Source organism: Elephantulus edwardii, unplaced genomic scaffold, assembly GCF_000299155.1.
Source record: "Elephantulus edwardii isolate Elephantulus edwardi_28Jun2011 unplaced genomic scaffold, EleEdw1.0 scaffold00044, whole genome shotgun sequence".
Taxonomy (NCBI): Eukaryota; Metazoa; Chordata; class Mammalia; order Macroscelidea; family Macroscelididae; genus Elephantulus; species Elephantulus edwardii.
In genome coordinates this window covers 7,589,757-7,661,845 of record NW_006399794.1, presented here as the reverse complement: position 1 = coordinate 7,661,845, position 72,089 = coordinate 7,589,757, and the positions used below count along the sequence as shown (strand labels likewise).

Genomic DNA, 72,089 nt, shown 5'->3' with positions numbered 1-72,089 from the left:
CTCCCACTCAAAAGGTTCACTTGTTACTGGCTATTGGGGTTGTAAAACTAATACACTATAAAAACCCAGAAAACAACAAATGTTGACGAGGTAGTGGAGAAACTGGAACCCTTATTCACTGTTGGTGGGAATGTAAAATGGTGCCACTATGGAAGGCGGTATGGTGCTTTCTCAAAAAAATTGGAAAGAGAAATACCATATGGCCCAGCAGTTCCACCACTGGGAATATACCCTAAAGAAACCAGAACTGCCACCCAAGCAGACACATGCACACCCATGTTTATTGCTGCTTTGTTCACAATAGCAAGGAGTTGGAAACAACCCAACTGTCCATCAGCAAACAAATGGATAGTGAAGCTGTGTAATATTCACACAATGGGATATTAGATGGGTAACCATTATGCTGAGTAAAATATCTCAGTAACAAAAACACAAATACTGCATAATGCCACTGTTATAAATTATAAAACAGGACTGACAAGGGGGTTGGGGAGAAACTAAGAAAAGAAGGGATAAATAATGTACACAGCATTGAAAGAAATGAGAGAACTGTATTAAAGGAATATATGGTTAGGTATTACATGACAAGAGTCCAGAATAAGAGTTGCATAGTAAAGTAGTCCAGGGAAAGGGGGACTGTCTAACAATGAAAAAACCTTTTTTCCAAAGAAAAAGGTGAATGGGGGAGGGGGAAGGGGCAGGGAGGAAAATGTGCAATAATGAATGAATGGAAATTTTTTAAAAATCACACATGAGTGATAAATTCTAAATAAGGTCATAGGTGATTGGATAACATGTAATATTATACATGACAATATAACTTAGGTTGTGTAACTATAAAAAACCCTCAGCAGTAGAATTGCCTCTGTGCCCTCATTAATTCTGCTTTCCTTCTTATATACATGAACTATAATAGGCATAGGAAAAATTAAGAATCAAGATTGAAATAGTCCGCAGAGCCTGAAAGGATTAGGAGCCATGCCTGTAATTCACCTGAAGTCGCCTTAACCAACCCTCAGCAGCCCTCTAGCTAACTCCAGGATAATGTCAAGCTTTCCAACAGATACCTTCCCTTGCAGGAAAGGGAAAGATAAGCCAAATGGATGTGAGTTGTCTTTTAAGTCCTTGCTACCATCTTCCTAAACTCCATCCAATGATAGATTTTTTTTTCTTCTGTGAAGGCTAGAGAGTGTTACCAGAGAATTGAAATGAGTATGTTTATCATAATGAAGTCTATTAATGACAAAAAGCATTGCAAGTTATAATTTTCAATACATAGTGTAGATTTTATCCATTTTATATACTTTTTAAAAACTCAGTTTTCTAAATTCCAAGTCATAATGCATATTTTAAAAAGTTAATTTCTTCATGACTTAGTACTAAATTTATCAGTGTTATTGTTAACAGTAGTTATCCATTGTTTTCAAGATATTTCCAAATTGGCATTTGAAACATGAATATTGACAATTTCTCCTATCAAGTGAATGCCATGTCTGAAATGACTTCTTCATAAAGAAAATTTAGATACAGATTGGAGTAGAGGGTATGAAGACAGCATCTATATTTTAACTCAGTCAAACACAATTTCTCTTTCCCAAATTAAAAATTTGTAAAGAGTAATGACAATTTCTCTAAGAATCTAAGGTCTTTTATATTCAGGTCTTTAGAGATGAGTTTATACACTATATAAACCTTTCCAAAGCAAATTTTACTTTCATTCCAAAAAGGGGGACATTTATATTTTAAAAAATGTATCTTTTGCCCTTTGATGAATTTAAGAAACAAATGTTTTTAAAACATTAAAGCCAAAGTAAAGCTGTAAAGTCATGGTTATTTTAAAAGAGTGCCAAGAATTGGGAGCAAGATAAGAACTTAGGCATTGCCACAAATTTTACATTTATTTAAAGGTAAACAAATGTATCCTTGCCACATTTGTGTAGTGTGTCCACAAATTCCGCTGACAACTCATTGGTCAGCTGGCTCCAGCAAAACTCACAATCTTTCCTATACAAACACTCACATCTGTATTATAGCCCAATATTGCGGCTCAAAAGAAGAACAGCCCACTGCTGCCTAGTCAGTTCCATTTCAGAGGCCGTAACTCTTAACAGGAGGAGACTGCCCTTCTTCCTCCCGTGGAGCAGCTGCTGGATTTGAACTGCTGGGGATGAGGGGCCTTTGGGTTAACAGTGCAATCTGAATTATGACTAGTATTTTCTAATTTTATTTTCTGGATGGAAAGTGTTAATAGAAAAATGACTCAAGCAACCCTGGATCAAACCCACTCAAGGGAAGAGCGTGGCTTAGCCATCACATAAAAAAGGAAAAGGAACAGCAATATGCTATTTTCTTAATTAGATCTCCTGGGGTTGACAATATTTCAAACACAGTAAATATTTTTCCTAAAATATGTGTTTGTTTTACCTTGTTCTTTGCAAAGTTAAGCCTTACACTCTCTTGAATGGCACTAATAGGTTTTAAAATAATCGTATTTGTTCACTTAAAAGTAACAAGAGGACAGCTAAGTAGTCCCTTCCAATGCTTTCTACATTGAAAATAAACATGTGGGAACCACTGGCATTTATGCATGGTGTGCAGCTGGCCCAGGCTGCAGGACCACGCTGCCCATCTGTCTGACTTGATTGGTGGATCCCCTGGCCATTCCTAATACTGTTATGATCCACCTGTTCTTTTCACGGTGACTCCGGGTCTAAGGAGGTTTTGTCCTGGCTGTTGCTGTCCACTTAGCAGCCAAGACAAATCCTCTGGAGCTTCTGGTCAAGTAATATTATTTGAGCAGCAATTGCCACTTGGTTTTGATGCCTCGTCACATTGAAATATGTATATAATTTTTTTTCTTATTAAAAAGAAAAAGCATAGGAGATTGTCTTCATGTTATCAGAAAGAATAAGGACAAAGACTGGAGGGTAAGGAAGGGGCATCACCCAGAACCAGTTAAAATGCAGCATCCTTTTTCCCCCTATATATTAAACTATATTTTCTTAAATTTTTAGATGAAATAATGATGGAAATTGAAAACATTTTACTGCTAGACTCAAAGGAAATCAGAGGATGACTCTCAAGAAAATCATAAAACCTGAAAAGTTGCCTGTATTATTCAAATGCTTGCTATTTCTAGTAGACAAAATATTGCTATTAGGCTGAACTGGTCTGTTACATAAATCTCCCTAATCCAAATAAAAGTAGCTGTCATGGGCCCCTTCCTAAGGAACTGTTCACTACCGTTAAGCCTCAAGGGGACCCGTGCCCCATACAGTTCTCTCTAGGCTGAAGGAGGCCAGACTCAGGAAACCTCAACAGAGAGCATCACCATCTTCTCATATTCCATGGGGAGGAATGCTATGCTTTTCTGGAGGAAGGAACTGAGAAAGATAAGGAAAGATTCCCTGCCTACCTACAACTCATGACCTTTGTTGACTCCTGAGGGACAAGGTGAACAGACCAATTTGAGACTTAAAGTTATAAAAGGGTTCAAGCCTGGGAAGGAAGATGAAGTTAAGTTCTACCCACCACTTAAAACTGTTCTAGTGCATGACCTCACTGCGTTGGATGCTAATCATAACACATTTGCCCCACTCTGATAGTGGAAGTAGTGCTGGAGACCGACAGGTCCCTTGAAGATGCAAAAGAAACTCAAGACTAGTTGCCCGTGGACAGTGTAGTGGTTAGAGCAGGCCTGGCCTGTGGTGAGACTATGGACCTGTCCTACTGCTTACCACACCTCTAACCTTCCTACTACTTTCTTGGCACTCAGGGCTTTCTGATCTATCTACAATGGATTTATGTTTTCGGCAAGGGATTTTAAATGAATTTTATTTTTAAGATTTTGTGAAAATCCTTTTAATGACCAACCGTGTCTATTATGGATCATAAAACCAGAATTGGCACTGAAAGAAACTTCATTTATATACAGCTTCTCTCAGTCCACCTGCAAAGAATTCATCAGCGTCTTAAAACTGAGTTGGAGGAGAGAAGAGAGCAAAGGCGAAGAAGTCTTCCAGGAAGGAGGCTTTTTAAACAAGAGGGAGGTGGGATAGAAAGGGAAGGAAATTCTGTACATTTGGTTCACAGTCCAGGATGAAGAGGAGAGAAATTAAATTCTCTCCTTTCCTGGCCTATTACTTTAATCCATTGCCATCAAGTCGATTCTGGCTCACAGTAACCATGAAGGACAGGGTAGAATTGGTCCTGTTTTGAAAGTGTTTTACTGTTGACCATAAGTTCAGCAGTTCAAAGCTACCAGTGTAAAGTTTTACAGATTTGCCAAGCCATAGCGTGTAATCCCTAGCCCAAGATTATGATAGGTATTTTGTATCCCTGGAAGCTCATGGATTTGTCCACAGCCCTCAGCTCTGTGCACCTAATAACATAACAACAGAGGTCCTGGGAACATCAGGACAGGCCTCTTCTGGTGCTGCCCACCCACCAGGTCTGTGTGTGCAGTTGTCTGTGGTGAGGATTTCTTGTGTCTGGTGCTGACTCCAAGAACAGTCATTCGAGCGCCTCTACTTTTTGAAAATAAAACCATTTGTCTTATCCATTCCTTTAAGACTATTAATCAGGTTTATTGGCAGGGAGGGTGAGAATGGAAACATGTATGGGTGCTTTTTGTAGACAGAATGACTATATTCCCAAACAGATTTGAAAAGATGTTGACTATCCTGGCCAAAGTAAGAAAATTGTCTGCCCTCTGGTGGCTAACAACCTCCAACAAGTAAATTGCATGAAATTGGCCTATTGTTTGGGCATTGGAAATTGAACTGAGACCATCTAAGAAGGTACTCTCTGGGAAAAGCAGGTAATCCTTGTCTGTAAGTCCCTAGTTTTGGTCCTAGTAGGCTACACATGGATAGAACCCCAGAGATATCTTTTAGGGGTCTGCTCAGCACACCAGAGGGTAGGGCCTTTGCTAGGGGAGAAATAGAGTTGATGTAAGACCCAGCTTTGCCATGCATGACAACCAACCCTAACTCTGCAACAATTTAGGAAAGAGTGCTGTGCAGTAGACCACACAGCAACACAAGGTCATCTGGTCAGCAGGTCTTCTCCAGGTGTAATGCTTTCCACAAGTCATTACCTAAATCCCATGCACATGAATGTTGATGTTATGTGCCTTTGAGTGGGCTGCAACTCATAGCAGCCGTATGGACAATAGCTCTGAACTCTGGCCTATTCTGAGTCAATCTCACTGTCTCCAACACACCTACCCCCATTACCCTAGTCACTGTGTCAATCCATCTCACCCAGAGTCTTCCTTTCTTGTGCTGACCCTCCACCCTTCCAAACATGATGTCCTTCTCCAAGGACTGGTCCCTCATGGCCACATACCCAAAGAATGTAAGATGGAGCTTCAAAATTTTTGCCTCCAAGGAGAAACCTTACCCTCTACCAAACAAACCTGTTTGTTCTTTTGGCAGTCTATACTCTTATCCAGTACCACAACTCAAAGACATTGATTCTTCTTCCTTTATCTTAACCATTGTCCAGCTCTTTGGTGTGTAACAAGTAATTGAGAAGACCATTGGCTGGATCAGGTGCACCTTGACTCACACTGTTGCTCCTGAGCACTTTGGAAAGGTCCCTGACAGCAGACTTTCCAAACACAACTCATCTTTGTATTCTTTTGATTTCCTGACTACCAAGAATATTGACAGTGGAACCCAGCCAGGTGAAATTGTTAACAATCTCAATCTTTCTCTCCATCTACCATAGTGCTGCCAACTGGACCAGTGGTGAGAATCTGTTTTCTTGATAATGAGATGCAATTCACATTGAAGACTGTAGTCCTTGACCTTCTGCAGCTAATGTTTCAGGTTCTCAGTTTCAGCAAGCAGGATTGTGTCATCTGCATATTGTAGGTTGTTATGAGTCTTCAATAATTCATCAATAATTCTCGCTAATTAGTCCCCTCTCCCCTAGTCTACCTCTGCTCACAAGCGCTCTCTGAGCCATGCAGCCAATATTACAAAAACGTGGTAACTAGGTGCTGAATAAACAAAAACTCAGAAGGGACCACCTGAATCTAGTTAGTCTCACCTGGAGTCCCTGGGTGAATAGGTCCACTTAGGATCAGACTGACAGCCAGGAAAAATAATCATCTCATAGGAAAGCTAACTTCCCAGGTGATACTCAACAGTCAAACCATAATGATCATAAGAGACTTGGGGAGTTCTAGAAACTCTGGTTACTGATACACATAGCTTTGGGGCTTTATTTTTTTATTTTTAATCTCAAAGAGCCAAGAGAAGCTGTGGCTGTTCCACCAGGCTAATGCTGGTAAGGCAGCTATTTCCATTCTGGAGATACAGAAAGGCAAGGCCAAGTTCTTAGCCTTTAGCAGTGGACCCACCACTGCCAGTCAAGGGGCCACTAAAAAGGATTCTGCTTCTAAGGCATTTCCAGCAAAGCAGAAGGATTAAGGAAACTGCTGTGAATAGACTCAGACCAAGAGGAGGGAAAGGAGGTAAGCGAGGGTGAAGGAAATATCTTGAAACTCCTCAGTCTTGTCAAATCATGACACTTTGTTGTTGAAAATTGGAAGATTGATGAGTCAAAGCAAAGGGATTGGACGTATCACAATTATTTATAAATGAATGTCATTTCAGGTAAGTTTTTGGGACCTTTCAGGGAACTCAATCCTTACTCTCCATATTCCAATACAGATCACTAAATATTTTTAAACTATTCCCTAAATACATTTTCTCAAAAAGAAAATTATCGATCTGCCTCATAACTCTTCCCAAAAATTCTCAATCATATTAATTACTCTTAATATTTCATTTAAATCTCTCATACAACTTGTAACTTGAAATGGTATTTATTGTGTGCTGTTGCGTGAGAACTGGCCCCTAGCTGACCTTCCAGCATGTTTTCAGAGCAGTTAACCTCTCAGGTGAAGATTGCTCATCTTTTTCCAGTAGAGCAGCTGGTGGGTTTGAACCACGTGTCTTTGGGATTACAGTGCATCTCACAAATCACTTTCTGTTACCTCAGTACTCCCTTCGTCCTTTATAATCCAAAGACTATGAAATGAAAGAAGTCAAGAAATTTATATATCCAGGCGAACATTAGGGCACTCTGGTGGTCTAGTGGTTAGGAACTGAGCTGTAATCCCAGAGGGATGCGATTCCAATCCACCAGCTGCTCTGCGGGATAAAGATGGGCACTCTCCTGTGTGGATAAACTGCTGGTTAAAACTCACTGGAGGGCCAGCTTTGGGTTGGTTCCAACTCAACACCAAATAACAGGGGAGCATTACAGTACTTTTCTAAGAAGGAACCTGTAAAGTCCCCTGAGCAGCTTTCTTACAAACAATCCGAATCCTCACAACTAGTGGTAGTGGTGATGTTTGTTCAAGGAAATTATAAAGTCCTAGAGGATGGGGACAAACCCTCTTATTTTCACAGCACGTTTATTGAAGACTTTGATAAAGACCCATAGCCATAACTTGGTATCCTTGTTATAAACTTTTAGGAAACTGTAGGAAATTATTGTTTCCTGTCATAGAAACCAATCCCCTAACGAGGTTTATTCTGGCCTTTTTGTCTACTTTAAGATGCTAACCCTGAAATATTTACCAATTAATTGTGTATTTCAGTCTTCTTGTTGTTATGCCATAGAGTCGACTATGTTTCATGGTAACCTGAAGCACAATAGCTTTGAATCCTGCTCTATCTTGAGCCAATCTCACTGTCTCTCACACAACTACCCTCATTACTCCAATTACTGTGTCAATCCATCTCATCTAGGGTCTTCCTCTCCTGCTCTAACCCTCCACCCTTCCAAGCATCATATCCTTCTCTAGAGACTAGTCTCTCCTGGCTACATGCCCAAAATATGTGGGACTGAGTTTCAAAATTCTTGCCTACAAGGAGCAGCTTGGTTTCACCCTCTCAGAACAGTCTTGTTTTTTCTCTTGGCAGTGTGTGATATGTTCAACACTCTTCTCCAGCTCCACAACTCAAAGGCAACAGTTCTTTTTCTGTCCTCTTTGGTCATTGTCCAGCTCTCTGATGTATAGCAAACAATTGCAAAGACCGTGTCCTGGCCAGCCTCTCTTATCAATGCCCCTTTATCTATTCCAAGCAGTTTAAAATTGTAAGAGTTGATTGTTCTTGCAAAGGTCCCCCAGATGGTTGAGTAGTAAGAAGTTGCACTGCAATCACAAAGGTGTGTGGTTCTAATCCACCAGCTGCTTGGCAAGAGAAGGATGTGAGATCTCCTCCTGTACAAATTACTGCCTCTGAAAACCTGCACACAAAAACATCTTTTTGGAGAAAGGGAAAGATAGACTAAAAAAATGAAAGTTATACAAGTATTCAGCTCTTTCATTCACAGGCTCACTATGAGTTGTCTACAGCTCGACAACATTTAACAACAAAAAGAATAAAGGAAGTTCTCTGGGATTATTGAGTATTGAGAAAGAGCGAGAAGGCTTTTATAGCAAAGAGATAGAAGCAGCCCAAGTGTCCACAAAAAAATGAATGGATAGGAGCTCTGGTGACCTAGTGGCAAGAAGCTGCACTGCAATCCCAGAGGCAAGAGGTTCGAATCCACCAGATGCTTTGCTGGAGGAGGGGCAATCTCCTCCTGTACCAGTCAGACCTGATTTGATGGTACACACACAAAAATTTTTTAAAAAAATTTAAAAATGGATAGAGAAGCTGTGGTATATTCACATGAGAAAATACTATGCATGCACTGAAAAACAAGAAACTCCTAAAATATTACACAAAATAGGTGACCCTGGAGGACATTATGCTGAGTGAAATATCTGTCACAAGAGGACAAATACTGCATTATTTCATTCTTACAAAACAGGACTGATGTGGGGGCTGGAGGAAACTAAGAAAAGATAAATAATGAACACTGCATTGGAATAGATGAGGGAACATACTGTCTAAAAGTAATATGTGATTCGGTATTATTTGCATGACAACAGTCCAGAATAAGAGGTGCATAGCAAAATGGGCTAGGGGGCAGAGGGGACAGAGGAAATTGTGCAACAATGAAAGAACATTTTTAAAAATGGAAAGTGAAGTAGGTGGGGTAAGAAGAAAAATATGCCACAAAGAATGAATGGAAATCCATCTTTTCTGTATCCTTTCATTAAACTATTAATTAAAAATAATAATTTTTTTAAAAAAGAAGTTGGTCTACACAGAAAGATCCAGACAAGAAAGGTCCAGACAAGAGCTAGATAGCAGATATATTGCAAAGACAAACTGTGTAGCAAAGACAGGGATCAGAAGCGACACAATTCTTAGAGTAAACATTACTCACCAGAGCTACATTTAAGGAACTATCTGTGTGCCACCCACTCCACTGAGAATGGAACTTACACAAACACAACTATCCCTCTCCCTGTCTTTCACTTGTGCTTTAAATGTAATTTACTTGCAAAGTCTTTCCTGAGCCTCCGGAATTCAGACTTTATTGGAGAGGAGTTGGCAGACAAGCAAGGCTCCTAAACAGAAATGACATAACCAAATTTGCATGTTGGCTCCCTCATCCTGACTGCAATTGCATGATAGACTGGGAGTCAGGATGGGGCTGCTGTAAACAGCTTAGGGATCAGGCCTTCACCTTTAACCCTCCAACTTTATACCCCTCATTTAATCAGCAACCAAGTCCTGTCAATCTACATCTTAAATGTTTTTCAAAGACTTCTATTTAATTCCCTTTCCAGCGGTGCTAATTATGGTTCTCATTGTCTCTCCTAACATCAGTAACAGCCTCTTAATCCAAAATCTCCCTCATTGAATTCAATCTTGTCATCCTCTAATGCATCGTTCACCTGGTATCTTAAGAGTTTTCTCTAATGCAGGAGTCTATTCATGGAACTCACTCATTTGAAACCCTAATTGTTCTCTTCTTGTTCTTACTGTAACACCTAAAGTATTACAAACTTGGAAAGGTCTTGTCTCTGCTTATCCTGTTGTAGTGGACATTGTTGTATTTTAACTCTTTTCCTGTAGGACAAGCATACTCATTACCTCAGGGGTTCCACTCTGCTAACAGCTCTCAGCTGAGACTCTCTCCAGCCCCTCCTCCTCAGAAACACATCTCCTCTAATGACTGCTTGGTGCAGGAGATGCCAAGAGCTTGTCACCTCAATTGGAGATTTATCTGAAGAGTTCTTTGGAGCTGCAGAGCTCCCTGTAGGATTGGTTGAAGCTTTAGCTGCCACTGCTTTATAGTTTAACTTCTCTCTTTGCCTGATCATAATTCCATCACTCCCTTCAGGTGCAAGAAAATTGGTCTCAGTTTGTTGCCTGGGGAGTGCGACATACAGCACTCTCCCAGACCTATCACTCACTCATAGAAAATTCACAGAGAATTTCCCAAGTGCTTTCTGATCTTTGAGTCTTTGTGCATACTGTTACTTCTACTTGAAGGATTTCCTATTTTAAGAACACAAGAGAGTCAGATGTACTAATCCTTTAGAGACTGATGTAACTCCCAAGATTATGGCCCTTAGTCACCCTTAGAATCAGGAACAAATCTCACCCAATGCCTTAACTTTCAGCCAAGTAGACAGGTCTGGAAGAGACCAATAATAGCAGGGAGGTACCCTTCCTTAGAATGTTGTTGTGTTGTGTACCATAAATTCAGAACTGACTCATACCTGATCCTCCAGTGGGTTTCTAGAGGCAGTAAACAGGGCAGAAGAAGACTGTCCATCTTTCTCCTCTAGAGCAGCTGGTATATTTGAGCCATGTTCCTTTGGATTAACAGCACAACCCCTTAGCACAAACCACCAGGGCTCTCTTCTCCTTAAAATAACCAACTATATAAGGTTAAAAGAACAGCAGTTAACCAAGGAAAAAGAACAGAAGGCAGGAAGGAGTGGGATAGACAAACTAATGGAAATAAAAATTAACAGGGAGGAAGTGGAAAGTGTGCTGTTAAGTTCCAGGTATATAATTGATATTATTAAAAAATCAAGATGGCTTGCATTAGCAAAATCTGTTGTCAGGGACCTCTCCAGAGGTCCCTGATGCCAGTCTAGCGACTAATCAAAGATGTCAGTGTAGGTACTAAGGTGCACCTAATCCAGGCCATGGTCTTCACAATTACTTGCTATGCATCAGATAGCTGGACAGTGACCAAAGATGACTGGAAGAATTAATGACTTTGAATTATGGTGCTAAAAAAGAGTATTGAACATATCATGGACTGCCAAGAGAACTAATAGTTCTGTCTTGGAGAGGCTGAAATCAAGCAGCTCTTTGGAGGCAAAAATTTTGAGTCTCCATCTCACATATTTTGAGTATGTTGCCAGGAGGAACCAGTCCTTGAAGAAGGATATGATGCTTGAAAGGGTGGAGGGACAGCACAGAGGAGAGGAAGACTACAGATGAGATGGATTGAAACAATAACTAGGGTAAGGAGGTAGATATGCCAGAGACAGTGAGATTGGCTCATGATAGAGCAGGATTCAGAGCTGTTGTACATAGTATTGTCATGCATCGTAGTTGACTCAATGACATATAACAACAACAACAACAGCAATTGATATAAAACCAAATATGTATGACTGGTTGAATGGAAGACCAATTTACTTTGTAAACATCCATTAAAAATAAAATTTTATAAAACTTTCATTCAAATTTCAATTTGAAAAAAGTTGTAAATTTTCCAGTTTCTCTCTCCCATATAACTTCATAGAGCTAATTCCTATTTAAACATCAAGATTCTGTTTATACGGCATCTTCTCTGGGAAGTCTTCCGTGATTTTCCCACCTCTACTTCCTTACCTTAGCTCTGACAGCCTATTTGGTAGGGAGTTTCAATGACAAGCCAAAAGTGGATAGTTCAAATCCATCAACTGCTCTGAGGGAGAAGAATGGACTATCTCCTCTCATTTAATGTATAGTCTTTGAAAACTTGCCAGAGGAAAATTAATAATAATTCAATCACTAAATAAATAAATAGGAAAAAATCAACTTGTTAGAGGGTCAGCTATGAGTCAATTCCAACTCACCAGCAGCGAGTGAGTGATTGCCTGCCTCTGTGTGTTATGATATCCACTGCTACCTCTATGTTTTCATAATTAAAATAATGAAAATTCTTTCCAATGATATGTTCTTCTGTTTTTGCCCTCTACTAGTGATTAACATCTTTGTCTATCTTGTCTATTGTTGTGTTTTTGTGTATCCTCTTGTACCTAGAACATCAAAGGGTCAAACTCATTGCCATTAAGTACATTCCAATTCATGTCATTCCTCCATTGGGTTTCCAAGACTGAAATCTTAACAAGAGGAGACCATTAATCTTTCTCCAAAAGATATGTTGGTGGATTTGATTAGCCAGAGATGCTCAGCCTTCAGGGTAGCAAAACAACATATAACACTTTAAAAAAAAAAACCCATCTGAGCTCCTTACGTACTCCTAGAATATTTATTAAATAAATGGATAGAAAATAAGAAATTAAGAGGTCCTGCAGAAATGTGTTGTTACATGCCTTCACCTCAAATGCAATTCATAGCAACCCTATGAACAATAGCTCTGACCTGCCCTCCCTTGAGTCAATCTCACTGACCCCACTGCCACAGTCACTGTGTCAATTCATCTCATCCAGGATCTTCCTGTCCTGTCCCTCCACTCTCGCTGTCCCTCCACTCTCCAAGCATCATATCCCTCTCCAAGGACTGGTCACTCTAGGCAACATGCCCAAAGTATGTCAGAATTCTTGCCTTCAAAGTGCAACTTGGCTTCACCCTCTCTAGGACAAAACTGTTAGTTCTCTTGGTGGTCTATGGGATGCTCAATACTGTTACCCAGCACTACTACTCAAAGACATTGATTCTTCTTTGTAGCATCCTTGTCCAGCTCTCTGATGCATAGCAAGTAATTGTGAAGACCATTGCCTGGATCAGCCATAACTTAGTCTCTAGACTGACATCTTTGCTTTTCAGATCTCTGGAGTAGCAGTGTCTAAAAAAGAAAAGGATGAATATGAAGTATATTGAAGTGGTAGCATTGAAAGACCTTGATAACTGATTAGCTGACTGAATATAGGAATTAACAAAGAAATTCAATTCATTGCAATAGAGGAAGGTTTTCAGAGGCTGAAAATCACACTGGAAAATATTGTCCATCTTTCTCTAGGGAGCAGCTGGGGCCTGGACTAACTGCCTGCCTTTGAATTGGCAGCATAACTCTTTACTCACTAGACCACCAGAGCTCCCTAAATATAGAAATAAGAGTACTGTGAAACTCTAAAATTATTTTTTACACTTCTGCATTTATGAGTAAGTAGAAGGTGGTGCTATCTGACTAGACAAAGAATACAAAAGTGGCGTAAGTTTGATTAAAGGAGAAATAAAAATAGGTGAAGGCTGAGATTTCAGTTCTAAATCTAAGTGGCAATGTCCAGTGTCATTGTAGGATGCCACTGACTGTGACTCACAGTGGCCCTGTGAACAGCCAATCTAAACCTTGTTCAGTCCTGTTCCATCCTCAGGACCTCTGACACGCTAGGGCCCTTGTTACAGTAGCTGTGTCAATATATCTTGTTGAGGGTCGTCTTCTCTTTTGCTGACCTTCTGTCTTTCCCAGCATTATATCTTTTTGCAAGAAGTGGCCCCTTCTGGCAATAGGGTGAATGTACAAAGAATGTGGCATGAAGAAGGCTGAACTTGATCTCTATTAACTCTTCAAAGGAGAATTATCCACATCAAGAACATTCACAGCACAAAACCAAATCCCACAAGGTCAGACACGCCCACACTTGCTTCTACTAAATTCAGCACCAATTGCACTGCTCCACTAAAGGGTCCAAACTCTATTTCAGTACCCACACAGATGTCACAGAACTAGATCTGTGGTTATGAGAATTATTAGGAAAGTTAACAGATAACAATTCAGGTTAGCAATAATTCTCCACTCCAGACAGCTTTTCGAGTGTGCCCGCAGGCCCTATCACCTTCAGTCCCATGGCTTGGTCAATGTTATAAAGTTCCTTATTACTACCAAATTATGGAATCATCTCATAGTTCTTCAGCCAGCTCAGGCCAAGGCTCCTGGCACTTGTGCTGTGAGTCCCAAATCAATTGTGTCTCGTGTTGTGTTCTGGTCTTCCACTGAGACAGGTGTGGGGCTGGTCTGGCTGGCACAGGAATCTCTGACTCCCAGGGACTTGTGTTGCATTCTCTGCTTCTTCCTTGTGGGTAGATTCCTAACTTTGCTGCTAAACTTGTTCAGTTTAAACTGATTGAGATGGAGAAAACTGACCATTCCTTTAATGATTAGTTTGTACATACACTGCTTCAAATCTTCATACAGTCACATGTGAAAATCCAAATCAATTTAACAAAGCAAAGCCATTTAAACAATAAACTTATGACACTACAGTTTGGAGTTCCCCAAATCTTAAGCATAGACGAAATCACTGTGTCAGTAAGGAAGGAAAACCTGAATCACACTTCCATTGAGTTGATTCCTACTCATAGCAAGCCTCAATTGAGTTTCTGAGGGGCTGTAAATCTTTACTGAAAGATGGATTTGAACTGTTGACATTTCTGTTGTTGTTTTTGTTATGTGCTGTCAAGTCGCTTGCGACTCATAGTGACCCTATGTACAACAGCCCTAAACTCTGCTCTATCCTGTGCCAATCGCACTGTCTCTGACACACCCATCCCGATTAACCCAGTCAGTGAATCAATCCACCTCATAGAAGGCCTTCCCCTCCTGTGCTGTCCCTCCACCCTACGAACCATGATGTCCCTCTCCAAGGACCAGTTCCTCCTTACAACATGTTCAAAGTATATTAGACGAAGCCCCAGAATCCTTGCCTCCAGCGAGGCACCCAGTTTAATCCTTTCCAGGATGAATCTCTGTTTTCCTAGCAGTCCATGGTACCCTCAATACTCTTCTCCAGCACCACAGCTCAAAGGCATCAATTCTCCTTCTATCCTCCTTAGTCACTGTCCAACTTTCTAATACATAACAAGTGATTGCAAAGACCATGGCCTCTATCAGAGGCCTTAGTCTCCAGAGAGACACCATTGCTGTTAGCAACCCAAAATGTTATTCACTATGCCACCAAGACTCCCAAGCTGATCCATTATCAGTTTCTATCTTTCCAAGAACATCCCAGAAACATTCATTGGAAACTGCCTCTATTTTGTTCCCATGCTACCTCCTTCTACAATTTAGGTGGACTCTGCATGCTGCTTTTCCTCCTTCCACGCCGCTGACTCAGAACCATGAAAGCATCTACACACAGCTTTGCTTTCCCCTCCAATTTCCAAGATTTAGACTTTAATGTGTTTGGAAACAGAAAAAAGAGAAAGGTATTCTACCTGGGATGGGGTTAAAGAAGTGATTTGAATCTTGAAGATTAAGAATTCATCATTTAGGGAGAAAGATCCTATGCTGAAGAATCAACAGAAGCAAAGACACCAGTATGTTGAATTTCATGGAGAGTTTGAGAACAATTAAATGTAGGTCTTGGGGAAGCCGAGTGTGGGAAATGGTAAGAGCTGAAGCAAGACAGGTTAGCTGAGGTCAAATTGTAAAGAGCTTTTGTTTGGCATAAAACCAGCCAATGTTTTATCTAAAGAGACATAGATAGGGAATTAGAAGCTGCTCCAATCACTCATGCAAGAAACAATGCAATTACTTGTAAAAGGTTAGAAGACTAGAGGATGATGTTAAGCCTAATAGCTATTAGGCATGGGCAGGATGGAGAATAAGAGAAGGAAAGCTGGAGAAAAAGATGAGAAAAGAGGGAAATACTGTTCCAATCTAAGTCATGGATTCTAGTATCCTACTTCGGGGGTTGTGTGACAAGCAGGACCTACCTCCACAGAAATCATTCTCCTCCTCATCCTGGAGAGAAAATCACCCCAGGAGATCAGTTAATAGGCACAGCAGTAAGGGAAGCCATAAGTGATGGTGGCAAAGAACTTCAAGAGGAATACGGAGAATTGGATGCGATCAGCCAAAGTGGGCTAATTGGACTGAGCATTGAGATACCAGTTCCAATCAATACATGATTTAGGGAAACAGTCAATGCAAGTCGTATAGCTCAAGGACTCATGGATCCACCCATGCTGAGGAAATGGCAGTAGATATCAAAGCCTTAGGATACTTAGGTAGGAAAGCACAAGACTCAAATCTTTGCAGGGAAAAGAGGGGGTCACTCTGGCCACTGCCCTCACTTACATGTAGCAGTAGCAAATGATAAAAGTTAAATGTAAGATGCCCAAACCATCTTTCTCATTAATCAAAGATGAGAAAAACAGCCATAGCTGGCCATTGTGGGCAGTCATGACTGGCTGTCTCCAAAAAGGGCTTGATGTTTCTGTATTAAATTTATAATCATAAGAAGGTGAGGATTTCTACTCCTACTCTCCACCTGGTGCATCTCTCCTCACGAACAAGATATGTCAATTGTGAGATTGTGAACTCTACTGACTATCACAAAAAAGCAAAGAGTAAAGCAAAACTGACATTAGGTGTGGCCAGTGAGAGCTGAGAGGCCAGACTGCTGCTCTGAAGCTGGTGGGGAGCCTGAATTAAAGTAGGTGTGAGGTGGGTAGCTGGAAAGGTCAGGTTGGTTGACAGGCTCTGTAGACAAGCGTTTTAGAGCCATTCCCTACCAATAGGGCAGCAGCAGCTCTGGAAGCAGCCTAAGTAAGGACTTGTTCTGTTCATGGCTTCCCCTTACATTCATTCTTATTGACTCTCCAGTATTTCTTTAGGCTTCAGTAATCTGAGTATGAATTTTATTGTACAATTAATGCAGGCATTGTTGTTGTTTTTATTATGTGCCTTCAAATCACTTGCCACTCAGAGCGACCCTATGTACAACAGCTCTGAACCTTACTCTATCTTGAACCAACTTCATTGTCTCTGACACACCTACCCCTGTTACCCCAGTCTCATCCAGGGTCTTCCTCTCCTGTGCTATCCCTCCGCCCTTCTGAACATAATATCCCTCTCCAAAGACTGATCTCTCCTTGCAACATGCACAAAATATGTCGGATGAAGCTTCAAAATCCTTGCCACCAAAGAGTAGCTTGGTTTCACTCTCTCTAGGATGAACCTGTTTATTCTCCTAGCAGTTCCTGGTATATTCAACACCGTTCTCCAGCGCCACAACTCAAAAGGTATCAATTCTTTTTCTATACTCCTTAGTCTTGTACAGCTTTTTAATGCAAAGACCATGGCCTAGATCAGGCATACCTTAGTCTCTAGACTGACGTCATTGCTTTTCAGTACTCTGGAGAGGTCTCAAACAGATTTTCCCAGAGCAATTCATCTGTTGATGTTTTGCCTGCTGATACCAAGAGAGTTGATCGTGGAGCCAAGCAAGCTGACACTGTTAACAATCTCAAATCTCTTTACCATCTATCATGATGTTGCCAACTAGCCCAGTGGTAAGAATCTTTGTTTTCATGATGTTGAACTTCAATCCATATTGAAGGCTATAGTCCTGAACTTCTGCAGCAAATGCCTCAGGTCTTCCTTAATTTTGGCAAGCAAGGTTGTGTCATCTGCATGACATAGGCCGTTGATGAGTCTTCCTCCAATCCTGGTGCCACATTCCTCCTTATACGGCTTAGCCTCTGGGATTATCTGTTCCACATATAGATTGAAAAGGTATGAAGATAGGACATGTCCCTGGCATACAACCTTTCTGATTTTGAACTATGCCATGTTTCCTTGCTCTATTCTGATGACTGCCTCCTGGTCCAAGTATAGGTTTCGTGTAAGCACAGTCAAGTGTTCTAGGATTTCCATTCTCTTCAAAGTTAGCCACAGTTTGTTATGATCCACACAGTCAAATGTCTTTGCATAGTGAATGAAACACAGACATTCCTCTGAGACTCTCTGCTTTCAGCTAAGACCCATCTAATATTGGCTAGTTCCCTAGTTCCACAGCTTCGTCCAAACTCAGCCCGCACATCTGGCAGTTCTTTTTTTGATGGGCTGTTCCAGTGCTTTGGGATCATTTTCAGCAGAATCTTGTTTGCTATGTGATGTTAATGATATTGTTCAATAATTTCCACAGTCTGTCAGGTCACCTTTTTTTGGAATGGGAATGAATATGGAACTCTTCTAGTCAGTTGCCCAGCCAGTTGTCCTCCCAGATTTCTTGGTACAACCTGGTGAGCAGAATACTCTGTGTGTTCCAGGAAAGAGTAAACAATCTGGTGAATGTTTACTTCTAGACACGGTTTTATGACCCACCCCAGGAGATAGTTGACAGTTAAAACAAGGTGTGCTGAAAAAATGGAAAATGGCCTGAAGCCTTTGAAACTGATGCTAATTGAGCTTCAGTTCCACACACTTTAAATAAAGCATTTTTGCCATGCACTCTGGCTAGTGTTGTTTCTAGACTTCTCAGTGAGTTTGAATCTTTCAAATGCCACCACCCAAAAGTTAATGAGTTAACTGTGTCGGAGTTTTCTTTGGCTCTTATCCATCTTGGTCCAGTAATTCAGGGTTAGCACTGAAAGTATTTACAGAAAAAAATCATCCACAGTGTCTTTAGTATAAGATTTAATTTGAAAATGCCAGGCATGAAAACTCTCCAAAAGCACTAAACCCTTGGGGAAGAAACCTGAGTCAGGCAGGACTTTCTAGTAAGACTTTAGGAGGAAGAATCAACTAAAGTTCAGCTCATTTATAGAATAGCTTACAGATGATTCTCAGAAATGATAAGAATTGTATTTAAGGATGACTAGCTCTTGTTGAGATAAACTGGATGTTTACCAAGGGGATAGGGAAAAATAGTTAAGGGCTAATGGCATGTGGAAAGAGGATATAGAAAAAATAAATAATGGGAACAAAGATAATAGGGGAAAGTCCAGCCTTTAGTGTCTTTTTCAGTGGCTAAATATAAATTTAAGGAGCTCTGATGGCTTGGTGGTAAGAAGTTGTGCTGCAATCCTGAAGGGATGCAGTTCAAATCCACCAGCAACTCCTCAGGAGAAGAACGGGCAATCTCTTCTGATAAGATTAGCTGCCTTTGAAAACCCACTGGAGTGTTAGCTATGGATTGGTTCTGACTTGATGATACTCAACAAAAACAACATATACAAATTTACAATCTGTATTTGTCTCAAAAGTCCCCTACAAACTACATGGAGACATGGACACTAAGGGCTAAATTGGAAGATTTTTACCAGTTTACTCTAGGAATATTATTTACTTCTACTTGGGTTGGGAGAATAGGAAGAGGTTGGGGCCCCATTCTTTCTGATCTGCATCTAGTCAGGTCAGTTCTACCTCAAGCTGACCTCCTAGGATTTTCAGTGGCTGATATTTCAAAAGCAGTTCACCAGGCTTTTCTTTTGAAGTATCTCTGAATTGACCCAAACCGCCAACCTTTTTATTAACAGCTGAGTGCATTGACCATTTGCACTATGCAGGGACTCAAACCTGCAGCTATCATTGTAGTTAATGCCCTTGAATCAGTTCTGACTCATAGTGGCCCTTTGTACTATGCAGAAGGAAACAATAGCCTTTTTATGTCTTCATAATTGCTGCTGTTATTATGCTCATTGTTTCCAACTACTGAGTCAATCTATCTTGCTGAGAATCTTCCTCTTTTTCAATTTCTTTGCCAAGCACGATGACCTGCACCTATTACTCCTGGCAGTCCTATGAACGATAGAAACTTTGCCCTGATTTGCCTCATCCTCAAACCCCCTACCTTACTCAAGCCCATTGCTGTAGACACTGTGTCAATCCATCTCATTAAGAGTCTTCCTGTCTTTTGCTGACTCTCCACTTTTCCCAGCACAATGCCTTTTTCCAAGGATGGCTTTCTCCTGGCATCATGTTCAAAATCTGTGAGGTGAGATGTCATCATCCTTGCCTGCAAAGAACACTCGGGTTACACTTGCTCCAAGACAGAGTTGTTTGTTCTTTTGGCAGTTCATGGTACATTCAAGACTCTTCATCAGTTTTTGATCATCCATATTCATTGTCCAACTTTCAGATGCATAGGAAGCAATGAGAATATCAGGGGTTGTATTGAGTGCACTTTATCTTTAAATTGACATTCTGCTTTTTAGCACTTTAAAGAGGTCTTTAACAGCAGATTTGCCCAATGCAGCATATCTCTTGATTTCTCGACTGCTGTTCCCATGGCTGTTGATTGTGGATCTAAGTAAAATGAAATCCAGGACAGCTTCAATCTTTTCTCCATCTATCATGATGTTGCCTTTTGGTCCAGTGATGAAGATACTTGTTTTCTTGATGTTAATCCCTATTGAAAGATTTAATCCCTATTGAAAGTTATATTTGATCTTCTTCAGTTAGTACTATAAATCTTTACTGTGCTCACTATGGCAGCACATATACTAAAACTGGAACAATACAGAGAAGATTAGCATGGCCCCTATCCAAGGATAATGAAATATACACATTCATGAAGCATTCCAATTTTTTTAAAATCTTCTTTACTTTCTGCAAGCAAGCTTGTGTCATATGCACATAACACAGATTGTTGAGTCTTCCCTCCAACTTGATGCCACATTTTTCTTAATATAGCCCAGTTTCTCAGGTTATTTGCTCAGCATATAGATTGAATGGAGATGGAGAAAGGATATATAACTTTGAGACACACATTTCCTGATTTTAAACCATGCAGTGTTCTTTTCTTCTGTTCAGATAACTACTTCTTGGTCTATGTATAGTTGTTGTTAGATGCCGTCAAGTGGAGTATGACACATAACAACCCTATGTACAAATGATCTGAACCCTGCTCTATCCTGTGCCATACTCACTCTTCCTGACACATTGCAGCAGTCTCCGTGTCAATCCACCTGGTTGAGGGTCTTCTCCTTTGCTAACCCTCCCCCCCTTCCCAGCATCATATTCTTCTCCAAGGAATAGCACCTCCTAAGAACATGTCCAAAATGTACGAGGCAAAGCTTCATCATTCTTGCTGGCTGCACCTTCTCTAAGACTTATCTATTTGTTCTCTTGGTCGTGCATGAGATGTTCAGTGCTCTTTTCCAGCACCACAGCTCAAAGGTGTGTAGATTTCACATGAATAAAATTAAGTGTTCTGGAATTCCCATGCTTCTCAATGTTGTCCATAATTTATTTTTATCCACACAACCACATGCCTGCAGCCATAAGTGAAGGGAATTCTTCTACTCGTGATTGAGGATGTCCAAGAACTTCCACATGAAGTAGTTTAATTGCCTGATGTCTTGGCCTTGGAAATGTTGCTATATTAGTAATTATTGACTATCTTCCTTTTCATAAAACTCCCTAAGCTCCATGCTGGTGTTGCTTATCTGTGAGTTTGGGATCTCAAGTTATGACTCAGTCTACTTCTATCTTCAAGAAGTAGTCCAGTTCTGTGCCCAGGCCATTCAGAGACAAGAACATAGCCATTTTCCTTTTCCATGCTGCTCCTTTAAGAGCTGCAGGAATGCACAATCTGGAGAGTCTGGAGGTGGGGTGGGTTCAACTAACAGGACTTCTGGGAAAAGGATCCTGGAAATTTTTGCCAGAAACTCATTTGAGATTCCAACACTGAAAAGTTGGGGTGGTTTGTGTTGGGGCAGGCCTGTGATTGGACTGCAGAGCACTAGGGAGGAGGCAAGCGAGAGTAAAAGGAAAAGGCAAGGGGCGGGATGAACAGATGCTGGACCCAGGAAGTTCTCTGCCCCAAGTTTTCCTGCAAGGCCATAAGGGATGAACTTGCCAACAGCTGGACTTGATCACCAACTTAAAAGCTGAGCTCATGCATCTAGTGGAATAATAAACAGACTTTACTCACCGGCTGTACAAGACAGTGTTTTGAGAAGATTTGCCACAGCTGCAGAGGGAAAGGTAGAAAACGGAATTCACCACCGCCTGGGCCCTTGGCTCACTCTTGAGATTACAACAAACAGAATCTACGCCTCCCACCCTCCAGGGTGAGGTGATTCGTACCATGATGATGGCCTTAAGGGGAATCTCTGCTTTCCTGATTTTAGTCCTCACAACTTTTCTGCCTCCGCCACATTGTGCCCAAGACCCAGCCATGGTGCACTACATCTACCAGCGCTTTCAAGTCCTGGAGGTAGGTGGCATCTGTGCACCTTATGTCGGGAACATAGCTTCTGGAATCACATTACTATCTGTACTTTCCTAGGCACTGGAATGTATTTTTCTAGCTAGAAAGTGATAAATGATGAGATCCTGGGTGTCATAGATGCTTAATGCTTGACTACTAGCTGAAAGGTTGGTGGTGTTACTCTGCTCAGAGGCTCCTTGGAAAATCTGCTTTTGAAAGTTCACAGCCTTGAAAACCCCGTGGAGTAGTTTTACTCTGCACTTTTGGGGTTACTATGAGTTAAGAATTATCTCTCCATCAACTGGCAACAACAGATATTAAATACATTATGACATTTACACTTTAAAAGCATTTCATAGGCTTTTATTTTTCTTTTCCAAAGCCCTCAAGCACTGTTGGCTTATTAAGTAAGGACTTGTTCTGCCAGCCCAAAGGCAAATGGTTCCAATCCACCAGCTGCTCGACTGGAGGAAGATGAGCTTTCTCTTCCTTTGTGATTTACAACGTCTGAAAACCTGCTGGAGGGGTTAGCTTTGAGTCAGTTCTGACTCAAGGACAATGAATTGAGGCTAGAGTGGTTTAAAGCATCAATGCCAGAGTCCAGGTACCAGCACTCCCAGATCCTGAGTGGATGGCTATGTCATCATCTTAGTTTCTTTTGCTAAACTGGCCTCGGATATATGAGGGAGCAGATTTCAGGATTCAATTCTTAAAATGTTGATGTTGTTAGTTGCCATTAAGTCAGCTCTGATTCATAGCAACTGTATAAACAAACAACAGGTGGAAATCTTGCCTTTTTCTGCACCGTCCTCACAATCTCCACCATGCCCAAGCCTATTGCCGTAGTCATGGTGTCCTACTATCTTTGCTGGACCTCTACTTTTCCAAGCACAATGGCTTTTCCCAAGAACTAGGAAATTAAAATTTGGTATCTCTCTTCCTATTTCACGGAATCAAAGATATTGCTGGAGTTTCAAGTTTTTGTGCTGTTTATAATCAGCTGCTGTTATGTTGTTCTTATGAGCTATGTAGTCAGAATTAACTCATAGCTGAAGCCCCAGTGGGCTTTCAGAGGTCATAAATGACACAGGAGAAGATTGCTATTGAATTAGAACCACTTGCTTTTGGGTTAGCAGCTCAGTGCCTTACCACTAGGCTACCAGAGCTCTCAACTGCTTGTAGTTGTTGTTGTTATGTGCCATCAAGTATGACCCATACCCACCCTATCCTGTGCTACTTCACTGTCTCTCATACACTTGAGCCCGTTGCTACAGTTACTGTGTCAGTCAATCTTATTGAGGTTTTCCTCTCTTTTGCTTTCCTCTCTTTTGCATACCTTTCCAAGTATGATACCCCTTTCCAAGGAATAGCATCTCCCAGCAACATGTTCAAAGTATGAGAGACAAATCTTTGACATTCCAGCTTCCAAGGAGCATCCTGGTTGTACTTTTCCCAAGATATCTCTGTTGTTTTGGCAGTCTATGGGATATTCAGTACATTTCTCCAACACCACAACTCAAAGACATCAATGCTTCTTCTGTCATCCTTATTCATTTCCCAGCTCTCAGATGCATAGCAAGTGATTGTATAGACCATGGTAGGAATCAGGTGCACCTTAGTCTTCAACCTGACATCATTGTTCTCCAGTATTTTGGAGAGGTCCCTGATAGTGGACTTTCCCAAAGCAGTTTGTCTCGTGGCTGTTGGCACCAAAGCTGTTGATTGTGGATCCAAGTATGACTCCAATAAAACCAAACCAGCTACTATTGAGTCAACTCTGATTTATTGCAACTCTATAGGAGAGTGTAGAGGATAGAATCCCCATAGGAAACATGATACTTTCCAAGGCTGTAAATCTTTACAGAAGCAAGACATTTTCCTCTTGTGGACGGATGAGTTTTAACAGGCAACCTTCCTCTTACCAGCTGAGCAATTTAACCACTGTGCCACCAGAACTCCTTAAATGTTAGGTTAGTGTAAAAATAATGATGTCAGTGAACTAAGAAACTAAATCTTAGCTCTTTTTGCCAAACTGAACTTGGACTTAGAAGAGGTCAGATTTTAGTGACGTTAAATAGAGAGAGTGTGTTTGGGCTTTCTCACCCATGTGCTGCAGCTGCCACTTCATTAAAATCCGGCACTGCTGACAGGCAGGCTCCCAGGGACAAGATGTCCTAGCCTTTGCCACACCCCGCAACACTGACTTTAACTGTTTCATACTTTAGTACCTTGTTTCATACATTGAAAATTTGGGGCGGGGTGAGTGGAGGGAAAGAGAAAATTCTGATAAACTATTTCTTTTCTTTCTAAGGCATTCTTTTCTCCAACATTATTTTTTATGTTTTCCTGAAGAATTTCACATGCAAACTATTTGGCCATCTAGTTATAGTCACAATGAAATTATTCCACAAACTAAGACCATTTACTGGCATTGTCCCATCAAAAGATTGAGGGCTTGAGCCAGTAGATGAAACACTAGTGAGCAGGTGGCCTCTTACTGCTTTTTATTTGCCCTTTCACATGCTCCCCTCCACACCCTCACCTCCATAAAGATAACAGATTCGTGCTGAGCCCTGGTCCTTCTATGTTTAGCACCAGGTTGCTCTAGAATTCACTTACTGTTGAACAGTCAGTTCTGACTAATAACAACCCTCCATTGGGTTTCCAAGGCTAGAGAAATCATAACAGGAGATTGTCCATCTTTTTCTTTAGAAGCCGCTGGATGGATTAGAACCAACAGAGATGTGAGACGTTTGAGTTAGCAGAGCAACTGACTAGGGATTATGCCACCAGAGTTCTCTTGCCTTAAAATTATGATCAGACAGGTCCCTAGTCTTCCTCAAGGCCTTAAAACTTTATATCCTGTATATATGTCAGCAGACAATGGTATAAAGTACAAAATAGTACTTCCATAGCTTAGAATTTGTAGATCTTCCTGCCCTGGTTATGTTAAAGCTGAGGTACAAGTTGTTGGTTAATATAGATGTATAAAACCAATTCCCATTTGGTGGGGTATGTATTTTAGGAACAAGAAAGAGAAGATAACTTGAAAAGGAACAAACAGTCTTATAAACTGTTGTTTAGAATAGAAATGATTATAGTTTTTGTAGAGAACATTTGCAAACCATGTCAAATGAATTTTAAGTACAAAACTATGTCAATCCAGTTGTTCAATTAATTTATCTTTCCATTTAACAGCCATTCTTAATTTATTTATCTTTTAGCTTAACAAATATTGATAAAGTACCTACTATACGCTAGGCCTATGCCAGGTGCTGGGGATGACACTTCTAGAAACATATCCTAGGAAAAAAACCAACTGGTTATGCAAAGCTGTAAATACAAAGATCTCATAGCATTATTTGTTGGGCAAAATAATTAAAAATTACATAAATGCTCATTAAAAAACAGAATAGAATGAGGTATTACTTCCATGGAATGCTGCATGGTCATCAAAATTGCATCATATATTGGCATTGAAATATGTTCATAATCCATCAGCAGTTTTAAAACACACATATAATAAAATATTTTATAAAAAACATATTTATATTTATAATTGTGTGCCCCTTTGGGAGCTCTGGTGGTGTTCTGCTTAGCGAATTGTGCTGCTGTGGCTCTCTGGTGGCAGTGCATACCTACCAGCAGTTCCATAGGAGAAAGATGAGCAGTCTCCTTCCATGAGATCTACAAACTCTGAAAATCCATTGGAGGTTCAGCTCTGACTCGGTTTCAAAATAATAGCAATGAATTGAGTTCCGTTGAGTTGATTTGCCTAGAAATTTTTTTTAAAACTCCACAATGTACTCGGGGTGGGGGGTGGGGGGAAGGGACGTGGGAATTGTATATTAATGAAGGAATTTTTTTTCTTTTTTTTTTTTTTTCTCTCTTCGGAGGGGGAAGCGAGCTGGTGGGGAGGGGTGGGAAGGGAGAAAATTGCGGCAATGAATGAATGGAAATCCAAAACCTCTGTAAAAAAAATAAAATGAAAAATTATTAAAAAAAACAAAAACAAAACTCCATAATATCAACAGGATCTTAGGATGAAGATTTTATAGATTATTTTAATTTTCCTCTTTTTTATTATTAAAGAAATGAAATATTTTCTCTATAAATGATAGCTATTTATATTCTTTGGATAATTTAAGTAACGAGATATAATTGACTTGGGAATTTATTTTCTGACCGAAGCAAGCACTGGAAAAGTGTACCCGAGCAACAAGGGCATACATTCAAGAATTCCAAGACTTCTCAAAAAACATATCCACTATGATGGGAAGATGTTTGACCTACACAAGTGAGTATAAGAACGCAGTCGATACCCTAGCAACAAGAGTTGAACGTGCCCAGCGGGAGATTGACTACCTGGAGTACCTCCGAGAATCTGACATGTGCATAGAGTCGGAGGACATGACCCTGGCTGAAAAGCTGGTCCAAGAAGCTGAAGAAGCCAAGAAGATTCGGAGTCTGCTGAATGCAAGTAAGAGAACTGTGTTTTTTAGTATACCTTCTAGGGACTCTCATAGTCAGAGAGACATAGACTCAGCACAGGCAGTGTGAGAGTTTGAGAGGCTAAGTGCTCTCCTATACATATGCTGAGAGAGGAACCTTGTTCGGGAACAGGTGTCAAAAGGAAAATTCATTCAAAGGAAACTGCTTTTTCTTTCATATAGAGAGCTCTCAAAGACCCCCTCAGAATATCAGGGTGACTGAGTATCAGGGTTCAGTCCAGGGAGGCTACCTCCTAGTAGAACATGTTTTGGTGGAGGGATATGGTCCCATTTAAAATTATTCCAAGGAGACTGCAGATAGGTAAGTTCCACATCTAACACCCTGGGTGGAGGGAGCTGCTGCAATCATGATAAGCAACTGTATGAAACTGGAAATGGTAAGAGCCAGCTTCTGAGCTGGAGACTGCTGTGAATCATTATTGTTTGTGCTTTCTCGGACGGTGTTATCCAGGGGATTTATCTCCATCTTTGTGGTCCATTAGGATCACGTCCATGCCATTAAAAGTAATGAATGCCTCAGAGCTCAAATAATGAGTATCAAGCAACAAAAACATAAACAAGAAGGGAAATTTCCTGTGCATATGAGTTCATTTCACTAAAACAATGATGGACGCGAGCCCCGTACCTCAGAGTCCATATACATTGCAAGTAAGAAATCTTAACTTGAATGCTAGTGCAAGAAACTCCATCAGGAAAACAAACCATAAACTGATGAGTGTAACAAATGTGCTCGTGTGATCTAAGTATCCATGATAAGATCCTGGATAGTATTGAGGGAATATAGAATAAAAGTCCAAAACATACCCAAGATCAGGTCTAATAAAACTAATAGAACCCCTATGTCTAAGAGCCGTATCATCTTAGAACCTGGAACAAAACTCACTCCCATTGCTCAGCTTTCAGCCAAAAAATAGGCAGGTTGATAGGGTAGCCAGTAACTCACTCCTTAGAATAACCAACCACATAAGGTCAGAAGAGCAAAATTTGTCCAAGAATAAAGCCCAGAAGGCAGGAAGAGCTAGGGTAGAAGGATTAGTGGAAATGAGAATTATAGGGAGGAAGTGAGAAAGTGCGTTGCATCATGGGTATATTAGTGTTATAAAACAAAATATGTATCAATGATTGAATGGACAACAAATTAATGTTATGAACACTCAATTCACAAAAGTAGAAAATCCCAATATTTTAATAATAGAATTTATGCAACAAAGGAGAAAAAAAGGTTATTTCTAAAGGAAGTGACATTAGATCTAAGCTTTGAATAAAGAAGTTATAGTGGAGAAGAAGGGGCAGGAGTGTGTCAAATGAAGGTGTAACTATCAAAAGGTTGAAAAACAAGAAACTCATGAAATATGATTCAAAGTGGGTGACCTTGGAGGACATTATGCTGAGTGAAATACCTCAGTCACAAAAGGACAAATACAGCATAGTGCCACTGTTGTAAAACGGGACTAACATAGGAGTTGTGGGGGAGACTGAGAAAGATGAAATAAATTATGTATACTGCATTGAAACAGATGATAGAGAGAACTGTTTCAAAGGGATATATGATTAGGTATTATTGTCATGACAGGAGTCCAGAACAAAGGCTGCATAGAGGAGTGAACTTAGGGGAAGGGATTGTATAGCAATGAAAGAATTTTTCTTTTATTTTTCTAAGAGAAGAATGAACTGGAGGGGAGGGGTGGGCAGGGAGAAAAGTACAACAATTAATGAATGGAAATCCAAAATCCCTGTAAATTTTCATTAAAATTAATAATAATAATATTTTTTTAAAAAGCATGAGGATACGTGTAAAACACCTCAACAAGTTTGTAGACTTGAAAACCTGGCTGAGTAAAATGTTTCAGGTATGAGTCTAAAGGAGCTGAGCTCTACTAGAGACACTGGAGAGAATAACGGCGGGACAGAAGAGGGCAAGGCTAGAGGAATGTTGTGATTTGAGCAGCACAAGATGCTATCTGCTTTTAATGTCAGTGGGACTGAGAAGAACAGATGGATTTAGGACCTTTGAGAGCAGAAATCCATATGGCTTGATAACTGATAAATATGAACGATGCCTCAGAGAAATGAGTCCAGGATGCTTCTCAGATTTTTAGCTTAAATGATTGTGTGATTGGTGTATAGTTGGCACAGATAGGAAACCCAGGAGGACAGGCAATTTGTTTTGTTTTTTAAGAGTAGTTATTACTTTGAAAAGCTTTGGTGGTATAGTTTATAAGGAGAAGCACTGCTAACTCAAAGACAGTGTCTCTCTGGCAGTTTGAATCTACTAGCAACTTTGCAGGAAAAGATAGACAGTCTCCTCCTGTGTGACTTACAGCCTCCCAGTAATCCACTGGAGGGTCAGCTGTGAGTCAGTTCTGACTCGATGGTAATCAATTTTTAGTTTATTATTCTGAAATTTTATTTTTCATTTACTTGCTTACCACTAATTTTCTGCTTTCCCTTCTAGAACACTGGCTGTATAAGATCTTAATCTTGGTTTCCTTGTTCAATGCTATCTCTATAATGAGTAAAGATTTATCAGTTAATAACTAAGTGAACACATGAATGTATGTTCATGATGGCAAGATGACTTGCCATCTTAGGGAGCAGTTGGTAAAGGTAATTTGAGTGATTCCTTTTACGCTGGACAGGGTCTAAAGGTGACCCTTTCTCATGAAGGAAGGAAGGAGTCAGGTTACTCTAGTTTTTGAATGTGCTGAGGAAAAGGAAGGAACAAAAATGGGTCAGAGGAGACGGTTAAAGAAGTGAGTAATAACTTCTCTTTTAACCTTCCAGAGATGTATTTCTATGCCAGTTGCCTCTTTTCTTTTTTTTTTTATTTATTGGTTTGCTTACAAAGTTTATATACATTATGTTCCACACTATTTTTCCATTCACATTACCTTTCATACAATCATTTGCATGCATTATGTTTTATAAAATTAATCACCTTTGGGCCTTGCCCATCATTATCCTGTCTTTTCACCTTGATCCTTCCCATTTCTTTCCCCCCTCCCTCCACCCACCAAACTGTGCAAACCTGTGATTCCGCCCCTACCCATCCTCATTCCTGTTTATCAGTCTACACACACTTGTTGCTCCCTGCTATTGAATGAAACTGGTGCTTCCTAGTAAGAATAAAGTAAGATATGCCTGCCCCCGCCATAGTTTTCTTGATGATCGTTCTGCCTCTGGTCTTGCCTCTTGCAATCCATGCACTATTATGTAAACTTTCCCACAATGTAAAAATGGGCAATATTAGTCTATGTACATTTTTTGTTGTTATTTGCAACTTAAAAAAATCTATTTACATCTCTTATTGTTATGCACTGTCTGACTATAACTCATAGCAACCCTATGCCTACTAGCTCTGAAACCTGCTCTATCCTGGGCCAATCTCACTGCCTCTGATACACCTACCCTAATTACCTGAGTTACTATGTCAATCCATCTCATCTGAGGTCATCTTCTCCTGCACGGTTCCTCCATCCTTCCAAGCCTGATGTTCTTCTCTAAGAACTGGTCCCTCCTGGCAACATACCCAAAGTATGTGATCTTGCCTCCAAGGAACAGCTTGATTTCACCCTCTCTAGGTCAGACCTGTTAGTTCTCTTGGCAGTTCATGGGTTTTTCAGTACCCTTTTCCAGCACCACAATTCAAAGGCATCAATTCTTCTTCTATCCTCTTTGGTCATTGTCCAGCTCTCTGATGCATAACAGGTAATTGTAAAGATCATGGCTTGGATCAGGAACTTCTTAGTTTCTAGACTGACATTGTTGCTCTTTACTGGAGAGGTCCTTGACAGCAATTTTCCTAATGTAATTTATATTTTGATTTCCTGACATCTCATTCCAAGGGTGTTGATTGTGGAATTAAGCAAGCAAAAATTATCAATCTCAATCTCTTCTCTATCTATCATGATGCTGCATATTGGCCCGGTGGTGAGAATCTTTGTATGTTGAGCTTTGAATCTTGATGTTGAGCTTCAATCCATATTGCAGACTGTAGTCATTTACTCTCTGCAGCAAGCACTTCAGGCCCTCCTCAGTTTCAGCAAGCAAAGTTGTGTCATCTGTATAACATAGGTTATTGATGAATCTTCCTCCAACCCTGATGCCACGTTCCTCCTCATGACGTCCAGCCTCTCAAATTATCTGTTCTGCATATAGATTGAAAAGGTATGGAGACAGGACACTTCTCTTAGCCTTCTTAAATAGAGAAGACAAAAACAAATCACTTGCCGTCAAGTGAATTCTAACTCACAGTGATCTTGAGATCAAAGAGATTGCCCATTCTCCTCCAAATGAGGACTTGAACTGTGTCTTTAGTTTAGTAGCTGAACTACTTAAAACCAGGCCACCAGAACTCACTTTGATTAACAGTTGTTGTTGTTTGTGTACCGTCAAGTCGGAACCAACCCATAGCTGACCCTCCAGCCAGTTTTCAAAGGTAGTTAATTGCATGGGAGGAGATTACCATCCTTCTCCCACGAAACAGCTGATGGCCTCGAACTGAGTGCCTTCAGGATTGCAGCACAGCTTCTTGTCATTAGGCCACCAGAGCTCAGTAGAGCACATTAACTAGTCAAGCTACTCAGGAATTTTACATATGAATAAAATATTTCATGAAGTGGCCCATGATGATCTCCATCTACTTCTCCCATAAATTACCCTCAAAAAGGTCCAGTATAAAAAAATAATAATAATCATTCTAGTCCACCATTTCTAATTCAAAAATGCTTCATCTGTGAGGATCTTGATCCTTCACTGAGCCAATTAATCTTTAGTGCTTCAAGAGTGCCTCATTCAGTTCCCAGTGAAGCCTCTAACATAGTCTTCAACCAATCCAGAAATATGTTGATATCTTGATTTGTGTTTCACAGAATCTAAGCCAAGTCTGCCACGAAGGAGGCCATAGCCTTTGTTTTTAGAAGGGATACTGATGGCAGAGGCCCCTCAGACCTTGTCTAGGTAGAGACAACCATGTAAACGATCACTGCTGTGATTAATGCTTTCCTGACCTGTTATTTCCAGGGGTCTCTGCCAAAGAGTAAACTCTGGAATGCCAGTTTTCCTTCACCGTGTGCTGCTTTATGTTTACACGTTGTACCCTCCCCCACGTTTTCTTGTCATTTATGGTAGGACCTACACTTATATTAGTTTTCTACTGCTGTAAAATAGAGTACCTCAAATGTAGCAGCATAAAAAAATTGTTTAGTTTCTTAGAGTTTCTGTGAGTCAGGGTCCAAGCACAGCTTACTTTGCTCTTCTGCTCAGGGTCTCACAAGGCCACAATTTAAACATTAGTCAGCCTTCCCTCTTATGTAGAACTCAGAGTCCTCTTCTAGGATCATTAAAGTTGTTAGCAGAACTTGGTTCATGTTTGTATAGTCAACATCTTCAGCCTCTATCAATAGCACCACTCAAAGACTGCTTGCAACATGGCTATTTTGAGGCCAGGAGGTGAGATCTCCTCTTCAAATTGGGTCCTGTTCTCTTTTCATAAAGTCAAGCCCATCCACAAGAACATCTCTTAGGAATACTCAAATTCAGCATGTGACTTGGCACTTCAATGATATCTGCAAAATCTGTTCACTTTTGTCATATAATCTTAAGAATCCCATAATATACACACATCTGATTAACACTCTGGTGGTGGTCGTGGTATTGTGTATCACCAAGTTGGCACAAACTCATAGTTGATCCCCTAATGGGTTTTCAGAGGCAGTAAATGGCATAATGGAAAATTTCCCGTCTTTCCTCCGAAAAAGCAGCTCATGGATTTGAACTGTGAACCTTTGGTTTACAGCACAACTCATCCTGGGTATGTATCCTGTGGCCAAGAATCTTGAAGGGCCTATCAAATTTGACACACCTTAATACACCCTAGTTAGTTAGATCCAGTTGCTATTAATTACCAGCACCCACTCTCTTGTTAGAATCTTCCATCTTCTAACCTTGACTATAGCAACTGTGTCTGCATCAAAACTTCTACTAAAATCCTATAGACACAAGTCAGGACTCCTGTATGGACAGACACATTGAGGTTATGAGCTAAGGAGAAATTGCCAGTGGACAGGTTTTATTTAATATACACATTGTTTTAGAAAAATGGTTTCTTTGGAAAACTTCTAGGGAAAGAATGCTGTAACTACTTGGGAAAATTCATCCTTGTGTTTCAAGATACTTCCAAGAAATCATATCATTAGACTAAATGATTTTCACTTATTCTAAGGCTCTGTCCCAGGCAACAGCTACTAAGGTACAGGATCTGGAGATAACAAAAAGATAAAGGAGCTTTATAATAAAGCCACTCCCTCGAATCCACCAGATGCTCTACTGAAGAAAGAGGGACAATCTCCTCCTGTACCAGTCAGATCTGATTTGACAGTACACACACACACAAATAAATAAAGCCACTCCCTGCACAGCTGTTCCCAAGTCTTAAATTTTTAGAGATGCTCCCCAGATACATTTGCAGGTAATATTTTGATATGAGATGATTTTTTTTTCAAATGAGTAAAAGTTACTTGAATGCAATCTAATTTATATTTTAAAAGAACTTGTTAGCACTGAAATTGTTATTAGTAAAGGAAATTCTACCTTTTACTGGACAGTTTATGGCAATGAACTCTTGCTTCTGTTTCTCGGGTTGAGAATGTATGCAGCTGACTGTATTTGGAAGATTCTACAGGCTACATTCTTGTGTTTATAAGGGTAATATCTTTTTGACTTGCAAATGTCTTTTGAAGAAAAAGTCCCAAGAGAGTCAAAACAAGCCATTATACAGATTTCATTTTATTTTTTCTCTCACTCAGCTTCTTTTAGTGCAAAGGTACACACAAGTTACCTCAAGTAACCCTCTGACTGCTAAGTTAAATAACTTATATCTTTTCTTGCTGAGGAAGTCTGATGTTGCAAATTTAAATGCCTCTGGGATCTACTTAGGTACTATAAATGTTCATGCCCCATATTCAAAACCATTAAAAGCAAAACAAACACCCACTGATAACCAAGTAAAACATATCTGTGAGTCAAGTCCCAAGGTCCATTATTTTGTGATGAGTAGAATAAAACATTAAAACATGTAGTATTCTAATGGGTAATATATGCATTTAGCACAAAAGTGGCATTGAGTCTGTGCAAGCAAGTGCATGTGTGGATGAATACAGAAGTGCAAGTCTGTATATGGAATATACAAGCACAAGCACATACCACTCAGCTGTGGCCACACTCATACGACCAGCTACACTGAGGATGTGTATAACATACCTTGTTCTGTTTCCTAGAGAGTCCATGGACATGAGTCTGGTGCTGGATGACGAAGGTCCATTTACACAGCACTTCTTTTGTTTATCTATCTGGAGATCCTATCATCTGTGAGATATTTCTAGTCCTATTTCCATGGATACTAATAGAAGAGTCCATAGTGTTAGCTGATGACTTTTGGCTCCAAGCAGTCTGGACTTCCATTCATCCTTTCTATAACTCATTCATTTGTTTATTCATTCAGAAAATGTCTAACCGAATTCCACATATATGTTGGTGTTAATAAGCCAGGAATTAGTCTTTCTTATTTTTTTACTATCTTGTTGAACTTTTGGTAAAAATTTACACAGCAAGTTACGTTCCCATTTGCCAATTTCCACACAAGTTGTTTGGTGATATTAGTTACATTAATCAAAACGGGTCAACATTCTCTTTAATTATGTTCTGCTTTTTCTGTGTCTAGTTCCCTAGGCTCCCTGCCCCTTTATCTTCTCATTTTCGCTTCTGAGTAATTGTTCATCATTTGGTCTCATACAGATTATTTTCAAGTAGGGCTCTGATCTCATGGATACTAGCATTTCATTTATGTGTCACTTTGCTATTTCACTAAAAGATAACCTCAAAATATAGTCTCATTTTCAGGTTTAAAGAATCTTAGAACAAGAGTCTCAGGAAATCCTCTGTTCTTTACAGTTCCAGTTTGTCTGACTTTAAAAAATTTGTGCATTCTTCTCTGTATTTTGTCTGTCATATCTTGGATCATGGCCTGAATCAGATGCATCTTAGTTCTCAAACTGACATCATTGCTTCTCAATAATTTGGAGAAGTCTCTAACTACAGATTTTCCCAGTGCAATATTTTGCCTGATCTCCTGATTGTTAATACCAACTGTAGTGACTGTGGATCCAAGTAAGACAAAGTCATTGACAGTCTTTTCTCCATCTATCATGATGTTACCTAATGGTCCAGTGGCTAGGATTTTTGTTTTCTTTACACTGAGATGCAATCTATATTGAATGATGCGGTCTTTGATCTTCTGCAGCAAGTGCTTCAGCAAACAAATTTGTGTCATCTGCATAATGAAGCTTATTGATGAGTCTTTCTCCAATCCTGATGCCAACATTCTTCTTCATAGAGTCCAACTTCTCAAAATAATCTTCTCAGCATACAGATTAAATGGGTATAGAGAAAGGATACAAGCCTGATGCATACTTTTTCTAATTTTAAACCATGCAATGACCCCTTGATCTATTCACGCAACAGCCTCTTGGTCTAGGTGAAGGTTTTGCATTCACACAATTAATTGTTCTGGAATTCCTATTCTTCTCAATGTTAGCCAAAATTTGTTATAATCCACACAGTCAAATGTATTTGCATAATCAATAAGGCACAAATAGACATTCTTCTGGTGTTCTTGACTTAGACTAGACATACTTTAATCAATCTGTTAATTAAGTAAAGTCTACAAATGCAATAAAAGCTGGTAAATAGCTAATCACCAAACCCAATTACTGTTAACATGTCTTAATTTCATGTGGTGTCACTAGCATGTTTAGGAAGTCACTTGATTCTCTATGTTTTCTGATTTGCTAATCTGAAAAAATATTGTACTACATCCTTCCCTGTATTTATTTATGTATATTCTACAAGTCTGTGATAATGCCTGGCACAAAGTAAACAATCCATATTTTTTTGACCTTGAAGAGTAGTTGTTTAGAAAGTGGAGGCAACCATTTATTTCTATTAGCCCCTTTTATCTACTGTATTACCTTCAGTCTACAGCAAGGTTACAAAGTAAATACTAATTTAAAATTGTGATTAGAGAGAAAGTTTAGAGCCAAGTAATTTTTCCATTCAACCATTCATACCCACTTTTTGTTTCCATTCCAATTTCTCACTTTGTGAAAATACTCTTCTTTCTCCCTTCCTGTGATCCTCATTTCTATACATTCCTCTAGCCTAGCCCTTCCACATTCTACTGAAGCACATGCTGTCACCTTCATAATTTCTCAGATTGTTATTTGAGTGAAAATTTTCAATGCAAATGGGCTCCCATTCCAGCATGCATACACATTTTATTTTATAACATTAATTGCAATATTTGCAATATAACCACATTTTTCTCGCTTCCTCACTGTGATTCTTGTTTTCATTATGACTTGCATTTCAGTTGAAGAGTCAGGGGCTCAGAGAATTTCACAGAACCCCTTCTTTGCCCCGTGCCCCCCACATTCCAGCTATATCCAGGAGTACTCATTATCCTGTAGACAACTAGATTCAGCTCCCCTTCCAGGAAAACTGTGCTAGCAGGCTTCCCTGGGCTTGCTAGCACAGTTTTCAGCCAGATGGTTGACAGAGGATAGCCTCAGGGATGTCTGCTTCTCTACCATTTGGTCTCCAATCCTTCAGGTGATTTATCTGGGTTTTTCTCATGATAGAAGCAAGCATGGGGGAGGGGGAGGAAGGGGAAACACATGAAAGCCCCTTGGATCACTTTTTTTGGCCAAAGTATGTCTCAAGTCTGTTTTCAGAGTTTGGCTTTCCACTCTAGTCTCTCACATTATCTCACTTCCCATGGAAATAAATCAGGATCTAGTTTGTGTAAGCAAATTTCTGTATGAAAGAAAAGCTATCAAGTTTGGTTTTAATTATAGTTTTGAAGAGATGAGACTGAAGAACCAATGAGAAGGCCCCTGTTTGGTCCAGATTCAGAGGGGTATACCCACATTGGCACAAGAGAGGCCAGAAGGAATAGTGCAACATGAGATTTGTTTTCTAAGAAGAACCCATAGGAAAACAGTTAAGTGATTCTGTGGTTTTAAACTAGGCAAATTTAAAAAAAAAAGGGGAGAAAAGTAATACTACAGGTAGAAATTGAGTGTGGAAACTTTTGGCTTAGTTTGGTGAGACTGTTACCAGAAAGGGTGAATAAAGAATCACTGATAAGCATTCAACGTAATCTTTAAATGAGAGAGAAACAAAAGGAAGTTGATAAAATTAAAACCTTAAAATGAGATTTGAACCAATTGATAAATTTATATTTACATCATAATAATTGATGTAAATGGAGGCTATTTGATCAGAAATTCTCATTAGAATGGACCATTTCTCTGCTTCACTTCACGTAAGGGCTGAACAAACTATGTGTTCTGGGAGAGTTGCTGATTCTCAAACTCTTTGGTCTTAGAAACCTTTATATTTCTTAAAAAGGAACAAGAACCTCAAAATCTTTGCTGATATAAGTTATATCTATCACCATATGCAAAATTAAATTGAGACATTTCAGTGTGTGCCAGGTCCTATTTAAGAGAAGGACATACATTAATGAATAAAACAGAACAATATGTGTGATGAGTTTTGTCTTCCTGATGTTGAGATGTAATCCATATTGAAAGCTAAAGTCCTTGATCTTCTGCAACAAGCATTTCAAGTCCTTCTCGCTTTCAGCATGTAAGACTGTGTCATTTGCATAAAGCAGGCTGTTGATGAGTCTTCCTCCAATCTTGAGCTCACATTCTTCATCATAAAGTCCAGCTTCTTGAATGAGTTGCTAAGCATACAGATTGAATAGCTATGGGGAAAGGCTACAACTCTGACACACCCTTTCCAATTTTAAATGGTTTATTATTTGAATATATAAATTTAATCTGACATAGTACAAGATGGAATAGCAAGTTTGGACACTGAAGAACAGTTCATTACCTGGATCTAATTGGTTCCTGTGTTTGGACAGTATGAAGCAAGAGTTTGATTAATGAAGGAGAGATACAGTGTGTCTTGGGCACTGTGATAAAAGGACAAAATAGAAAGCTTTTTTCCTAAGTTCTTGGAAAGAAAGTAAATAAGTAGTTTTAATTACTTATGGTTATTGACAATGTTGTTATGTGCTGTCAGGTTGACTACAAACCATAGTGATTCTATGAACAACAGCTCTGAATCTTTCCCTATCCTGAGCCAAATTCACCATCTCTGATGCACCTGACCTCATTGCCACAGACACTGTGTCAACCCATCTCACTCCAGTTCCACTTCCTCTACACTTCCAAGCATGATGTCCTTCTCCAAGGACTGGTTCCTCCTGGCAACATGCCCAAAGTATATGAGATGGGGCTGCAAAATCCTTGTCTCCAAAGAGCAAACTGCTTTCACTCTACCCAAGACAGATCTACTTGTTCTCTTGACAGTCCATGGTATGTTCAGTACTCTTCTTCAGCACCATAACCGAAGATCTAGTTTCTTCTTCTGTCCTTTTTATTCACGGTCCAGCTCTCAGATGTATAACAAGTAGTTGAGAAGACCATAGCCTGGATCAGATGCACTTTAATCTCTAGACTGATATCACAAGAGCAATAAATTGCTCTATAGGAGTCAGAGAATTTTGTTTTGAAGGATGACTATCCTAAGTTAGCAAAGATGAGGTAAGAAAAAGTGTGGGCAAAGCCTGGAAGTTTTTCTAACAATTTCTTGACTCTACACTCATTTTTCCTTGTTGCTTTGCTAGGGTTGCTGTAATTAAAATAAACAAATAAACAACCCCCCCACAAATCAATTACTTTAAGTAATAGAAGTTCAAATCTTCTTGTTTCTTGTAGGGGTAGGGAAGATATGTCTCTGCAATTCTTTAAGCAGATGCCATGCAGAAGTGATTAGATTAGGACCTCCTTAATATAAAAAAGGAAAATTTTTATTTCCACATAAAGTTATATTTCTTAGGTACAAGGGTTAGGACTTCCATGTTTCTGTTTGGGAACTACAGTTCAAATCTATAACACATGCCCATTACTAGTCTTTCTGTCCAGTATTGGCACAGAGTATTGAATATACTAGGGACTGCTAAAAGAAGAAGCAAATCTATCCTGAAAGAAATGCTGCCAGAGTGTTCCTTAGAAGTAAAGAGTGTTAGATATAAAAAGGAGTGCGAGGATGCGAGGGAGAGAAATAAAGGAAGGAACTGGTCCCAAGAAAGAAGAGTCCTTTATTGCCTGGTCTGAGAGGAATGCCAAGAGACCCAGCAGCATGGCATGCAGACAGGATCCAAGTGGTGCACAGGCAATTTGGGGGGGGGGGTGTTCCTTTTTATCTGGGTCCTGGGGAGAACTAAGATGGTTTTTCTCGGAATTAGACATGTTAATTAAGTCAGGTTTTAGCACCTTTTTTTTCCAAGCTCAGACCCTTATCAGGATCCATTGTCTGGTCTGGTCTTTGATATGACCAGCTTAGATGTTATCAGGTTTCTCAGGAAGTGATCAGGCTTGGGAGTGGTGGGGCAACTACCATATTCTTCCTTCAAAGAGTATGAAACTTTATCTCATATATACTTGGGGATGTTTCAGAAAATGGCAATATTCCAAGCAGAAAAACTTCCACTTGAAAAAAGTGGAGGGTCAGTGAAGGAGAGGAAGACTTTTAACAAGATGAGTTGACACAGTGATAGCAACAACGTGTTTAAGCACAATGGTGATTGTGGGGATGGCACAAGATCAGGCAGGGTTTCTTTCTGTCTGTTGTAAATGGGATCTCTATGAGTTGGAGGTGACTCAGTCACACCTAAGAACAGCAGTATCTCTCATCTCAAGTAGTCTTTTTTTTTTCTCTTCTTTTGCCCTGCCCCTCCCCCAGTTCATTTTCTTTTCTTTTTTAATCATTATTTAATAGACATTTACAGAGGTTTTGGATTCCCATTCATTCATTGCCGCACTTTTCTCCCTGCCCACCCCTCCCCACCAGCTTGCGTCCCCCTCCGAAGAGAAAAAAAAAATAAAAAAAAATTCCTTCATTAGTATACAATTCCCACGTCTCCTTCCCCCCACCCCCCACCCCGAGTATACTTCTCTATGCAACCTTAATTCTGGATTCCTGTGCTAACCATTATACTCAATCATATATCACTTCTAATCTGTTCTTTCCCTCATCTGTTTCAATACAATATACATAATTTATCCATTTTCTTATAGCAGTTAGGTTGGTGTTTGTAAAACATAACTCTCTTCAAGAGGTGGGGGTGGGAAGTGGGTAGGGGAAATCTCCCCAGGTCTGAAGAGTGTTGCTATTAAATAAAGGAGTGGGGGGAGTAATATTTTAAAAATTCAAAATGGTGATCCTTGTGTGTAAATTCACTGTGAGGCCTAAGGCCAAATTCTATCCTAATTGTATCTGCAGTTCTGCCTGTGGGGGAGTCTACATATTTTCACTCTCTGGTGAAACCTTGCATGTATTGTCTCTGTTTAATAATTTGCATCTTGTCTGCACCCAAAGGTTTTACATTTATTTTCTAGTCTTCAACCTTTTCTTACTGCTAACTATCTTTTCCCAAGTACAGCACGCATTTAATTTTATCCTTTTATTCAAATACTGGAAATGCATTCTCCTAAAATTTCATAACTTTTTAGTGAGAAAATGTATAAGAATTGCAAGGTATCAGCCCTGAAAACAGCATATACAAAGCATCCACTCTATACCCCTTATGTTACAAAGTAGGCCAGAGTGACAAAGGGACTTTTAGGAGCATACTCAGAGAATCAGAAACTGAATTCAGACTTGTAGGGTCTCTGACTCTTTATCCTAGGTTTCGTCTATCATATAAGGGGTAGACAAAGTAGGCGGGACATAGGGAAAATTTATTTTTTTCACTGAATTACATTTCCCTGAAGAAAATAATGTGTCAGCACTCCCTGGATTTGTTATTTCAAGAATTCTGCATCCCTCAGAGGTCCAGATCTGAGAGCTGGACAGTGAATAAAGATGACAGAAGAATTGACGCCTTTGAGCTGTGGTGCTGGAGAAGAGCATGCACATCCCATGGACAGCCAAAAGAACAACAAAGATGTCTTGGAGAGGGTGTAGCCTGAGTGTGCTTTGGAGGCAAGAATGATGAGGCCTCACCTCACACCCTTTGGGCATATTGCTAGGAGGGGCTGTTCCTTGGAGAGGGACATAACACTTGGAAAGGTGGAGGGCTGGCAAAGGAGAGGAATCCTCCAACCAGATGGACTGACACGATGGCTGCCACAATGGGATCTAGTGTGCCAGGAAGTGTGAAGATGGCACAGAGTAGAACAGAGTTCTTTCAGCTGTGTTGTTTACAATGAGTCCTCAACACAATGTGTTGTTTACTCTGAGTCCTCAATAGCACCTTACAACAATGACAACAATGGGGGAGTTGTGAATGTGCCTTGTTCTTAGATACAGGTCTATGCAAGTAGGTTATAAGCAAGCTGACTTTCCTCCCTGCAAAGGGATAGACAGTCCAGGGAGTGTCAGGTCAGGGTAGATATCATCTCTCTGCTCCTGAGTGCCAGAAATCCATGGCTCTACCTCTTTCAACATACAAAACAAACACACACACACACACACACACACACACACACACACACACTCACGCACGCACGCATGCATACACGCACACGCGTGCACATACCCCCTATGCCATCCGGATTGACTGAAGGTATATTTTCTACCTCTTCGTACAATACACATATGTGCACATTCACACCAAAGTTGACTGAAGGCATTATTCTGACTGACTCAGCTTGGACACTCCATGAGACTGACTCAGGATAGGGCAGGCTTCAGAGCATAGGGTTGCTGTGAGTTTCATGGGATTTGATGGCACATAATGATATAATGTGGAATCTATATAATGATCTTCATCTGAAAAACCAAATAGTTGTAAAAGGATAAGAGGTGGAGCTTCTCAACCCTTAATCCCATCACTAGTTTCTCAGGGTTGGGGCCTATAACATCTCTTCTCTTACAAGAGAAAAAAGAGAAGACAAAAAAGGAAGGGAAACTGAGAGAGAGTACTCAGAATCTCCAGGAGTAGAATATATCATTTTGAACTCAGGGCCCCTCCTTAGGAAGGTTAAGACACCAAAGAAGGTCAAGATTCAAGACACAAGGAATGAATGGTTTATAGATACTGGAGCAGACCAAGACTTTCCTATAGGACTGACCAAGAGAAAAGGCCTTTGAATAGATCTGACACTCTAAATTTGAATTTCTAATCTTCTAAAGAGAATAAATTTGTTCAAACGATTTCCTTTTAGGATCTCTGTTATACCAGTACTAGGTAACTAAGGGGGACATTTTAGAGTGGACGTATTTAGAGTGGTCAGAAAAGCCTCGTAAATTGACATTGAAATTAAGACATGAAGGAGGAGGAGTAATCAACTGTGATCAAGGAAGAGAACTCCCTGAAGAAATAATTGCAAGTGCGGAAAAGTAGGACATGCTCACAGAATACCAAGAAAGTCAATGTAATAACCACAATACAATGAATAGACAAGGAGAAGAAGGGTCAAGGAAAAAGCCACTGATACAGGCAGAGGCCAATAACGTGTATAGGGCCTTAGACTTTAAAGGGTTAAGATTTTGTTCTGAGTATGATAGAAAGAAAAGTTTAACATGTAAGTTAGTAGTATTTATGTTTTTAAACAGATCATTTGTGATACTGTATTGATAAATACTTTAGGAGAGCAAGAGTCAAGAGACTTGTAGTAAGGATGTTAAGGGCTGGGGGCAGGTGGAGTGGGGATGAATTCCAGAAATGTGGGAGTGCAAAAAATTTCAAGGTGAAGTAGTGATCAAGTAGTCAAATTCTGGTACAGCAACGTAGAGACTGCTCATGGTCTTTATAAGAACTAATCTTGTGGAGTGGACAGAGAAGTTTGAACTAGTTAAAGACTGAAGCCTGGTTAGAGTGGTTGAAGGTATAACTGGAGGTGAAGAAATTCTTCTTTATAGGAGTTTTATTATAAAGAGGAATAGAAATAGGGCCATATTGGAAAGTTACTCCAAGAGGGGTGATTTTATAACGTGTTTGTTTGCTGAGGCGAGTGATCCAGTATGAATGGAAAGACTATTGCTGTGGGGTCAGGGTCAAGGTGGGGAAGTTATATTTCAGATGAGCTGCTCAAGGTTTAAGGTTAATGTATTTTTTTTTATTCCCAATACTTAAAACTGTTCCAGGAGCACAGAGAGCTCAGTACACAATAGATATCCAACATAATCTTGGTAAATTATATTTAATTAAGTGCATCCACACTTAAGTCATTCTCACTTTATCAGGACCAAGTATACTAGAGTGAACAGCGTTTCTGGTACAGAAAATAACTGTTCATTATTTCCTAATAATTCTAGTACAGAAAATAACGTAAATAAAAGACAGACCCTTATAACTAGACTCAACTCTCTTCACAGACACCTATTTATTTATTTACTTTTTCATTGGTTCACTCAATAGAACTATAAATTATAACTGATCATCAGCTATATATGATTCTATTCTAGACAAAGTGGTGGTGGGGAAATCTGAGATAATAAGGAGTTGGAAAAAATGATCTTGACTTTTTGCTGTAATTTAAATGTCCTTTATATCAAGAAAATTAATGCAATGTATGCTTATGTTCTATATTTTGCTCTAAGAAATTTTTTGAATTTTATTTTATTAATTTTAAGGAACTGCTCTAAGACTTTTAGAAGAAAATTATTCTTTTAAAGGCTATCATTTTACAGCAAAATTGAAAGCATTTCATTCTGATTGATATTAGAGCTAGAAAAAAACGAAGATTTACTTACCAAGCATGGTGAACTTTGCCAGATAGCCAACACCTCAAATATATAAAGTAACTTTTCTCTTTTTCTCCTGTTTGACCAGGTTGTGACAACATGTTGATGGGCATAAAATCTCTGAAAATAGTGAAGAAGACTCTAGATATAGATGGTTCTTGGATGAAAGATGCTGTCAGTGACTCTCCAAAAGTTTACCTCTTAATGGGATCCAAAAACAACACTGTTTGGGAATTTGCAAACATACGAGCATTTATGGAGGATAGCATCAAACCTGCCCCTCGCAAACTAATCCTAACACTTTCCTGGCAGGGAACAGGTCAAGTGATCTACAAAGGTTTCCTGTTTTTCCACAACCAAGGGACTCCCAATGAGATAATCAAGTATAATCTACAGAAGAGGACTGTGGAAAGTCGAATGCGGCTCCCAGGAGGGGCAGGCAGATCACTGGCCTACCAGCACTCCCCTTCGACTTACATTGACTTGGCTGTGGATGAGCATGGGCTCTGGGCCATCCACGCAGGGCCAGGTATCCATGGCCATTTGGTCCTCACAAAAATTGAGCCTGGTTCACTGGTAATTGAGCATTCCTGGGACACTCCCTGCAGAAGTCAGGAAGCTGAAGCTTCATTCCTCTTGTGTGGGGTTCTCTACGTGGTCTACAGTTCTAGTGGCCATGGGCCCCATCGCATCACCTGTGTCTATGATCCACTGGGCACTGTCAGTGAGGAGCATCTGCCCAACTTGTTCTTCCCCAGGAGGCAGAGAAGTCACTCCATGATCCATTACAACCCTAGAGATAGGCAGCTTTACGCCTGGAATGATGGCAACCAGATCATTTATAAAATCCAGACAAAGAGAAAAGTGGATGTGGAGTGAATCATGCTGGGTGGGAAGGAGATCATTGTACCCTTAGAAGCTTTTCCCTGGGACAGAGAGCTTTTAGTCCCCGTGCAACATAGCATCCTTCTAAAGACAGGCAGAAATAGGGTCTAAAAGAGGAATTGTCGTCATTTCCTAGATGCCACTGTTTAAGTATCTTCCAAGAGCTTTTTTGAGAACCTATCATTAAAAAATGTTCAACGTCTTCTATTATCCATTTAACCTTCTAATTTCCAGGCCCACGACATTCTGATGCTCCTTGCTTCGAGTCTTATCTTCTACTGCTTTCCAGCACTTTTACCTCTCTCTAGAGCAATTACAACTGTATGCCACCCCCTCAGTGTGCATGAATTTTTTTTTCTCTGCTCATCTGTTCACTCAAACTTTTATCTCTTTCTCAAATTCTGATAGTTTTTCATTGCCCAATTAAAGCACTATGTCTCACTGATGTTTAATTTCCATTTCTCCCTTGCCTGAACCAGGTTGATATAATAATAAATTGAGCATTAACATTTGAATATCACCCTCCAGTTACAAAGTATTCACATATATGTCATAGCATTTAATCCTCATTTAAATCTTGGGAGATATGCAGAAAAAGTCTTACAATTTTTTTTCTTCTTATTTTTTTATAAATACTATTTTAAAGATTAGAGCGTAGACAAGTCATTCAAGGTAACATAAAATGAAAGAAAGCTAGAAAATACTGTAAATCCAATCTCCCCACTACCCTCAAACACATGTTTGTTCTCTCCAGACTTTTACAACAGTTTATTCATTATTTTAACCTAAAAATTAATAGCCTACTCCTTTAGTCATTTTTCATGTCTACACAATCCTTTAGTGAGTAAAAAAAATCCACTTTCCTCCAGATGACCAGCCTAAGGGGTAAGACCCTACCGTTTAGCTTCACCTGTCTTTTAGTCCCCTTTTTACCTGAAATACAACAAAGATGATACTAATCAAATAAACTTCATAAGGTTGTGTATGCCTACATACCCTTGGCAAGAAAGGTTTCAGGGAGTGCTGTCTGTGAGCAATCCCCAACACACTGAAGCCCTGGCAACAATTCTCCAATTAGATGAGTGCCAGTTACCAGGCAAGCAAGCTCCTTGTCCCAGCAGACATGCCATGTGGCACAGAAGCAGAGGACAGCTGGACCTCTCAAGAAGGACTTTTAACAAATGTTTCCCATGAATTTATCCAGTCCATCTGAGTTGGAGTCACAAGTGCAGGCTGTGGTGCCAGGCCATGTCATGTGCTGAGGCCTCTGTGTTTCCAGGTTGGTCACATGATAGGGCTGGCTTTGTACGTTTGCAGCTGTTTTCTGGTTGTGCCCAGACTCAGGCTGGAATCATAGGTGGTGAAAGGAGGGATATTCCACCCCCCCCCCTTCCCCATAGCATTTGAGTAGATCTTTGGTGGGATAGAATTACCTACCCTGTGGCTATAGCACAATTATGCACAGTTCTAATAACCCATCAAAACAAAAATAAATACAAACAGAACAATTTGACTGGTAGTAGCTGTGCCTCATATATTTCTGAGACTGTAGATGTATATGAAAGCATACTGTTACATCTTTCTCTTAAAGAACACCTTGTATATTTTAATTGACAGAGTTTGCATTAGCGGTTCAGTGCTTAATGACTGCACCCCTAGAGTTCCCTAATAATGTGATAGAAAGAACTCAAATTCTTTGTAGAATGAGGTACATGTGAATAAACAAATATGACATTTACCCACTGCATGGGTTCAGGGACATTGTCTGCCCCAGGGGCAAAATGACACTACCTATTTCATAGGAATGAAGAATGTTGTGTGTCATAAATGAGGACAACGGGACATTATTAGCAAGCATACACTTTCTCTGCAGGCACAGAGGTGCAGGTATACTGTAATAAGCTTTGATTTGACAGCTCAGTAGAGCACACCTGCCCCTAGTATCCTACCTTGAGGCTTTAAATTCCTGCACCTATACTAAGGTGCCTCTGGAAACTCTATGTACGAACAGTGCTCAGGCCGTTTGTTCATAGGGTCGCTATGAGTCTTCTATGACTCGAACGCATCAAACAACAACAACATACTAAGGTGCACCTAATCCAGGCCATGACCTTCACAATTACTTGCTATGCATCAGAGAGCTGGACAGTGACTAAGGATGACAGAAAAAGAATCTTTACCTTCAAATTGTGGTGCTGGAGAAGTCATGGACTGCCAAGAAAACAAAGATCTGTCTTGGAGAGGGTGAAACCAAGTCTCTCCTTGGAGGCTAGAATTTTGAAGCTCTGTCTCACATACTTTGAACACATGGCCAGGAGAGACTGATCATTGGAAAGGGACATCATGCTTGGAAGGGTGGAGGGACAGTGCAGGAGAGGAAGACCCCAGATGAGATGAATTGATACGGTGATTGGGGCAGTGGGGGTTGGTGTGTTGGAATTAGTGAGACTGACTCAGGACAGGGCAGAGTTCAGAACTGCTGTCCATAGGGTCACTATGGGTTGCAGGCTACTCAACAGCACACAACAACATCAACATACAGATGAAGAAATTTCTCTCTCTTTTTAAAATCTTGTGTACTGTCAAATCGGATCCGATGGGCACTGGAGAAGGTTGACCCTTCTTCTCCAGAGGAGCATCTGGTGGATTTGAACTGCACACCTTCGGGATTGTAACACAGCTTCTTGCCACTAGGCCACCAGAGTTCCCTGAAGATATTTTCCCCAGGGAGCTCTTGTCATTGTAACATTTCCTGGTAGCCAAAGCAGGAAGGGATAGCATATTGGCCTCTGGTGTCTTCTTCAGCTCCTTTCAGCTGAATATCTAAGTTCTGGTGTCTTTGTTGCATTTTTTGGAAGATGGAAGTACCATGGCCTACAAGTAAGAATCACTTAGGGAGACTTGACAAATCCTGACCCCAGACCACTACATTCACCTGTGGTGGAACCCAAGGAGCTCTGGTGGCTTAGTGGTAAGGAGTTGCACTCCCAACCCAAAGACTCAGTTCGAATTCACGGAAGAAAGATGAGTGTGCTCCTCTCATGGGATTTATAGCCTCTGAAAATCCACTGGAGGGTCATCTGTGAGTCTGGTCTGACTTAAATCACACAACAATGGTGAGACCCAGACATCAGTATTTTTTAATCCTCTCCCACTCTCAGGTGGCTCCAAATGCAGGAAAGCCTAAGAACCAGTGCTATACATTTTTATTGTTGTGCTTAACTAATTGTTATAGTTCTAAAGGTAGGCTAATGTTTTCTGGGGGTTCTGGTGAGTGGAACTGGTCTACTAGGCCACACACATGTAAGTTTTGAAACATTGCTGAACTTGTGTGAACTGGAGCAGTCCTGGTCCACAAAAGCCTCTCTGAAGCTATTTTAAGGAAGTGAAGAGAACTGAAGGGTGTCCTGTTGTAACACAACTCTTGCAGGCCCCAGCCTTCTTCTGCTGGCTTTGCCTTGGGTCTGCAACTGCCAAGGTTCCTTTAGTGACTATACGTCCCATATTTGCCATGGTAGTTTAAGGTCTGTTCAAATGGGTAAGTCTTCTGAACACACAGGTAATTTCAGACCAGATGAGTCTACTTGGTTTGAAAAAAAGATGTGTTCTTTGGAGTTCACGAACACTCCAGCCCACAGAGCCCAGGCCTGTGGTGACTCCTGCCAGTGCTGAAGTCCGTGCCAGAGTCCCTGGTGGATTTTAATCAGCTGCACTGAGAAGCCAATCCCTAGAGGTCCAAGCTATTGCAATCTAAGGGATTTCAGGCCACAGGCATGGGTAGGCGCTGGAATAGATCGCCAGGGCTCAGTTCTGCCTTATTTTCCCGAATCCATTCCTGTCAAACTGTGCTAAGGCTTTTCTTGGGCCGACACGACATCCCAGAGGGTAGAGGGAAGCACCTGTTGTCAGCTGTTGACCCTTCTGGACACCAGTGGCTCTGGCTGGCACCGACCACTAGGGGGAACCTCTACCCCACGACACAGGAGTCCAGCGCAGTAGGGGTCCTAGAGAGACCCAGAGCCGCCCAACCTGTCATGCTCAGAAAGGAAGGAATGAGGTTGGCCCCAGGCTAGCCTTAGACAATCCGCTGTCTTGGCTAGGTGAGGAGGTCTGGAATCCTGAGAGGCGCACCTCTAGTCCAGGTTTTCTCTGGTGTCTCCGTCAAGGCCATTTCTTGACACAAGTTCCTCTTCTGGTTCTTCATCGCCTGCATCCTGGGAACAAGACTGAGGAAGAGCAGGGTCTAGAAACAGGAGCCTGCAAAACTGCCCAGCAGCCTCCCTGCGGCCGGAAGGGTGCGGAAGCGGCTGCACCGCGAGGAGCCCCCGGTTCCGAGCGAAGGGGTGTGGCCTGCAGGAGAGAGGCGGGGCTTACCCGGGACTCCGACAGCGGTCGAGGGGGCGGGGCTGAAAGGGCAGGTCCTGGACGCGAGAACCCTGCGCTGGCCGTTTCCCCCGAGAGGTGTCCGGCCCTGAGGGGGAGGAGGAGGATAGAAGGGCGGTCCCAGGGGGGAGGACCCAGGGGTGGAGGAAGAGACGCCCCGGGACAAGCCTCCGCGGGTCCCCGCCCCAGTCACGTGGGCGCCAACCCTGCCGCTGCCGGTCGGTCCTCTGGTTGGTTGGTCCAGTCGGTCGGTGGGTCTGTAGCCTGAAGCTCCATTCTCAGCTCTCATGTCCCGAAGTGGGAGGGACACACGAGCTGCGCACACCTGAGTCGCCAGGAGAGGACCTGCAGCTTTGCACCCCAGGTTAGTGGGCTCCCCCAGCACCCCGGGCCCTCTTCGCTGTCCCGTCTGGAAGCCTCTGCAGAGGCATTGACTGGGGAAGGAGGAACCTCCAGGTGCAGAGGCCACTTGGGGCACGGAGGCCAGTGTCAGTTTCGGCCCCAGAGAGTGACCAAGGCGTGTGGATGGGCACTCTCCCCCACCGTCCGCTAGTACTCTGACCAGGTGATTGAAAGGAAGTCAGACTGCTGTATAATTACTTCGAATCCCCAGCACAGTGCACAGTGGGCGTCTCTACAGGTGTCAGATGGCCCGGGAGATCCAGAGGATAAGGGCTTAGATAGGTGGTCTGGGTGGGTTTGTCAGAGCTCTGCACACATGTGGAAGCGGAGATGTAATTTAAAACTTAAGATGATCTGAAACGATAGGACAGTTTGTCCAGGCAAACCTTAGCTGAGACCTGTTCTGTACTGTAGTTGCAAAACTATAAAAAATTTTTAAAAAGGTAACATTAACATATGTTTTAAAAGGCTTAATCTGCTGTATCTAAATCTCCTACTACTTTTCTTTCTAATGGTAGAGAGTATGGTCCTATTTGAAAACAAAACAACTTCCCAGCCTCCCCCAACTCCCCCCCACCTCCCCAGATCTTGATTCCAGACCTGGAGGTTTTCTTCAAATGAAAACAAGGAGATTATATATTTAAACACCAGAATTTCCAAAGTTTGATTGAAACAGGCATGCTAGCAATGTTTAATCCTCTTAAAAATATCGAGAGTCTGGTATTTTCCCCTTTAAAACAGCTGAGTATTTGTATACTTCTTACTCCCTTTCCATCTTTTTGCCTACTTCCCATCTTTCTATTTACCCCCTTCCTTCTGCTCCCCATTCCTTAACAGATTAGACACAATTCTAAAGCGTTTCCTTTTGTTGTTTTTGTATTTTGTGAAGCTATATGCCCCACCACAGAAAAGATGTCATTTCCCATAGACGTAATTCATATCCAGCATGCCCAGTCTTTTATTCTCATTGGTACACTGAAAACACAAACTGTTCTGTTCTTGGATTTAATAAAGGGCATCCACTTGTATTCGGCTTAAATTTATATTTCAATAACTTTGAAGTGGGGAGTGTGAAGAAGATAGGTGAGTTTTTAATTTATTGCACTTATTTGTGATTTCATGGAAAACATTTTTAATTATTATTTTGAATTTTGATGATGTGCTCATTGAATAGCTTATTGCTGAAGAGACAAGCTGAAGACTGACCTTTCCCAGGGTAGCTAAGAAAGGTGCACTTTATAACTTGAAGACCAACTAGAACAAGATAAATGACAAGAAGGTTGGAATAAAATGCAGTGGGAATTCCTGCCATTTATTACTGCTAATTAATAAACATTTGGAGTAATTTCAGGAAGGTGGATGTGACACTTGTGATGGAACTCCAAGGATTTCGCCAAATTGTCTCCTAACAGAAATGGCTGGGTAGATACTTACCTGGGCCCTGAGATTTGTATAGTTAGGACATCATTCACCAGAAGTGAGAAGCAGGGCAAGTGGGCCAATCTGGTTCCTGGGGTGGACAATAAAGTGGAACAAGGATGAAATTTGGTCCTAGGAGGCCTCAAAAATCTGAACTTTGACTGAAGTCATCAAAATCAATGATGGGTGTTTTCCCCTATATTTGGAATGTTTTTGTTGTTAATCACTATGAGTTGACTGCAACTAATAGTGATCCTATCATCTTCAAGTTTTAAACCTTGCCCTAACCTGTACCATTCTCACCTCTTTTATACTTGAACCAATTGTTACCATCATTGTGTCAATCTATCTCACTGAGGGCTGACTCTCCACTCTTCCTATTTTATCCTTCTCCAAAGACTCTCCCTTCTTAACATGCCCAAAGTAAGTGAGATGAACTTCACCCTCCTTGCTTCCAGGGAGCACCCTGGTTATGTTTTCTCCATGACACACTTTCTTTATACTTTTGTCACTACAAGGGATATTCAGTACTCTTCTACAACACCACAACTCAAAGGCATCGATTCTTCTTCTGGCATCCTTAGTTACTGTCCAACTTTCAGATGTGTAGCAAATAATCTATGACTTGGATCAGGTACACTTTAGTCTCTGAATTGACATCTTTGTTCCTCAGTGCTTTAGAGAGGTCTGTGACAACAGAATTTGCCATTGTTTGAAATGCAATACATCTTTTTATTTCTTGACTGCTGGTACCAGGATTATTGATTGTGGATCCAAGTAAGATGAAATTGTTGGCAGTCATAATCTTCTCCATCTATCATGGTGCTCCTTTTTGGTCAAGTGGTGGTGGTTGTTGTTGTTATGTGTTGTCGAATCACCTGGAACTCATAGTGACCCTATATACAACAGCACTAAACTCTACCCTCTCCTGTGCCAATCTCACTGTCTCCGAAACACCCACCCCGATTACCCCAGTCACTGAATCAGTCCATCTCATAGAGGGTCTTCCCTTCCTGCACTGTCCCTCCACCCTTCCAAGCCTGATATCTCTCTCCAAAGACTGGTCCCTCCTTGCAACATGTCCAAAGTATGTCAGATGAAGCCTCAGAATCCTTGCCTCCAAGGAGCAGCCCGGTTTAACCCGCTCCAGGATGAACTTGTTTGTTTTCCTAGCAGTCCATGGTACCCTCAATACTCTTCTCCAGCACCATAGCTCAAAGGCATAAATTCTCCTTCTATCCTCCCTAGTCATTGTCCAACTCTCTGATGTATAACAAGTGATTGCAAAGACCATGGCCTGTATCAGGCACACCTTAGTCTCCAGAGTGACACCATAGCTCCTCAGCACTTTGGAGAGGTCCCTAATAGCAGACTTTCCCATCGCAATATGTCTTTTAATTTCCTGTCAGGTGGTTAGGATTTTTGTTTTCTTGTTGTTAAAAATGTAATCCATATTGAAGACTTGTAGTCTTTGATCTTCTGTAGTAAACACTTCAAGTCCTCCTTACTTTCAGCAAGCAAAGCTGTGTCATCTGTATAATGCAGGTTGTTGATTAGTCTTCCTCCAGTTGAAGACAGTCTGCTATCACGGACCTTTTCAGAGTGCTGAAAAGCAACAATGTCAGTCTTTAGACTAAGGTACACCTAATACAGGCCATGGTCTTTGCAATTAACATGCTATGTGTCAGAGAGCTGGACAGTGATGACAGAAGAAGGATCGATGTCTTTGAGTTATTGTGCTGGAGAAGAGTCTTGAACATACCATGGACTGCCAAGAAAACAAATAGGTCTGTCTTTGAGAGGCATACTTTAAGCATATGGCCAGGAGAGACCCATCTTGGAGAAGGACATCATGCTTGGAAGGGTAAAGGGACAAGGCAGAAGAGGAAGACCCTGATGAGATGTATTGATATAGTAACTGGGGCAATGGGGGTTGTTAGTATGTTGGAATTATTGAGACTGGCTCAGGACAGGGCAAGGTTCAGAGTTGCTGTACATTGGGTTACTATGGGTTGCAGGCAACTTGATGACACATAACAACAACAACAAAAACAGCAGCAAGTTGTATCTTAGTTGCTTACAAGCTTTTAAGACCCCAAACACTCTTTACTACTCTTTATCTGGGATATAGAACATTGTCTTTATGGACTGTATTTTATCAGTTAACCAAGTTTTCTCCACCAGACTGTGATCTTAAGGCTCCAAACAGTAAACCAACCCTATGAAGTGTTTCATTATGTTTTGGAAGCATCCCTAACTGTTCTATATAGAAATATATAGATGTTCACACATCTATATTATATGTGCCCCCCCATATGTGCATATAGGAAGCTCTGGTGGCCTAGTGAGTTAGGAGTTGTGCTGCCAACCCAAAGGCAGGTGGTTTGAATCTGCCCCTTGGGAGAAAGATGGATGATCTCTCTTCCTGTGCAATTAATTTTACAGCCTCTGAAAATCCTCTGGAGGCTTAGTTTTCAGTTGGTTCTGACTTGACAGCAATAAGTTTTATACATACATACATCATATATACGTGTATAGAAATACTGGGAATATATATAGATATATATCCCTGAAGTATGTTACATGTTGTGCTAACTGAAAACATCAGCACTTTGAATATACCAGCAGCTCCAAGGGAGATTGCTTGCTCCCATAAAGATTTACATCATTGAAAATTCTGGAGGTTTGCCATTGTTAGAGTGGACTCCACAGTTCCACAGTAGTGGTTGTGTGTTTATTTATCTATAGAAATAAATAAATATATATATAAATTTATACATATATAAATCATAAACATAATTTTATTTATTATTGCTGCCAAATTGTGTATCTCCCAGTGAATTTTCTTTTTTCAGTTTCCACACACATTGTCTGCTGGCATTTATCACATTCTGTCAGCATTTTCTTGTTGTTTCTGTACTCTCCTATTTGTGCCCAGACACTCGCATTTACTACAGGTGTCCTGTGCTCATTGCTTCCTCACTTACCTTTTCTGTCACCAAAAGTAATAAATCTTTACATTCTGAAATGTATTTTTTTCCCTCTTCTCCTTTTCTTCCTGGTAAACAAAAATGAACACTGATTACTCTAACTTTATTTTTTCTTGTCAAATAAAAAAGGGATCATACAATATTTATTCTTATATGTTTGACTTATTTAGTTTACTGTTGATGCCCTCCAGTTCCATCCACGTTATGTTTCAGGGACTCTTCATTGTCTTTTACTGTGCTCTGCAGAATTCTGTTGTATGTATGCAGTGATTTGCATATCCACCTAGTCCCTGAAAGGTACTTTGTTTAACTAGTTTTGCATGTCTGAATAAAGCTGCAGTAAACATGCTGCTGTGTGTACCGTAGAGTCAGAAACCCCCCATAGCTAACTTTCCAGCAGGTTTTCAGAGGCAGTAAATGACATGGGAGGAAATGACCCATCTTTCTCCTACCCAGCAACTAATGGATTTGAATTGCAAACCTCTGTGTTGGCAGCACACTTTCTTACCACTAAGCCATTCCCTTTCATAGGAGTGCCTATTTCTGTTTGAGTCAGTATTTTTAAGTTTGTAGAGTGTGTTATTAAGAATGAGATTCCTGGACCATAAGGTATCTTTATTTTGGTTGGAAGTGGGGGTTTGTTTTTAACCTTTATATTGGTTTGCTTGAAAAGTTCATATACATTGTGGTTCACTCTATCCTTCATTCACATTATGTTTCATACAATCATTCCCATTCATTATATTTTATAAAATTAAACACCATTGAACAATGCCCACCATGGGTTTTTGTTTTTTGTTTGGGTTTTTTTTTTTTTTTTTTTAAGGAAGCTCCATACCATTTCCATAATGTTTGGTCCAAGTTCCTAGGTGGTGATGATAATGTTATTATCTCTAGCAAACCTTTCTAACCATAGTTCTTGAGCCTGACTATGCCTCAGAATCACTTAAGAAGCTTTTGTAAACCATTTAGAAAGCTGCATGTTTTACAAAGTTCCTCTACATGTTTCTGCTGACTGGCAGGTTGAAAACACTGTAGTAGCCTCTGGCAGAGTTTTGTGAATACCCAGCAGGGAAAATCTAGGCAAGAGATAGACGGCCAGTTTAATGTAGAAATAATGGGGCCTAACAAACAAGTCTGACCTGAAGAAGGTGAAATAAACTGTGAAGGTTAAGATTTTGAAACTCTGAGGGACCAGTCCTTGGAGAAGGACATCAGGCTTGGAAGGGTGGAGGGACAATGCAGGAGAGGAAAACCATGCATAAGATGGATTGATTCAGTGACTGGGGTAATGGGGACTGGTAGGTCAGAGACAATGAGATTGGCTCAAGATAGGACAAAGTCCAGAGCTATTGTGCATTGGGGTCACGATGAGTCACAAATGACTGGACGACACATAACAACAAAAACATTTTGAGAGATTGAGGATGGGACAGATTAAGAGACCCTGGAGAAATGGAGTCTATCAGGAATGAAGTGGAGATGTTATTCTCTGGATTAACAGGTTCAGATGAATTAAGGAGAGAGTAATTCAATTGTGGACGTGAAGGAAGAGTAGTGTCTTTTATCTTTTACTTGACCATCAGAGCTTTCCCCCCTCCCCCGAAATACCAGTCCATTTTGGACATTCCCATGCTTAAAAATCCTTTCTTCAGTGGATCTTTTACTGCAAAATACAAGAAGGAAGAGTTCATATAAACACAACTGACAAGATATTTAAACACTTGTAAAGTTCCACAGACTCTGCACTCCTCACTGTCACCGTTCAAGATGTGACACCCAGTCACTACTTGATGTAGACCCAACTAGTCTGAAACTTTTGGCAGCTGTATATTTTTCCTGAGTCACTATTTTCCCTGTTTCCTCCTTCCTCATTAGAGTTCCACTTTTCTTGGCCTTTGTTTCTTAGCATTATCCTCTGGCTTTAACACTTGGTAACCCTTGTATATCTGTGTTTACAAAATTCTTCCTGTGGTCTCCAAAAGATGTCCCTGGTGGCACAAGGGTTAAGCACTTGCCTAATAATGGAAAGGTCTACAGTTCAAACCTACCGGTGGCTCTGAGGGAGAACAGACCTGGTAATCTGTAATCTCTACAGGATAAAATTCAGGAAACTCTATGGGGACTTTATATCCTTTGGCTTTCCACCACATTGTAATTGTTATATTTGGAAGCAGGAGTGGCATCCAGTTCCTAAACAACATGCCTCTGGAAACTCTATGAACTTTGAGAAATGACCATAGTTACAGTTTTTTATAAAAAAAAAAACCAACCAACAAACAACAAAGGCTTCAGGTCTTTTGTTCTTAGGGTTGCTATGAGTCATGCTTGACTTGACAGCAATCAACAGCAACAACTTGGGGAAAAGTTTACATAATAAATGAATTTTCCTAAATAATTTATGCATATTTTATTTCATGACATTATGATCCCCTCAATGTAAAATCATTCTTCCTACTTCCTCCTTGGGTTCCCATCTTTCCTTCCTCTTTTTACCTTCTCAACTTTGTGTTTGGGCAAATGTTACACTTTTGTTCTGGAGTGGTTGGGTTGATTACTCTGAAAAGCGTATTGCTCATGTTCAAAACTCTTTGCCAGTACCACAGAAGGCATCAATTCTTTATTGGTCTTTCTCATTCATTTTCCAACTTTCACATGCATATGAAGCAATTGAAAATACCATGGCTTGGATCTGGGGCACCTTAGTCTTTAAACTGACATCTTTGCTCTTAAGCACTTTAAAGAGGTCCTTAACAGCAGATTTTCCAGTGCAAAATATGTTTTAATTTCTTGACTCCTGCTTTATGGACTGTCTCTCTCTCTGCCATGGATAACTTCTGGTTGTTGTTCTGGGACTCTATGTACAATAGCTCTGAACTCTGACCTATTTTGAGCCAGTCTCACTGACTTCAACACACCTACCCTCATTACCCCAATTACTGTGTCAATCCATCTCATGTGGGGTCTTTCTCTCCTGTGCTATCCCTCCACCCTTCCAAGCATGATCCCTTTTTCAAGGGCTGGCACCTCTTAACAACATCCTCAAAATATGTGAGATGGAGTTTTACCATCTTTGCCTCCAATGGGGCAGTTCTAGTCTGTCCTACAAAGTATTTATGAGTTGGAGGCTCAGTTAAAGAGAGGATGGTCCTCAGCAAGATGGATTGATGCAGTGACTGTGCTGTGGCCTTTACGTTAGCAGCACAACTCCCCATACACTACACCACCAGTAACCCCCCAAACTCAAACAAATTACCATCAAGTCAGAACCGACGCATAACTGGCCCTCCAGTGGGTTTTCAGAGGCTACAGATCACACGGGAGGAGACTGTCCATCTTTCTTTTATGGAGCAGCTGGTGAATTTGAACCACCAGAGAGGTGTCACGCTTGGGTTAACAGTGCAACTCCCTAGACTTTGAGGTAGACTAGGACCTAAATTAAGGCCGTGGCCATAGAGATGAAGTGAGGGGAAAGAGAGGTGCTTGAACTTTGCCAGAAAATCAGCTGAATTTGGTGAATGATTGGGTTTGAGAGAAAAAGAAAAGAGTCAAGTTGGACACTGATGTGTTGTGCTAGTTTCTTGGGAGAAGAATAAGGCAGTTGTTAATAGCATGAGAACATGGAGAAGGCTCTTAGACGGGGGGGTGGGGGGGAGGGAAATAAGGATGATTGATTCTTCTGGAATTCGAAGAGAGCATGGAGTAGTTTCTTGCTTGCTTGCTCTTTTTATTTTCACGCATGAGGGTGGTGAAGCCCAAAGAAATACAGAGTCATCCTGTTGTTGGTGGCTGAACTTCCTGGCTTTCAACTCTGTAGCAAAGTGAATTTGGCTAGAAAATTGCCAGAAAGTCCAGATGGTGATCCCATTAGGCAATAAAAGTGGAAGAAAAACTAAATTTGGGATGAATTCAGTCTGTCAAACAACTAAGGCTAGAACCTTACAAGTCAGAGACTCTGAAGTTTGCTGAGAGCCAAGGCTTATGCAGGCCCGAAGTTCCTAATCAGACATTTCTGGCATCTGAACTACTCCTTTTATCTTCATGCCTAGATACCTGTGGGACTGATGGGAATAGGGAGTGCTTTATGAAAGTTATATTCAACAAATATTCTTACATATTTGTTAGTGGTCATTGTGGATGCACATATGTTAAGTGGCCTTTCTAGGGAACTGCAGCCACCAGTAATTTATTAATTCTTTGAGAAGATGCATTTCAAGATACCCGCCTCCCCCCGCCTTTTGCTCCCCTCAGACAAACCTTAGTGACACAGTAGGCTCAGGAGAAGTTTCTTGTATAGTGTTGACATAAAGATAGTGGAAATGGGGTTGGTAGTTGGAGAAGACAACCAGGTGTGAAGACCGTCTCCAAGGAAGGCCTAGGTCAGGGATATAGTTGACTGAATGAGGGCAACAGCTGTCATACACAGCGAGAAGACCTTATCTTGGCTCTGCACAGCTGCCAGGAGGCTCAGTAGCCATGAAGCTGGCGTTCTCTTCATCTCTCCCTTCCTTACCTTTCTGCCCAAACAGGCTTCTCTGTCTCCATGCTCTCAGGACCATGTCCTGCCTTACCATGTTCCCCAGAACAGTGATCACCGTAATTTCCTAAGGCAGGGCTGGGCTAATATTCATGAAGCCTTTATTGTCTGTCACATTATAAGTGCTGATTAAAAGTAAAGACAAAAAGAATTCTAGATTTCTGTTTTTAGGCGAAAAACCTCACCGAGTCTTTTTTGCTCTTTTGATATATGCAATGAGGTCTGACAGGTTTCTGTGCCACCTTTTTTTGAGCATTTCTAATAAATTTTCATTTCCCCCTGAGATAAAAATGTATCCCATCAGTGGAATAGCCATAGATTGCATATTTGAGATCTGTATTGTTCATACCATAGCAATGATTTATTCAAAAGTTAATGAGTAAGGGGGGAGGGGTAAATTAATAGAGGTGTCATTAAAAAAAATAATGTCCAGAAAGATATTTGTTAGTTCAGATAAGGCTGTTAAGTATGAATTCTGTGCCGCCTTCCCTAACTGCTGTGCTCTTGCCAAGTAGTTCTACATTGGATCCATCTATTTCTTACTGGGGATGAAGACAGGGAAAGGAAAGGAGGTCTCAATCCCTCATCTCTATGCCCAGTTAGGGATAGTCAGTGCTGACAGTCAGTCTAAAGGAGGGTTGTTTAGTGGTTGTTGTTGTTATGTACCATCGAGTTTTGCGACTCAAAGCGACCCTGTGTACAACAACCCTAAAGTGGAGATAAGCAAATCTTCAGGGTAAAGATACAATGGAGACTAATGGTGGTTGGAATTTCCCAAATGCAGCTAGAAAGGATCCACCAGGGCTCCCTTGTAAACTCCTACAACCTACTTTTGACTAAAGCTTGGAAAGCTATGCCAAAACGAACTCCTTAGATTGACAGGCTCCTCAGCATGACATCTGCTGTGTGTACATGGGGCACGAGTTGTGAAGAAACCACAGGGCTTAACAGAATGGAAGAAGGCTGGATCACAGCTCAGACTATTGTTGATTACTGTTGCTCTGGTGGATTTTTCTGAGGCTGTAGATTGCATGGGAGGAGATTGCCCATCTCTCTCCTGAGGAGCAGCTGGTGGATAGGAACCACCTACCTTGGAGCTGGCAGCATAACTCCCTACCCTATGCCACATCTCAGAGTAGAAAGACCAAAAATGGATTTCTTGAATCCAACTCTTCTATTCAGGAACAGAAGTTTTTGTCCTCCAAAGCAGGTGTTGTGCCCCCAAAATCAAAGCTAGCTATATGAACAGCTAAGTCAGTGAAGAACTGTTTCATGAAATAAACAAAAAGAGAATTGTCCCTAAAAGCTGCCTCCAGAGAGCAGTATGAAATGGAACTTTTGGCTTTGCTTGGATTTACCAAGGGATTCCTCGGTAAAGTGGATAGTGTATTATTTTATGGAAGAAAAACAAAAGCCTGAGAATGATTTTAATTTTTTAAAGGCCTTAGAATGTTAGATTTACTTTAGCTTATTGTCCATACAAGACTACGATTGAGAGTGAAAGAAGTGAAACGAAATAAGTTTTGGGATGATAGAACTGACCCAGGCATGCTGGAAAACGTGATAGTAAACTCAAGTGTTCAAAACTCCAAATTCTGTAACTAAGGGGTGTGTGTGTGTGTGTGTGTGTGTGTGTGTGTGTGTGTGTATGTGTGTGTTTTGGATTGGGAGGTAAGATTGAGATGGTTGAGAAGAATATACTGGAGTGGAGGGAAGGTGAGAATTCGGATTCAAAATTTTACCAAAACAACAGAGCAGTTCTTGGCTTTGACACCTGGCTTTGACTGGATGTCATGAAAAAGTTTTATTATATAATCTTTCCCTGCAACCAGCCAAGACATCTGGTTCTTCGATGAAATGCTCACCCTGTAACAACCACAATCCTGTGCATCCATCTAGGTTTTCATGTGCCGCCTCACTGGTGCTGCACAATGTGCTGCAGGGCCTGACCAGCGGCGACTATTGTCCTGAGACTGGAGACGAGGTAACTGACTCCTCCAGCTCCCCAGCTTCCCCAGCTCAGCAGAGTTTTGCCATTGTGAGGACCCTGCTTGCTCTGCCATGTGGATTTTGTATCTGACTGGCCTCTGTTTATTTCATCCCAGCTCTACACAAATTTGCCGTTACCACTTTGAGCAAAACTGCTTATCATTTTGACCTTTGTTTTGTTTCTCTTCTGCTAAATGGAAATAATAATAGGCCTATTTCTTACTGTTACTGTGATGATTAAATGAGATAATGCACAGGTAGTGTTGACCATGGTTTCTGGCACATCATAAGCAATAGATAATAGTGTTATTACCATTATCATCTTAGGAAGACTTGGAAAAATACCTTGCTAGAGGAGCAATGATCTATGTCATCTAGAGAATTTACCTTGGAATTTCAGAGGAAAGTAATGTTCTCTGAGCCTCCAGGTGTAGCCCAGGAGGAAGTACCATTGTGGAGGTGAGCAGGAAGTCCAGGAGGCAAAAGTGCAGAGTATGGTCAGTAATAACCTAGTTTCAGATGGCTGGTCACTAACATACAGGACAGGGTCAGCAAACAGAGTTTAGTTAGATCCCAAACCACCTCCGTGAGACGTGGCAGGGGTGAGGACAAAGTCCTGCCCTTAGGCTCCAAAAATCAATTGGGTGAGGTTCCTACTCAGCCATGTGGAAAAGCCCACATAAATTTGTTTAGCCTGGCTGCATTAATAGAAACTCAGAGTTTAGGATTCAGTAGAAGGTGGGCTTACTTTTTCCCAACACTGGCCAAGACTGACCACTTTTGGAAAGGGTCCTCTGAGCACCTTATTTTGGGAGCAGGTAGAGGAGGCATTTAAAATGCTGCAAAGCTGGGGTTCCTGTCTTGTAAACTTTGAAATGACCTGGATAGGGACAGAAAGACAGGCTGGGATCACTGTTTTTAGGTGGATGAAGAAAACATGTGTTCTGTGTTGCTGAGGGCAGAGTTGAAGGTCTATGATAGCATGGAAGAAAAAACTCAAGAACAGGCTTGTTTCTATTTGGTATGATATAGGACATTCCAGATAACTATTTTGTTTCTAGGAATAGATTGCTATTGTTATACTACTTTTATTTGTCTTCATGAACTACCATTTGAAATAAGTTTTAGCTTCTTAGCATTTAGTGTGTCTCTTCCCAAGTCTCTTCTGACATCTATTTTGGTTTTCCTTCTCTGTTTTTGTAATAAACTTTTGCTTTCTTCATGTACTCTTTGTATCATCCCACGGCTCCTCTAGTCTTTGTTCGTTAGTATTCAGTGCCTCAAACTTGTTCTTGAGATAGTTTTTAAATTCAGGTGGGATAGATTCAAGGCCATAGTCTGGTTATAGAGGATATGTTTTAATTTTCTTTAGCTTCAATTTGAACTTGCACATGAGTAGTTTATGGTCTATTTCACAGTCAGAGCCTGGCCTGGTTTTCACAGCTGATATTCAGCTTCTCCAATGATTGTTTCCATAGATGTAATCAGTCTGATCTCTGTGTAGTCCATCAGGTGAGGTCCATGTGTATAGTAATTGTATGGTGATTTTTATAGATGATTTTGTGTTTTTTTTAAGAGGAAGGGAAGGGTTTGTAGATCCTTGGCCAGTGAAATCTCATGAACAAAGGACAGAGATGCAGGAGTGAGCAAAGCTGGATCAAAAAATAGTGAGAAGACAAGCTTAGCTAGACTCTTTCATTGCTAAATTTTTTTATCTTTCCTGCCTTAGGATTTATTTGTACAAATAACATAGGAGGAACCAGCCCCGTGTAGATGGCAGCAGCCCAGGGGGTCACACCAGTCCTTCTGTCCTCAGATGGAGAACTCAATTATGGAGCCTTTGCAGGGGCCTGAGCACCTTTAGGAGCCTGGCTTGGAGCAGGAGCCTGGGTTGAGGCATTAGCTAGCGCCTGGGCTACAGCTTTGGCTGGCGCCTGAGTTGAGGACTTTGCTGGAGCTTCGGCCTTACTGTCAGCCTTGGCTTTGGATTTTGGCCGGTTAAGCCGAGCCCCTTGGCAATGCGGGCCCGAGCACGCTTCCCAAGCCTGGGATGGGTGATGTAGGCGAGTCGGCTGAGCTTGCGGTTGACACCCCTTGGGATCCTGGGCTTGACCTCTCTGGGCTTTGAGCCTTCACAGCCTTAGCACGTTCATCCATGGCCTTGGCATTGTTGGCCTGCATCTTCTTCAGGCCCTTGTTGTTGTGCTTCTTGGCAAAGCGCATGTTACACAGGAATTTGGGGTCTACCCCCTTAAGAGACTCATATCGTTGCGATCTTGGTTTCTTGATACCATTTCTGTGCCATTTTCGGGACTGGTTGTGTGTGGTGTGGTTCTTGGACTTGGCCACGTCTGCACTGTCGCTGCAGCTCTCAGAGTGCCAACCCCATTGCTAAAATTTGAGACTCAGGTTTGAATGCTGAACTAAGAAACTGGACTTTGTCCTGTCAGGAGTGAGAGAGAATTAATAGCCTTTGAGCAGAGAGCTGACTTGAGGCAAATGTAGGGTGAAACTGAGGCAGGAGTCTAGAGGATGGAGCCCTTAACAAAGTTGTGAAAATGTGTGTCTGCTCCAAGTCACAGGCTGACTGTCCTCAGTGCGAGGCAGGGACAGGGAATGCTTATGTGGGCTAAAATGGAATTTATTATGCCCCCAAAATTATTTTGCTATGTCTGTTCTTTGCTGATTGAAGACTACAGTCCTTGACCTTTTGCAGCAAGCACTTCAGGTCTTCTTCAGTTTCAGCAAGCAAGGTGTGTCATCTGTATACCATAGGTTGTTAATGAGTCTCCCTCCAATCTTGATGCCACGCTCCTCCTCATAAAGCCCTGCTTCCTGAATTATCTGTTTTGCATACAGATTAAAAAGGTACAGGGACAGGATGCATCCCTGATGCACTCCTTTCTTGATTTTGAACCATGCAGTGTTTCCTTGCTCTGTTCTGAGGACTACTTCTTGGCCCAAGTATAGTTTTCATATAAGCATGATCAAGTGTTCTGAGATTCACATTTTCCTCAGGGTTAACCACAATTTATTGTTATCCACACAGTCAAATGCCTTTGCATGTTGTTGTTGTTGTTATGTGCTGTTGAGTCGCCTGCGACTCATAGCGACCCTATGTATAACAGCCCTAAACTCCGCTCTGTCCTGTGCCAATCGCACTGTCTCTGACACTCCCATCTCAATTATCTCAGTCACTGAATCAATCCACCTCATAGAGGGCCTTCCTCTCCTGCGCCGTCCCTCCACCCTCCCAAGCATGATGTCCCTCTCTAAGGACCGGTCTCTCCTCACAACATGTCCAAAGTAAGTTAGACGGAGCCTCAGAATCCTTGCCTCCAAGGAGCCACCCGGTTTAACCCTTTCCAGGACAAATCTGTCTTCCTAGCAGTCCATGGTATTCTCAATACTCTTCTCCAGCACCACAGCTCAAAGGCATCAATTCTCCTTCTATCCTCCTTGGTCATTGCCCAACTCTTTGATGCATAACAGGTGATTGCGAAGACCATGGCATGTATCAGATGCACCTTAGTCTCCAGAGAGATGCCACTGCTTTTCAGCACTCTTTGGAGAGGTCCCTAACAGCAGACTTTCCCATGGCAGTGCGCCTTTTAATTTCCTGGCTGCTGGTGCCAAAACGGTTGACTATGGAGCCAAGCAAACTAAAGCACTGACACTAAAGTTAACTCTGCAATAAGGGATATACCTTTAACTTGCTGGTCTGTCTAATACTTCTCTAAATCTGAACGTTCACATTGAGACAGACTAGGAAGAAGGATTGGCCATCTACTTCTGAAACAGCAGGCCTCTGAAAACCTATGTATGCCTTTGCATAGCCAATGAAATATTATTCTGGTATTTTCTGCTTTCTGCCAAGATCCATCAAACATTGGCAATAGTATCCCCAGTGCCATGACATCTTCTAAACCCTGCCTGTATTTCTGATATTTCTGTCAATGTAGTGTTAAAGTCTTTTCGGGATAATCTTCAGGAGGATTTTACTAGTGTGTGATATTAGTGATATTGTACGATAATTTCCACACTCTGTTGGATCACGTTTATTTGGAATGGGAATAAATATGGATCTCTTCCAATCAGTTGGCCAACTAGTTGTCTCACCTTGGTGAGCACATGCAGGACAGCATCTGTTTGCTGAAATACATCAGTTGGTATTCCATCAATTCCTGCACGTTTATTTTTTTTCCAAGTCCTTCAGAGCAGCCAAAACTCACCACTGGGCCAATTGGCAGCACCATAGTAGATGGAGAAGAGATTGAGGTTGTTAGCTATTATAGCTTGCTCAGATCCACAGTCAACACTCTTAACACCAGCAGTCAGGAAATCAAAAGATTAATTACATTGGGAAAGTCTGCTGTCCTGGACCTCTCCAGAGTGAATAGCAACAATGTCAGTCTAGATACAAAGGTGCACCTAATCCGGGCCATGGTTTTCTCAATTACTTGTTATGCTTCAAAAAGTTGGACAATGACAAAGGATGACAGAAGAATAGATGCCTTTGAATTGTGATTCTGGAGAAGAGTCTTGAACATACCATGGACTGCCAAGAAAACAAATAGGTCTGTCTTGGAGAGGGTGAAACCAAGTCTCTTCTTGGAGGCTAGGATTTTGAAGTTCCACCTCACTCACTCTAGGCAGGTGGCCAAGAGAGATCACTCCTTGGAGAAGGACATCATGCTTGGAAAGGTGGATGAACAGTGTGGGAGAGGGAGACCCTGGATGAGATGGATTGATACAGTGACTGGGGTGATGGGGGTTGGTGTTTCAGAATTAGTGAGACTGGCTCAGGACAGGAAAGGGTTCAGAGCTGCTGTAGATAGGGTCACTATGCATTGCAGGTATCAACCAATAACATTCTTTGACAGGTTTGGAAGCAGGAGTGGCATCCACTTCCTAAATGATTGCTTCTGGAAACTCTATGAACCTTGATAAATGTTGGTAGTTATAGAGGGGCTTCAGGCCTTTTGTTCATAGGGTCGCTATGAGTCATGCTTGACTTGAAGGCAATCAACAACAATAACAACATTCTTTGCTGACACCCACATTGGCCCAACCACTTGATTAAAAAATAAGAGCTCTACAGGCTTATGGGCTTTGAAGGTCTTGAGAACATAGCATCCTGGGACCTGGAGAATGGGGCCATGTAATCAGAGGTGTTGGACTCACAGAATGCAAGAAAATATGAATGACATGTGGAGGGAAAGGATCCAGAAGGGCATTAATCATGGCACTGGGAAGTCTGTCTTCAACCTAGGCTACAGAGTAAGATTATAGCCCTTACAGAAGGCTGAGAAGGCTGTTAGCCTCAAGACGTAGGCTGAGGTTTTGGGTGAGGTGCAGTGGATGGGAGGGTGGAGAGTGTAGTTAAGCAGTGTGTATGCATGAGGACCATGATAGCCTGCAGGGAAGGGGGCCTGCCAAAATGGTACATAGAGAAGTCAGGGAAGCTCCTGAGGTAGAATTGGGTCCTGGAAAAAATCTCACTGTTTTAAGAGCAGAGGTGGACATACTTTTAAAGTAGTCTTGAGGCTATAGGCTTGTGACCTCATTTGTTATTTCAGTCACCAATTATTTCTTGACCATCCTCTGTGAACTGAGATAATGGGAACATGAGATGATGAATAAGACATGCTCCTACTTGTATGGAGCTCAAAGAATATGCCCCTTGCTCAAGACAGCCAGTAATAACTCTAGGGAAAATACAGTGAAAATTCAAAGAGCATCTGGATTGCTGAGGAGGTGGCATTGAGGTGTGTCTTGGACAGGTAGGGTTTCAACAGAAAAAGAGGTGAAGGACATTCCTGATGGAGGGAATGGCAATATACAAAGAAAGGCAAGAGGGCTGGCAGACTAAAGGCATATATGGAAAACAGCCAGGGGTTTGGTTTTGGTTTGGCCAGAACTAAGGAGCAAATGAGGTTAAGCAGGAAAGTTGGGATTGCGAATGATCATTTCTTAAATATCCACAATGTATCAGGCTTTGAACATAGAATTTTCTGTTCTCCCTTAACCTCAGAGTAGGTATTAGATGCCTTTAACTGAGGAAGAAACTGAACTGTAGAGAGGATAAGTGATTATCAAGGTTCCTCAATGTTGAATAAGTAGCCGAAATAAGATTTATGTCCAGTTCTACCTGATTCTTAAACCTGTTCTTTTTCCATTAAATTTGAACACTACGTTTAGATTTCAGATTATGGAAGGTCTTCAATTTCTAGTAAGAGCTGGTAATTTACCATGCCATAGGAGGAAGGTGGTCAGTCAGCACATTTCAGATGAAATGAACCTTTGAGAGGCAGTTAGTGGTGGATATGGTCATATGGGGGCACATCTGCCTCCACTAAAAATAGATGTGTTCACTTGCATACTTATTTAGGAAGTAAATCTCTAAAACAGCAGGAAAGTGCATAGTTATTTGTGGTACCATAGAAACAGTTCCTGAGTGTGATAGGCAGTTTCTGAATACCTGGGGGGAATTCTTTTATCTTTCTCTCCCATTTAAGAAAGTTTATTAGAGTGGAACAGGGTAAGCCCAAATCTTCTCCGACTTACCCAAGAAATATTTTCAGCTTTGGCTAATTCATTATTAGTAAGCTGGGACCCCAGGGTGGCAGTCATTGAAGGATGTTAAGCATGAGCGACGTTGTTGAGTGGGCTGGAAAGGTGAGGTAAAGGACGAGAGCCAGAGAAATCTGTGCAGTAATCCAGGTGGGGCTGTGGAGGTGGAGTAGAGGCTGGTGCAGTTCAGTAAGCATTTGTTGAGAGTCGGTCAGTGCAGGGTTGGAATTTGGAGTGGGCGCTGGGTACCTGCGTGAAAGGAAAGCATTGTTTCCAGGCCTGGCTTATTTAGGCTCTGATCAGGTGGGTGCTGCTGGGGGTTGCCTGCTCAAATTGAGTTCTTTCTTGTTCTGTAATCTACAGAACCTAAGTAAAACATCTCATTCTTATCACCAAACAAATCTGCCAACATCCTGGTCCTCTGTCCACAGAGGCCTTCCTCGTAGAGCTCAGAACCAGACCTGGCAACTACAACCTTCAACTACAGTCCTAATAAGAATGTTTTCCTAACTTCCTTTTGTTGTAGTTCAGCCTCTCCAGAAGACTGGGCATCTCAGTCATCTGGGGGTGAGGGTTCTGACATCTGTACTCCTACCCTCTCCTCTGGCTTTTTTTGAGTCACACAAGCCTCAGCATCTTTCACTACTTCAGAAGATGAGGAACTGATTTGGTCTTTTATGGGAGAGTAATGACTTTGCTTTAGGGAAAAGAAATGATGAGGAAAAGTGAGCGAGAGAGGCCCTTAGAAGATTTTGTAGAAGGTTCCAATACCCTGAGACGAGAATAGCAGACTTCCACGGGCAATCCCTTTTGGACCCCTAGAACATTGTAATCCTCTAGTAGGCTGTCTTTGGGCTGCAGAAACAGGTGTGTAAGTGGGAGTTCCCAGATCACTTTTCTTGGGTAAGTCCTGAGTCACTGTCTGGCTTCTGGCTTCTTAGGGGAGGGAAGTGATTTGAGTGTCAAATGTCTTGTGACTATTGAGCTGAGCTTGGAGGAATGACCCAACCCTCTCTGCCCAAAACCTGTTCAGTTCAGCTGAAATGAAGAGGGCTGAGTCTTAGGAATTCTCCTTGTTACATTCTAAAGTCAGATCTCACCAAATGGTCCTCAGGTCTAACTCAACTCCGCTGACTTAGTAAGAATGTTGTTGTTGTTGTCAGGTGCATGTGCAACAGATTTTGTTTCTGACTTACAGTGAGCTTATAACCCTTTTGGACCAATTAAAGGTGCCCATAGAGTTCCCAAGCTTGTAAATCTTTACTATCGGAGCAGCCTGCTTCTTCTTTCTTCTGCAGAGTGGCAATTGGGTTTAAATCAGTGGCCTTTTGGTGGCAGCAGCCACCAAAGTTCCCACGAACAATATCCAGAAAGGGACTTTTCCTAGTATTCCTGATACCTGACAAGTAAAGGAATATTAGAAACAGTCCTTGCCTGGATGTTGTTCAGTGTCTGAGGATGCAAACAAAGCCAGCTTTAGATTAAAAGGAGAAAGGGAACACCAGTGGACCAGAACAGGAAGCAGCATCTCTTCAAAGGGAGGTACCTTCTTATAAGGGCCATTGTTTCTAAACTGAACAAAGCTGTGTCATGGTGAAGGTTGGTGAAGCACTCTGCTTCTTCTACCAAGGGAACAGGAGGGCCATTTCCCAACTATACTGGAGGAGGCTCGATTGGCTTGTCCAAAGGCTCAGTTTAGGAAAGCTCTGAATTGAACTGTTCCCTTGTAACCTAGGCTTTTTGGTAGCTGTGGGTTCGATGCAGTGTCTTCATATGGTAGGCATGTGGCCCTGAGACCTCCAGTGAAGACAGTGGTTAATCCTCCCAGCAGCTTCTCCTTGGGAGGCCAAGTGCCCCAAGGCAGGAAGCTCTCTTCCCCTGGATAGAGGCTGACCCATAACTATTGTTGTCAGCTGCATACAAGCTGGACTTTAAAGAAGTGCTTTGGGCTTGAAATGTCCTAAATGCAAAATAAAGGCTATTGCATCAAATAACAATTAAATTGTTGAACTAATTTTGATATGAAGGTTTAAAATATGAAGTAAATTCCAGCTTATTCAATTAATATTTACCCACAGCTTGCCAAATTCTGGGACATAGACTCCCTGAGGCAGCTTAACAGGGTTCTAGGAAGGACTTGATTGTAGGCAAAAGTTAGAGGTGAGGCCCATGAATGGTCTAGCAGGGAGGGAAAACTTGCCAATTCACATCTTCTGGGTGGTTGTATTTTATTTTATTTTTTTCTCCGTTCTGGCTCTCCCCACACTGCCATGTTGCTTAGCACTTGGAAATAATGAGGAGAAATGGCCTGGTGTTATCAACCACTTGGGGAAGTTACAACCTCGCTTCCTTTAGGAATACAGTTGCATCACTTAATTATGCCTCTTGCTTATGCCAGGCTTAAGTATGGCCAAGTTCCCCTTGTGGAAGAACTGCGTTTGCTGCTCAATAGTAAGCGACAAGAGAGAGCGACCTCAGATATGGAGAAAATGCGATGCAACTGACACTGCCGAAAGCGGGCTACTGTCTGTCTCTCACATGCCCCTTTTACCATATGTCCTCCTCAGGAAACTCTGAGTATCCATCCACCCATGTCATATTCTTTACTGGGTCCTTAGAATAGAAAGTTAATGTTGTTGTTTCAAGGTACTGTCAAGTCAGCTTTGACTTACAGCACCCTTGTGAACAGTGAGTCTGAACCTTGCTCTATTCTGTGCCATCCTCATCATCTCTGATGTACTTGAGCTCAATGTTACAGTCATTATATCATTCCACCTTATTAAAGGTCTTCCTCTATTTTTCTAACCCTCTTTACCTTCCCAAGCATGATGCCTTCTACCAAGGACTGGTTTCTTCTAATAACATGCCCAAAGTATGTGGGACGAAGCTTCACCATCCATGCCATTAAATAGCATCCTGGTTGTACATTCCTCAAGATGTATGTTTGTTTTTTTGGCAGTCCATGGGATACTCAAATACTCTTCTGTAATACCACAACTTAATGGCATAGTTTTTTCTTCTATTATTCTTCTTCATTGTCCAACTCTTGGATGCATAGCAAATAATTGAAAAGACCATGATGGGTTGAATCAGGTGCAGCTTAGTCTTTAAACTGAAAACATTGCTCCTTGTCACTCTGGAGAAGTATTTGGCAGCAGATTTTTCTCAATGCTGTATGTCTTCATTTCTTGGCTGCTGGCACCAAAGATGTTGATTATGGATCCAAGTGAGATAAAATCATTGACAACTTCAGTCTTTTCTCCATTTAGCAGGATATTGCCTGTTGTTGTTGTTGTGTACCACAGAGTCGGAACTGACCTATAACTGATCCTCTGGAAGGTTTTCAGAGACATTTAATCACAGGAGAGGAGATTGCTCATCCTTCTTCCATGGAGCAGCTAGTGACCTCGAACTGAGAACCCTTGGGATTGCAATGCAGCTTCTTACCAGTAGGCCACCAGAGTGCCCTGATATTTCCTAGTGGTGAGAATATTTGTTTTCTTGATGTTGGGATGTAATCCATATTGAAGTCTTTGATCATTTGCAACAAGTGCTTCAAGTCCTTTTCACTTTGAGCAAGCGAGGTGGTGTCACCTGCATAATGCAGGTTGTTGAGGAGTCTTCCTCCAATCTTGATGCCACTTTCCTCTTCCTAAAGTCCAGCTTCTTGAATGGTATGCTCAGCACACAGATTGAATAGGTAGGGAGAAAATATATAGTCCTGACACACTTTTCTTGATTATAGAATATACTGTCCTCAAGCAGCTTAATTTAGGAGGGGAATAATGTGATGGAGAGTAATGTAATGTGGTATTTTATTGTATAAGATGATAAAGATGAGTTCCAGATATATTGGAAGCAGAATGAAGTCATCTAGCAACTTATGGAAGTAAATGGAAGTATCTAGCAGGCTCAGTCCTCCAGAGGGCTGGGGACAGGGGTACAGGCCAGTCAGAGCTGCCTCTGCCAGCCCCAGAGGTTTCCATAACTTTTCTCGGGTGGGAGAAAGAAAGCTCGTTCTGACCACACTTTACCTCCCTCTAAATGTGCCCCCAAATCTCCTCCCAAGTTCCTTTTCAGGCTAACACAGAGACCAAGGGTCAGCTTCTTCCTATTTGCTTTACTTTGCTGGGGACACTGATAAAAGGAGATAGAGCAATGGGTTCCCTCCCAGTCTCATGCCTTGCTGTCATAGCCTCATGCATAGCAGGCTCACTAGAGCACATTGGGTTGAGGACACTGGCTTGATCTGTAGAGAAGGAGAGGATAGCTCATGTCCAGATTGTGTCTGTGTGTGGGCATGTGTAGTGAGTGGTCAGACTGAGTCCACAGGGAGGCCTGAGTAGACTAGGGGTAGGAGTATGCTGTGTGGCAGTTTTGATCTATAAAGGGTTGGGAGGCTAGGCAAGGTGAAATTATCAGATAGCATGTGTGGGGGACACAGTATGAACTGAGTAATTAGATAGAATCTAGATAGAGGAGGAGAGTAATGGTGTCAGGAAAATGTTCCTTGGGTAGTGAGGAATTACTTTAATAAGATCTTAGAATGGGTGTGACTCTGCAAGTATAGGTGGAGGAAGGCATTCTAAGTAGAAGAAATAGAGTAAACAGAAACAAGAAAATCTTTTTTGTATTTGTGGCTTAGGAAGTGGTTCCAGTGAGGCTGGAAATCAGAACCCAGGAGGAGTACAGCAGCTTGGGAGGTGGACCTCACTGGAAGGCTTTGATGGCTGACTGAGCTTCAGAATGAGACTTCCCTCTCCCCACCCCTGGGTTCAGCAGGAAGCCTTGGAAGGTTTGGGACTTGGGGAGTGACTTCATGAGCTTTGTGGAACATATCCTGCTTTGTAACAGGAGGCGAGATGGTCTGAAGGGGAGTTGGCCAAGAGGTAGGAATCCTAGAGAGGCAGCTTTTTCAGTCCTTGTAGGAGACAAGGATCTAAATGATGAGAAACGGGGCATACGGGAAGAGAGTTAAGATCTGTGCAGGAATTATGAATGGAAAAATCACCTACCCAAAAGTGAGTAGGAATTTGGATTCAAATCTCAGTTCTTCTGGTCTCTTTGAAAGGGAGATAGAATCCTGTCCTCTGGAAAACCCCTAGGTGGTAGGTAGGTTGATTTTTTAAAAAAGTAATAAATCCTGTCCTCTGGAAAACCCCTAGGTGGTAGGTAGGTTGATTTTTTAAAAAAGTAATAAAAATTCACTCATACACAAAAGCAGAAGAAATCCCTTTCCTTTTACTCAGCTTCAACAAATTTTCCTTAAATTTATTTTTTTAAGTGGTGAATTTCTTTCACTTAATTGTAAAAAAATATTTACAGGTGGTAAAAATTGAGATAAAGCTTTTTGGAAGGATTCTATTTGGATTTGAATCTACTATAAGACTATGGCAGAGAAATAATTTTTGTCCATTTATTCCTCCCTGGTGGTAAATTTGTATGTACTCTGTCCTGTTAAAAAGAAGATGAGTGCTGCTTGCTTTGAAGGGTGTGAGGAGGGAAACTGCTAGGTCTCT

General features: G+C 41.2%; 1 protein-coding gene and 1 pseudogene across 1 annotated transcript; one reads left to right on the top strand and one right to left on the bottom strand.

The window, feature by feature from the left end:
* Positions 1 to 21,934: 21,934 nt before the first annotated feature.
* Positions 21,935 to 44,271, top strand: OLFML1 (olfactomedin-like 1). The gene is made up of 3 exons (XM_006885445.1): positions 21,935 to 22,063; positions 26,249 to 26,537; positions 43,481 to 44,271. The coding sequence occupies exons 1-3, from the start codon at positions 21,935 to 21,937 to the stop codon at positions 44,269 to 44,271; spliced, it is 1,209 nt and encodes a 402-aa protein (XP_006885507.1).
* A 17,555-nt stretch (positions 44,272 to 61,826) lies between these two features.
* The window catches only part of LOC102851384, a 14,231-nt pseudogene continuing 3,968 nt past the window's right edge, over positions 61,827 to 72,089 (bottom strand).

Coding starts and splice junctions, on each gene's coding strand:
- OLFML1 (XM_006885445.1), top strand. CDS start 21,935: ATGATGATGGCCTTAAGGGGAATCTCTGCTTTCCTGATTTTAGTCCTC. Junction 22,064..26,248: donor AGCGCTTTCAAGTCCTGGAG/GTAGGTGGCATC, acceptor TTCTGACCGAAG/CAAGCACTGGAAAAGTGTAC. Junction 26,538..43,480: donor TCGGAGTCTGCTGAATGCAA/GTAAGAGAACTG, acceptor CTGTTTGACCAG/GTTGTGACAACATGTTGATG.